The sequence below is a fragment of the Mustela putorius genome, unplaced genomic scaffold (assembly GCF_011764305.1).
Source record: "Mustela putorius furo isolate JIRA1106 unplaced genomic scaffold, ASM1176430v1.1 tig00537350_pilon_pilon_pilon, whole genome shotgun sequence".
Taxonomy (NCBI): domain Eukaryota; kingdom Metazoa; phylum Chordata; class Mammalia; order Carnivora; family Mustelidae; genus Mustela; species Mustela putorius.
Window position 1 is genome coordinate 27,721,641 of NW_025422471.1, and position 71,853 is coordinate 27,793,493.

The 71,853-nt window shown below is 41.3% G+C and overlaps 2 protein-coding genes, 1 non-coding gene and 1 pseudogene across 4 annotated transcripts; 2 read left to right on the plus strand and 2 right to left on the minus strand.

Annotated features, from left to right (window-relative positions):
• Window positions 1–9,574: 9,574 nt before the first annotated feature.
• BTF3 (basic transcription factor 3) lies at window positions 9,575–18,629 on the minus strand. Of its 2 annotated transcripts, none has more exons than XM_013063708.2 (6): window positions 18,481–18,629; window positions 17,833–17,901; window positions 12,763–12,876; window positions 12,246–12,447; window positions 10,947–11,003; window positions 9,575–9,877 (listed from the first exon to the last, which is right to left on the minus strand). In XM_013063708.2, exons 2-6 carry the CDS (start codon window positions 17,899–17,901, stop codon window positions 9,831–9,833), a joined length of 489 nt encoding a protein of 162 aa, XP_012919162.1. In that variant the 5' UTR covers window positions 18,481–18,629; the 3' UTR covers window positions 9,575–9,830. The 2 variants fall into 2 exon arrangements, with proteins under 2 accessions (XP_012919162.1, XP_004766930.1); XM_004766873.3 differs by lacking the exon at window positions 18,481–18,629 and adding an exon at window positions 18,243–18,406.
• Window positions 18,590–24,769, minus strand: LOC101680014 (annotated as a pseudogene).
• Window positions 24,770–32,919: 8,150 nt separating this feature from the next.
• Window positions 32,920–33,024, plus strand: LOC123390463. The gene has a single exon (XR_006605052.1). It is a non-coding gene; the product is annotated as a U6 spliceosomal RNA (small nuclear RNA).
• A 34,007-nt stretch (window positions 33,025–67,031) lies between these two features.
• Window positions 67,032–69,675, plus strand: FOXD1 (forkhead box D1). The gene has a single exon (XM_045074463.1). The coding sequence runs from the start codon at window positions 67,474–67,476 to the stop codon at window positions 68,902–68,904; it is 1,431 nt and encodes a 476-aa protein (XP_044930398.1). The 5' UTR covers window positions 67,032–67,473; the 3' UTR covers window positions 68,905–69,675.
• The last annotated feature ends 2,178 nt before the right edge of the window (window positions 69,676–71,853 follow it).

The window sequence follows — 71,853 nt, forward strand, 5'->3', positions numbered from 1 at the left end:
TTCTGCATGGCATTCCTTGTGCTTGGAGTTATGGCTGCTGTGACTGGTCTTGGGATCAGATTTTGGACAACTGTAAAACCTGTAAGTGTGTGTGTTCCCCCTTCGTGGCAGATCTGCCAATAATTCCCTCAACAAACAAGAATATATTTATTTCTGGAGGGGAGGAACAAGATGGTGGGGAAGTGTAGGAGACTTATATTTTGTCTGGTCCCAGGAATTCAGCTAGATAGTTATCAAACCATTCTGAACACCTACAAACTCAACAGGAGATCGAAGAAAAGAACAGCAGCAATTCTATGAACAGAAAAGCGACCACTTTCTGGAAGGTAGGACATGTGGAGAAGTGAATCTGAAGCAATATTCAAGAAGGTAGACCACAGTGTTGGCGGGGTGGGGGGTGCTCTGTCACCCGGCTACTGGCAACTGAGAGAGCAGTGGAGCATGAAATCAGAACTTTTAGAGGTCGGCTCCAGGGAGGGACATGGCTCCAGAGGCTAAGTGGGGGTGGAGCCCTCATTGGGACAGTGTGGTCTCAGGTCCTGTGGGGTCACAGAAGGATCCGGGGTGTCTGAGTGTAGCAGAGTTCGCAGGTATTAGAGCAGGGAAGCTGGCTGCAGAGACGGAGCCGAGGAGTGAGCTCTCAGCTCTGGGTTACCTTAAACCATAATCTGAGGCACAGTAATGCCACTGCTCTTCTAGCAGGGACCCCACAAGCGGCAGATCTGGGGAGACTCACCTTCCTTCTCGGAGAGAAGCGGCGCGGAGCAGGAATCTGCTGGGTTTGGAGACTCCAAACAGGGCCGTGCACCAGAGATAGAAACGCTCAGTCACAGACTGCGGGATCTCAGAGCGTGGCCGGAAACCAGGGAGATGGGAGGGATTGAGCACTTTTCTCTGACTGCACATTGAGGAATGGTGCCGGGAGCTCTAGGCTCCTCCAGGTTGAAGATGGGGAGGCCGCCATTTTCATTCCTGTCCTCCAGAACTCTACAGACAGCGTTCAGGGAACAAAAGCTCCCGAGAGCAAAACCGAGCAAGCAGATTGCTTAGCCTGGCCCTTGTTAATAAAAAAATAATAATAATTTTTAAAAAAGAAAAGAATATGATCCCCATATAATTCCCAAATGGCTGAGTCTCCTGATATGGGTGATTTGGGGTATGTCTACTGATAATGGGCAATTAGCATGTGGTATATGCCAACCATTGCTCTGAACATTAAATATATCTCATCTTTATTTCATTGTTTTCAGCAGTCTTGAGAAGTAGCTGTTATCACCACTCTGAACAAAGACTCCGAGAGTCTTGCCCAAGATCCTAGAGCTGGTAAAATGATAAGACAAGGTTCCAATCCAGTGCTGCCCAACCCTGAAGTTTACATAGAACATCAAGGAGTTTCTGAGATAATGAGGAACACTAGGGAAATGGTGAACAATATGAAAGAGCATATAATTTAGTATTAAATTGGGTGAGTGTGATGTTAAATATCTTTAGTGATTTGAGATGCCAAGCACCTCGTGGATTAAGGGAAGACAAATTGTAGTGTTATCTGCCTCTTACTTATCTACCTAGTTTCAGCTATAAAACATTCAACATGCAAAATGCACTTTCACAAAGTCTTCGTCAACTCTACACCTAGATCTAAATTATTTCCAGCCTGTGTACCACTCCATACACTAAACCAGAATTTTCTGGAGATACAGTAATTTAGGTATAGATATATTTGAGATTTAAGTATTATCAATCTGCTGTTTACATCTTAGCTTTGAAATTTTATAATTTAAAAATTTTTTTTTTAAAGATTTTATTTATTAATTTGACAGAGAGAAATCACAAGTAGATGGAGAGGCAGCCAGAGAGAGAGAGAGAGAGAGAGAGAGGGAAGCAGGCTCCCTGCTGAGCAGAGAGCCCGATGCGGGACTCGATCCCAGGACCCTGAGATCATGACCTGAGCCGAAGGCAGCGGCTTAACCCACTGAGCCACCCAGGCGCCCCTAATTTAAAAATTTTAAGTACCGTCACATTATTCTGAGAAACTCCCACTCATTTTTGAGGAAGTAGACCCATTGCATTTAAACAATGATGCCAGTTTAATTCAACATCCCCTTAAAGTTGTTGTAGCAAGTTTTCTTGGTTCCCATTTCTAGTTAAGAAAATAGTGGAGGGGGCCACATAGAAGCAGTCTGAGGCAAAGCTCAAGGCAGAGCCCAGCTTTGTTGACTCCTTCTCAGTCACGTTTAATTGCTTCTCAGACAGGAGTGAGTCCATCCTTACTTGCCCAAATGCCAGTCGTATTGTAAGAAATGCAAACTAAGTAAAGCCTAGAGAGTTTGGGAGGATGAGAGAGGAGAAAAAAAGAAAAGGATGAGAAGAAATAATGGGGGAAAGAACAATGGAAAGAAGCAGAAGAAGAAGGAGGAAGCAGGTTATTGTATTATTAAAGCCTGGTGTTCTTGGTCATGGATGCATCTGCTGACATGCAGTACTTATAAATCTTCCAGATTTGCCATGTGGGCCATGTAAAACAGCTTCACAGCAACTTGGCCTCTCGTGTGAAGATCTCACCACTCGCTTGCCACCCTCCCTGCTTTGTAACAAACAGCAAGCTGGACTGTGGTCATGGCGAAAATGAATCTGCTACCTGCTGGGGTGAGGTGGTCAGATAATCAAGATTAAAGAATAGTCACCAGCAGCTAATAACTAAAATTCAGAATTATACTTAAGAGAGTATCATGCAGGAATGTTTTCTATTAGAAATAATGCCTCTATCTAATACAGGCCAAATGCCCAGCAGTCTCCCACAAAACTTGATATTCAAGGGTCCCAATCAGAAGACCTGGAAATACATGGATAAGGTATGTGACAAAGATTGTTCAGATGAATCAGGCAAAACTGAAGATGTTATTTTATTTTATGTTATTGCTGTTTTTTATGGTGATTAAGAAATCCAACGTGCCAGATATTACTGATGTGGTGAAAATACCTGATAATGTTTATATTTATCCAGAACAATGTTTTAGGGGAAAAAATGCCTCACTTTGCATAGTTCCATGATTGTGGATGTTCCCACTCTACATATATGGTAACTGATGGTGTTTTTGTTTTGCCATAACTTTTTTTTTTTCATTGAAGTATACTTGACATACAATGTTACATTAGTTTCTGGTGTACAACATAATGATTCCACAACTCTGTATGTTACACCATGCTCACCACAGTTGTTGCCACCATCTGTCACCATGCAAGGCTATTACAATACCACTGACTGTACTCCCTATGCTGTGCCTTTCAACTGCGTGACTTATTCATTCCATAACTAGAAGCCTGTACCTCCTGCTCTCCCTCACCCATCCCCCTACTCCTCCTGTCCTCTGGCAACCATCAGTTTGTTCTCTGTATTTATGGATCTGTTTCTGCTTTTTGTTTGTTTATTCATTTGTTTTGTTTTTTAGATTCCACATGTAAGTGAAACATATGGTATTTGTTTTTCTCTCTCTGACTTATTTCATTTATCATAATACCCCCTAGGTCCATCTATGCTGTTACAATGGAAAGATTTCATTCTTTTTTATGGATGATATTCCATTGTGTATATACACAGTATCTTCTTTATCCATTCATCTGTCTATGGACATGGGTTGCTTCCATATCTTGGCTATTTTAAATAATGCTGCAACAAATATAGGGGTCTATATATCTTTCTTGAATTAGTGTTTTTGTTTTCTTTGGGTAAATATCCAGTAGTGGAATTACTGGATTACATGGTATTTTTTTTTAATTTTTTTTAAGATTTTATTTATTTATTTGACAGATAGAGATCACAAGTAGGCAGAGAGTCAGGCAGAGAGAGAGAGGGAAACAGGCTCCCTGCTGAGCAGAGAGAGCCCCATGTGGGGCTTGATCCCAGGACCCTGGGATCATGACCCGAGCCGAAGGCAGAGGCTTTAACCCACTGAGCCACCCAGGTGCCCCTCTTTTTTAATTTTTTTGAGGAACTTCCATACCATTTTCCACAGTGTTTACACTAATTTACTTTTCCACCAAAAATGCAGGAGAATTCTGTTTTTCTCCATAACCTTTCCAACACTTGTTATTTCTTATCTTTTTGATACTAGCCATTCTGACAAGTGTAAGGTGATATTGTGGGTTTGATTTGCATTTTCATGATGATTAGTGATGTTGGACATCTTTTCATGTGTCTGTTAGCCAGCCATCTGTATGTCTTCTTTGGGAAAATATCTTTTCACGTCCTCTGCCTATTTTTTAAATTGGATACTAACCTCTTACTCTGTCATTTGCAAATATCTTCCTCCATTCATTAGGTTACCTTTTTGCTTTGTTGGTGGTGTAAAAGCTTTTCATTTTGGTGTAGCGTTAATAGTTTATTTTTTGGTTTTGTTTCCTTGTCTCAGGAGACATATCTAGAAGAATGTTTCTATTGCTGATGTCAAAGAAATTATTGCCCACATTTTCTTCTAGGAGTCTTATGGTGTCAGGTCTCACATTTGATGGTCTCTAATCCATTTTGGGTTTATTCTGTGTATGATGTAAAAACAAAGTGGTCTAGTTTCATTCTTTTGCATGTAGCTGTCCAATTTTCCTGGCACCATGTGATATAGAGACTGTCTTCTCTCCATTGTATATTCTTGCCTCCTTTCTTGTAGATTGACCATATGAGTGCAGGTTATTTCTGGACTATTATGTTCCATTGATCTATGTACCTATTTTTGTGCAAGTACCATACTGTTTTGATTACTATGCTTTGTAATATATCTTGAAATCAGATTTTGATGCTTCCAGCTTTGTTCTTCTTTCTCAAAATGCTTTGGATTAATTGAAGTTTTGTTTTGTTTTAAGATATTTATTTATTTATTTAGAGAGAGAGAGAGAGAGAGAGCAAGTGCACAGCTGGAGCAGCAGGGACAGAGAGCCTCTCAATCAGACTTCCCGCTAAGGGCAGAGCCTGAAGGGGGGCTTGACCTGGGATTTGTTCTCACCACCCTAAGATCATGACCTGAGGGAAATCAAGAGGCAGGCACTTAAAAGTGACTGAACCACCCAGCTGCCCTGCTTAATTGATGTTGTTGGGTTTTGTTTTAAAGATTTTTTTTATTCATTTAAGAGAGAAAGGGAGAGAGAGCACATCCATGAGCAGGGAGAGGGGCAGAGGGAGAGGAAGAAGCAGACTCCCTGCCAAGGGAGGATACCATGCAGATCTCAATCCTAAGACTCCAAGATCACGACCTGATCCAAAACCAAGAGTCCGATGCCCAACTGAGCCACCCAGGTGCCTGTAATTGATTTTTAAAAAGATTTTATTTAATTTATTTGACACACACACAGAGAAATCACAAGTAGGCACAGAGAGAGGGGGAAGCAGGCTCTCTGCGAGACTCGATCCCAGGACCCTGAGATCATGACCTGAGCCAAAGGCAGAGGCTTAACCCACTGAGCCACCAGGCGCCCCGTAATTGATGTTTTAATGAGTTCTTGGACTAGATACCCTTATGTTTCAACTACATAAATTGTAATATATTAGAAACCTTCCTAAGGATACTTACATTTATGATTAAGCAATTCTATCATTTCCAGTAGTTTGCATTTAAAGTAGGTGAGTTCTCTAGCTAAGAAGTAAATACAGTCAGATTTGCAAAGTTTAACAAAGGAAATAATCTTGGTGGGCAACTCTTGTCTGATATCAGATTTCTTTGGGAATTTTTGTAAAGATCAAAGAAAAGTCCATTGAACACTCTATCAAAGATTTTTTTTTTTTTAACTTAACCTTTGGTGTTCTTTCCTCCTTCTCCACCACTCTCCTCTCTGCCTCCTGCAGTGCTCTGTATGGAAGTTTGACACTGCAGCAACCTCCATCACTTTATAAGCAGGCAAGGGTGCATTAAAATCATGGTGGTAGCTACAATTCTAATACCTCAGGGTCCCAGTCACTATGTGAAAGACTTATCAGAAATACTGTACACTTGGGGCACCTGGGTGGCTCAGTGGGCTAAAGCCTCTGCCTTCGGCTCAGGTCATGATCTCGGGGTTCTGGGATCGAGCCCTACATGGGGCTCTCGCAGGGAGCCTGCTTCTTCCCTTCTCTCTCTGCCTGCCTGTCTGCCTACTCTCTGTCAAATAAATAAATAAAATCTTTAAAGAAAAAAAAAAAGAAATACTGTACACTTAACAGACCATTTCCTACCCTTTGTCTGGTCATTATGGAAGGTAGAAAGAGAAAAGCTTCCTAGGAGTTGCATGTTACCTAACAATACGTTGACAACAAAAGGCTAAAAGTATAAACAGATCCTTGTCTTCTTGATGGCAATTAGCAAATACTGATTCTCTTCCCTGCTTATTGAACATACAAACTCATACAGCCCCTTGCTTATTTATGTAGTGTGTCATTGTGTTTATTTTCAGACTGATGGAGTGAGGTAGTTCTCTTCTTGGCTTTTCAAAGTACAGATTCTCTCACCCAAACATGTAGAATTTTTAACAGACATCTGCCATTTTCTACTTGGACAGTTTTCATTAATATTTTTAAGATCCAAAGGGCTATTTCTTTTCCAATAGCGTCTTTTCCAGTCCACCTTGACATTTTAACAGTTAGGTTTTAAAAATAAACACCATTGTCTAGTTTTACAGTGCTCAAAGTGTTCAGGCTGGATGTGATACTGTTTTCTTTGCTGACTGGACCTGCATTCCCAGAACTCACTGCAGAAATGGCATTCAAGACTGTGCTGATTGGAGTGATGAAAATTTATGTGAATAGAAGACTTCTCTAATCATGTTTTGGAAAAGCTAGAAACTGTTATTAGTTACCTTAAGACTTCTCTCCAAAAGAAAAAAAAATGACATATGTATCTTACTGGGGAGAGAGGAGCCTCCTGGAGCATGAATCCAGTGTTACGTAATGGAGAGAAGTCTGATTAGTAGAAATGAGACCCAAACTTTAGTGAACTTTAGCCTTATCTAAACTTGTTTCCAAATTTTCGAATGCAATTTTCTGTCATGTGTGCCGCAGGGTTATTATGGGGATGACACAAGTTTACTGTAGTTTGATTATTTCAACAAATAAAAGGTATTAATCCTAAGAGTTCTCAGATCAAAATTAGATGTATTATCTTCATTAGCATAGCCCTGGTTCAGATTCAGCTGAAAGCTTGTTTGGCCCAGGGCTAGTCTTGAAAACAGTGGACAACAGCCAGCATGTAGTGACAACATCCAAAAGATCAACCAGGGGCTTAACATTCTTTCTAGCAGTGCCTGAGATCAAAAGATCAGACCTGGGTTTGAATCTCATGCTGCCACACCACAAGCTGTGTTGACCTGAGACTCACCTCTTGAAGATGGTTTCCTTATTTGTACATGGCTCTTTGGTGGGGGCACAGGGGGAGGGGGAATTATGATGATAACCAATGAGATTACATAAAACAAGTGGAACAGAGCATAACATCTAATAGCCAGAAGGATTGTGGGCAATTAAAGAAAAAAAAAATGTAAGGATATGGTGGGTTGTAGTATTGTTCAATAGTATTTGCTGCCCTGCTCTGAGGGAGTATTAGATTTCCTCAGTCTTCATGGCCATCAGACTTGACTATATACATGACTTTCTCTGGCTGACGAAATCTGATTAATGATGTGCATCACTTCCCAACATAGGTTTGCAGAGCCAGCTGGTTGTTTGCCCTCTTTTCCCAATCCTGAGACCAGCTATGTTCCAGTTAGATGCTACTCCCGGAGTAAAGTGGAGCCCAGCCACAGGCAAACCACAAACATCAAGTGTGTCAAATAAATCTTTGTAGCAACTAAAATTTAAGTCATTTGCAACTGTAGCATAACCCCGTTTATCACAGTCTTTTAAGGTATTAAAAGAAAAACCTTTCTTATTAATCTATGGTCCCTCACACACAACAGACCATTTAAAAAATGAAATGATGAAAAAACTTTTCTCTAGGTTGTTGGAGAAAAACTCTGGGTACAGGCAAAACAGGATTAACCCTAGTTAGCATCTGCTAAAAAAAGCAAGTTGCCCTGTGTAGGCCTGACTTGGAAATCCATTGTACTTCTCTAGTCCCATTCCTGTACGGATCTTGTACAAACACCTGCAAGGATATTCAGAGTGACATTCTTCACATGCCCAAACCAGCCTATAACTTTCACCTCAGTATCTTGTAATGAGCTGAGAAAATCTCTAACTTAAAATCTCATTTCTTCAAAGTACAGCCAGTGGACCAGCAGTATCAGAATCACTTGGGAGCTCATCAGAAATGCGAACCTACAGGCCCCACTCCAAGCCTTCCCAATCTTCTGCCCTCCTTTAGCTATTCCACTTGGTCAGTTACATATAAGTGACATTTGTGTCTAACAGCTTTCTAAGCCAGCAAAGAAGCCCAAGTTGAGTGCGCCAGGTAGAGGTTGCAGTCTGGGGCTACAGTGATTACGTAGCAGTCCAACCAGACCCACAATTGTCTGGAAACATGTACTTCTTTTTTGCAATTTTGTAAATCATTGACACTGAAGTCTTTGCTACTGTAGCAGTGTACTTTAACAAGACTGATACACGTCCTTTGAAAATAACACAATGTTAAAATGTGCAAATACTATTTATACAAGTATTTCATTTTTGGTAGTTTACTTACAGTGACTTTTAGATATAGCTGCATAGTACCCTCAGAAGGTACTTAAAATTGTTATGTAAACTTAAAAACAAATTCTTATGGCTACAAGTAGAAACTAAGACAATTTTCTTTCTCATTTGCCTTGATGCAGATGACACATTTATTTTAATTATCATTTGTAAATGTTTAAGTTTTTCCAACATTATGATTGCTAATACAAATTTTTTTTTAAGTAGCCTTATAGATGGGATGATGGAACTGTTCAGTATCCTGATTGGGGCACAGCACAAATATTGTATGCTAAATTTCTTTCAAATGTATACATGTAAACTTTACTGTTATTTCAAAGATTTTTTTCTAGAGAAAAAAGCCCTATTAAATTGTTACAACTTAAATTTAAGATGAGGTGACATTCCTAATACAAACACTAGTTTTTTCAGGGGTCTAACAGAATATCCTACAAGAAGTTGAAGTAATGAAATAATGAAGTTGAAATAGAAAGTTGAAATAATGAAAAAAATCATTTTCATTAAGAGATTACTTCCACTTTTTTAAGGTACCCTTGTGTTACAACTAGAAAGTGGAGCTACTAACCCCTACTTCGTAGATTGAGAATTAAATGAGAGAAAATTAAGTGCAGTAATATGTTAAAGGCACTTGGTATATACTTACAATATAGACAATATTAAGAGAAACTCTTTCTCACCCACTAAGCAATATTCCATCCCTTATAATTATACCCATTACTTACACCACTGTAGCTCTGAGGGCTGCTAGAGACAAGTTTTAAAATATGAGAACTTTATACCACTGTTGTTATATTATACGGCCATTTAAAATCTTTAATCAAATTTCACCAAAGATTACCAGCCATATTACATGCCATGATTAGCTTTTCTATAAACAACTTTGCTTTCCATGTACAAATCAGTGTTAATGAAATAAAAAGTAGAACCATATCCTAGGCAAAGAACTTTATTAATCTTGTTTCAAACTTTATTCCCAGGCTTCTTCAGCTTAATAAGCTGCAAAGAATGAATTGTGTATAAGCAAAAACTGAAAAGAGCTGCAGTGTCCAAGGGGCTTGGGCTTAAAAATATTAGAGATCTAGATTTTATCAGATCCATGAACAAAATTTTAAAAAGCAGTCATAATATAAAATAGCAGCTCCCAGTAACTTCTTTAAGTTTTATCTTCTTCAGAAGTTGACTCAATTCAGTTTGCTTCATTCTTGGAAGCTTCATCAAAATTCTCCACAAGATCTAGGGGAAGAAAAAAAAGAAAAACTGAAAAATCCCAAATCTACAAATCATCAGATTTTAAAAAGAGGTTAAAAAAATGCTCTAAAAATATATCTTACAGTTAAAAATCAAGATATATACTTAAAAACTTTATTTCCAAAGAGACTACTACCCATTTGGCACATTTTCAAGTATAGGTTCTGGAATGTAATTAAAACAAGGAAAAGAGGGAAATTTATTAATCTAATGACACAGATACTATGCTTAAAAATATGCACATGCCCTCCCCAGTTCCATTTCACCCCAAGAATTAAAACTGAGCAATAGTAATAGATTAGTCAACATGGGGGTCAGAACCAAAGAACACCATCACAAACAATATAAAGTTTTCCTGGATTCCTAAAGGTCACCTATCTAGGCAAAGTGGAAGTATTTCAGTCTAGTGATTCTATTGCTCAATAAACATGTTTTATAACAAAACAATTTATTTTTTTTTTAAAAGATTTTATTTATTTGAGAAAGAATGAGAGAGAGAGAGAATATGAGAAGGGGGAGGGTCAGACGGAGAAGCAGACTCCCCGCTAAGCAGGAAACCTAATGTGGGACTCAAGGATCATGACCTGAGCTGAAGGCAATCGCTTAAATAACTGAGCAACCCAGGAGCCCCCAAAACAAATTACCAAGTAACAGCTAAGAAAGCAAAATCCCTCCTGATGGCCAAGAGTTTTTCTGATTTTAGAATGGTTATACCATATCCCAAGATACCTGAACTTCTCCATGCCTTATCATGAATTTATTAATCTCTAAGTAAGAAACAGGTCTCTGTGATCTACTAGTATTCTATTTATGTGATAACATACATACTTATTCAATATTTGAAGTCTCCAATTAGAAAAAGCCAAGTCTACAAACATAACTCCTAGTTAAATAATACCGCATTATTTTTTTCATTCTGGGCAAGGTTCATGTCTTCCTTTCCTGTCCTTTATGTTATTACCCCCTCCCCCAAGTTAAGGCTTTCCTTTAGTACAAAGATTGGTTATTCTTCCTTCTAAGATTTTCTAGTTTAAGCATAAATGAAGGTTCCTACCTGGAACTTCATCATCATCATCCTCTCCGGTAGCAAGTGGTGCTTTTCCATCCACAGCTGTGAAAGTGAAATGACTATGTTACACATTCATTAAGTCTTTAAAAACATTAACCAGAAGAACAGATGAAAGACCAAGTGTTGTTAGAACTTATGACAACAATGACATTTGGGATTTCATCCCTAAGTACTAATAATAACACGGTAGCCTAATGTCTACAAATGAACTAGATGCTGTTCACAGCCAACAGAACAAATTTCATACCTGTATTTTCAATCTGACCCACCACGGGTCCTGAAGTGATATGAAAACAGAGTGCCCCCAGGGTAGCAGTAAACCCACATACCAAATTATGGGAAGATTTCTTTTGGGAGGCAAAAATTAAGAGACTGTTTTCTCAAATGTTTTGTGCATGGCATATGGGAGATGCTTAACAAACCTTTACTGAAATGAAAATAAAATGATCAAAATTTAAGTGCCTCTGATTGGTGGTAAGCATCCATTTTCTTTTTAATACACAAAAAAGTGAACTATACATGGAGACCTCCCAGTACTATCCCTACCCTATCAGATTTTCAGTGGGGTATTTCCAAAGCCTACTTTAGCTCCAAAGGCCCAAGACTTTCTAGAATTTCTTATGCCTCTCCATCTGACCGACACCCCGTCCACCCAAAGCCCCCCAAACTCTTATCTACATAAAAGCAGAAAAATGCCTAGAAAAACATGGAAGACTAAATAATGGACCATATAATAAGCCTGTCTTGCTTCTACATTGCCATTCTCCAAAATTTTAATCAGAGAACCACAGCATAAAGTAGCTACATCTCTTAATGCACTTACTCAACTACAAGATTCTTCTGCCCTGAACAAAATCCTTGTACTATAATGAAAAACACCCAAATAATGCCAGGCCAATTCTTAAACATTACTGGTAATACCAGTTGTAAATACACTGAAAAAACCTGACAATTTATAATATATTTTAATCAATTCTTAACAGTTATCCAAACCCCCCCAAAATTAACATTTATCATTTCCAGCTGATAAAGGTAAAAATTTTAAACCACTGATCCAAAGCAAGTTGGAAAAAAACATTCCACTGAATCAAGTATAAAGTCCACAGCAAACTAGTTAACACACTGAAAACACTAAGAACACCTGCTTAAAAGTCATTGTAAAAATTGTCACTTTTTAGAGGAAAACTGTCATTTTCAAATTTAAAGATATTCATATCTACTTGAGATCTTAGAAATTTCCTGATAAATCGGTAACCCTGGGCAAAATCACTAAAGGAAACTCACATTGTTTGGGCAGAGCTTCAGCCAGTCTTCTTAAACTAGTCAGACTGTCTGCACCAAGTTGGTTTAAGATACTGGGTAGCATTTCTGTCAGCTGCTTTGTCTCAGCATGGCCTGTAATGGTGAAAGTGTTCGCTGCCAGCGATGCCTGAACTTTGGGGTTGTTAAAGTGGATCACTGTTCCTTGGTTTGTGAACATATTCACCTATCAAGAAAAAAAAAATTAATTAGCAACACCCAAAACCCCAAACATTCTATTAAGGAAAAGCTTAATAAGTCTGGCTAACTAATCCACTATTTCACTGTGAGGCACAGGAATATTTTGCCTGGAATGGAAAGTACAATCTAATCACTTTCAGACTTAGTACTCCCTAATATTCACTAGTGGAATAGAAACCTATTTTAGAGGGATATGAAATTCTCTGTTGGGAGTAGAAAAAAAAAAAAAATTTAATGCATGGCCACTGAAGTTTTTTCTGACCAAAACTTGTTTTATAAAGAAATAAAATTTGATACTTACTTCTTCAATACCAGAGATATTGTTTACCCCTAACTTCTTTAAGGAGAACTGAAGTTTTTTATCATCTGCTGTAGCTGTTCTATGAACCACCTTCTTCTTTCGGCGAGCAGTTCCCTAGAGTGAGAAAAGAAAACCTCACCACATACACACCATAACAGACATTTTTTTAAAAAAAAGATTTTATTTATTTATTTAACAGAGAGAGATCACAAGTAGGCAGAGAGGCAGGCAGAGAGAGAGAGAGGAGGAAGCAGGCTCCCCGCTGAGCAGAGAGCCCAATGCGGGACTCGATCCCAGGACCCTGAGATCATGACCTGAGCCGAAGGCAGTGGCTTATTAACCCACTGAGCCACCCAGGTGCCCTTCTAATTCCTTTCTGACCTTTGGATCTGTTTAAGAAAACTACCATAAGCACAAACTTTTAGGCAGCAAGTAGGGAATGATGGAAGCAGAAAGAAGGTAACGAAGGAATTGTCTATAAATCCTTAACAACTTCTAAGCTTCTAGTTTTGTCATATATAAAACAATGATCTTTTCAAAGTCTTATTTTTTAAATTATCTGCTCTAGAAGTGATCAAAGAGATAGCATGTATCAACCTAAATTAAGCATCATTTAGAAGTTATATGTCCAGAACTATTAGCCTTTTCTGTTTTCCATTAATATTCACAAGCAAGACAGTGTATGGACATGTTTAAATGAGTTTATAATAGACTTTTATAATACCTAAGAACAAAATCTTAAGTTTTTATCTTAAACCACAAAGCCTCTACATGATATGATCTGCTCTGCCCCTACTATTCTATTCTTGACCACATCTTGTATCACATACACATTCTCATCTTTAGCCAAATAAGCCTCCTCACAGTTCCTTCAACAGGCCAAAAAGGGCCTTTGCACATACTATTCCTTTCTTCCCTACCATCTATATTTGTTCCCTCCCTTACTACAGATCTCTGTTCTTACATCACCCTATTAGTGGTCTTTCCCAGCCACCCTATGTAAAAAAGCAACTACTACAGTTATCTCTACCCATCCAGGTTTATTTTCCTTCCTAATTATTACTATGAGATAAATGTAATTTATTGTCTGTCTCCCCTCACCAAAATGTAACCTCCTTAAGAGATTCCATTCTGTAGCTAAAATTAACAAGTCAGGAAATGACAGATGCTGGTGAGGATGCGGACAAAGGGGAACCCTCCTACACTGTTGGTGGGAATGCATGCTGGTGCAACCACTCTGGAAAACAGCATGGAGGTTCCTCAAAAAGTTGAAAACAGAACTACCCTATGACCCAGCAATTGCACTACTGGGTATTTACCCTAAAGATACAAATGTAATGATCCAAAGGGGCAAGTGCACCCAAATGTTTATAGCAGCAATGTCTACAATAGCCAAACCATGGAAAGAACCTAGATGTCCATCAACAGATGAATGGATAAAGAAGATGTGGTATATATACACAATGGAATACTATGCATCCATCAAAAGAAATGAAATCTTGCCATTTGCGACGACATGGATGGAACTAGAGGATATCATGCTTAGCGAAATAAGTCAAACGGAGAAAGACAACTATCATATGATCTTCCTGATATAAGGAAGTGGAGATGCAACATGGGGGGTTAAGGGGCTAGGAGAAGAATAAATGAAACGAGATGGGATTGGGAGGAAGAAAAACCATAAGTGACTCTTAATCTCACAAAACAAACTGAGGGTTGCTGGGGGGAGAGGGGTTGGGAGAAGGTGGGTAGGGTTATGGACATTGGGGAGGGTATGTGCTATGGTGAGTGCTGTGAAGTGTGTAAACCTGGCAATTCACAGACCTGTACCCCTGGGGATAAAAATATATGTTTATTAAAAAAAAAAAAAAGAGAGAGAGAGAGTCTATTCTGTTTACTGCCATGAACAGTATTGAGAACAGTGTCCAGCTCCCTGAAGGCACTCAGTAACTTGAATGAATGAACAAAGGAATACAGGCTTCAAGCAAGTTTGTGGCCACTTGTTCATATACACCAAGTTTCCAATCTCCTCCTTCTCAAATATAACCCATAAACTTTCACAACTAGGCAAATGAGGCTCTCATTTTCTGCTTAACTCTCCGTAATACTTAATAAACTCAAGAACTCTTATGTATAGATTAAGCCCTTTACATGATACATAAAGCTCCTTATGGAAAGGTTACCACCCACCTATTTCAAAATACCCCAACCTACATACCAATTTCTTTTTTTAAAAGATTTTATTTATTTATTTGCCAGAGAGAGAGAGAGAGAGCAAGCACAGGCAGGCAGAGTGGCAGCAGAGGCAGAGGGAGAAGCAGGCTCCCCGCCGAGCAAGGAGCCCGATGTGGGACCCGATCCCAGGACGCTGGGATCATGACCTGAGCCGAAGGCAGTCGCTTAACCAACTGAGCCACCCAGATGTCTCCTACATACCAATTTCTATTTGTCCTTTAAAACCCTTTTCAAACCATTATCTCTTTCATGTCATCCCTAAATTCTGCCATAAACTGCCCCAAGCAAAATCATTCCCATTTCTAGATTTTGAAAATGCTTCTAGGGGAACCTGGATGGCTCAGTGGGTTAAGCCTCTGCCTTCAGCTGTCATGATCTCAGGGTCCTGGGATCAAGCCCTGCATCGGGCTCTCTGCTTGGCAGGAAGCATGCTTCCCCCTCCCCCGGCCTGCCTCTATGCCTACTTGTGATCTGTCAAATAAATAAATAAAATCTTAAAAAAAAAAAGAAAGAGAGAGAGAGAAAAAGAAAATGCTTCTACTGCACTATGTATATTACACTATGAAAACAAATTAAAAAACAAAAACCAAAAAAACCCCTCCCCTACTGGCATTAAAGTCCCCTAAGGGACCATTAATTTCTTAAATTTCATATTCTCAGAACTGAGCACAGTTAAAGTCTTAAGTAAATGATAGCCGAACCGAGTAACATATCATAGCTACCAAAAAAAAAAAAAAAAAAAAAATACTGGCTACCAATCCCCCCCAAAACCTTTAAGAATAAAAATCACTTTGATGTAGTCATGTAGATACCTGGTTTTCAAAGAATTCTCTCTAAAAGACATTCTAAACGACTACTCTAAGATTCTAAAAACAAACCTGACACACCTTCTATAGATTCCACACAGTTCACATCCAGAGAGTTCAATTTTTACTGATGTAATTTAGTATCAATGCTCTGACCAGATATTGAATAAAGCACTTTACACTACTTATCTGGAAGTACCTAACACAGGTTTCTCTAAGGCAAAACTAACTCACCAAATTTCATACTCCATAATAAAGAAGTTTTTTAAAAGGTCCATATTACAAGGACATAAGTATTTCCTATGTCACCTAAACAAAGTTCAATCCTACATCAGCCTTAAGAATCTAAAAAACCTACACTTTCCTTGCCCTAGAATGTTTCTCATAGCTAAATGATCAGTACTAAAGAAAGACAGCACACAAGCACATTATCCACAATACTTCCTGTAAAACCTGTACTAAAAGACACTTAAAAAACACTAATGTAGGGGCATCTGGGTGGCTCAGTAGGTTAAAGCCTCTGCCTTCAGCTCAGGTCATGATCCCAGGGTCCTGGGATCGAGCCCCACATTGGGCTCTCTGCTCGGTGGGGAGCCTGCTTCCTCCTCTGTCTCTCTCTCTCTCTCTCTCTGCCTGCCTCTCTACCTACTTGTGATCTCTGTCAAATAAATAAATAAAATATTTTAAAACAAACAAACACTAATGTAAGAACACTGAAACACTGACCACAAAGGATATAATGAGTTCTTCTGGGACCTGAAGGCCACACCTAGCTTTTAACAATTGCTAAGAACAAGAAACACCTACCATTTGTTAATGGGCAGGTGCAGATGCTCAAGACTACTAGCTTCAGGAAAGAAAAAAGGATCGTGATATATTCATTGTTGGCAAAGTTCAGTAATTTAACAAATGCGTTGTTTAAGCCTACATGCAACCTCTATTTCACAGAAGATTCTGCTTGAAGACAAATGTTTAAAATTGGGAAAAACTAATAGGTAATAAACTTGTCCTAGGGAAGCTTTACAAGTTTTACCAAGTAAAAACATGCTCTGTTCCAACAGGCTACCACACCTTGTTAAATACTAGGAATGTGCTAACATGATGCAAAATACAACTAAGCAGACAGACCTCTGTCTGGAGCAGACATCTGACTTAAGTACATCACTCAGAAAACAATCTAATACTTCCAAGATCAAAAAAGAATACTCTTGAAGATCAGTATCCAGCAGGAAAAACCAAACAGCCAAAAACTTAACCTAAAAACCTACCAATCATTCTCATTCTCTCAGTTTTAGCATATTAACAAAGCCAAAATTGAAAGAGATCTGCTTAGGTAGTGTTTTCAAATCCACAGTCACTGCCTTAAACTCTATGATGTGCCTCTAACATACGTATCTTCCAAATATCCTAGAAAACATACAACTACTCTAAACTGCATTTAAGAAAGAATTACAGGCCTTAACTTAAAACAGACACAAACTTCTAACTATTAAGCACAACAATTATCCAGAATCTTACAATATAAACTACAGTTCAAAAGACAGATGGAACTAAAGCTCAGAGTTAGCATAGTTATTTTAAAAAAAGAAAGAAAGAAAGAGAAAAGGCAAAACACCGAATGTATACAACTTAGGCCAAACAAGGTAGAAGTATGATGGCCACTAACAGAATTGACACATTTTCTTACTGATTAAACTAGGAAACACTTTTGTTCTACTTAAACACTGTAACACAAAACATACTCACACAGAAGTAATGTTTGTTGTTTAAGTTCTCTTTTCATCTAGACTCACTTTTCTCTTTTAATCTACAACATACAGGTCCCACTGACACACTCTATTGTACACCATTTAACCCCGCCTCCCCCCCCCACCCGCTTTGCTAGCTCTATGAAATGCCCTCTAGAGACAGTGACAAGCCAATAACACAAGAAAAGCAAATCCAAGGGTAAAAAAAAAAAAAAACCAAAAAGCAAATACCACCCCAAACCTTTAAACTTCAAAAAGCTCCCAAAACTATTGAAACTTACTTTCCCACCAATGCGCACTTGTGCTTGCAGTTTGGCGAGTTTCTCCTGGTTCATGATCGTTTCTTTCATCTAGAAAAACAGGAAACCCTCAGCGAGGAAACGTCTGGTTCACTCTAGCATTCCACGCTCGATATTTCCCAAGACACCAACCAAAGGAAAAAAAAAAAAAAGTCCTAAACAGGCCGAGGCCTGAATTCCCAATCCACCCCGCAAAGCTCCCAATTTCCGTTTTGAGGGAGCGTAAAGAGCACCCACTTTCCTACCCTCCTCAACACCCCCCCCCGCCCCCTTACAAGCCGAAAAGGGCTCTAACCCACGCCTGGTCAGCACCCCCCACCCCCGGCCCTGGCCCGGCCTCGGCCTAGCCAGGGCCTGCCCGGCCCAGCCACTCTCCGCAAGCCTCGCGGTACCTGAGGCTCCTGTCCTCGGGTTCCGCCGCGAGGTGGAGGAAGAGACGGCGTCGCCTCGCCCCCAGGGCAGCCGCCCCTGGCTCGACCTCGCCCCCGAGAGTCAGCCTGAGTGGGTGCGCCTGTCCGTCGCATCGCCTTCCTCTCCTCAGCCCTGTCCCTCCCTGTCTCGCTCCTTCCGGGCACTTCCCGCCCCCGTTCCCGTCCTCCTCCCACGCCGGCGTCCAGAGCCTTTTTGTACCTTGTTGGAGCGGAAATGGGACCGCGCGGGGGACTAGGGTTGGCGCTCAGGGGGTCTCGGGCGGACCAGCTGAGATTAGGTGCACACACGCGGGGACGCAAGATGGCAGCTAGAGGAAGGCCGGAAGTGATGCAACGCTGCTTCCTCCAAAAGTCAGGAAACGGACTTTGCCGCGAGCTTGGTGCTTCGCTGCGCACGCGCGGCTTGAGGCCCCGGCATTTGTGACCGACCCTGTGGGACATTTGTCATGGAGCGCGGGCCGGTTTGGGGCCGCACGAGGGGTTCTGTACTGTCGGCGCCGCGTGTAGTCCTGGGAAAGACCATAGAGGAGTCAGAAAGAACGGTTCTTTGCAGTTAGGGTTGAGTAAGTCGGCCCTGATCCCCAAATTCTTTACCCTCAGAAGAAAGGGCAGTTCACATTTGCGGAAACGCTTGGGGCGCCCCGCGTGTGTTCATCTCTTCACTCGCTCTGGCTCGCTTTTTGGTGTAGATTGGAGCAATTCTCTGGATGTTTTAGAATTTCCTTTCCGGCCCATACTGGCCTTTACCGAAACATTTTGTCACAACTTTGCCGAAGTAAACTAATATTACTTTCCAGGATGAGGTGGTTTGGTGGGTGGCAGGACCATGGTTCACAATTTCTGGCGAGCGCGTTCAAAATGTATCCCCGAGGCCCGATCCTTAAAAGGGGTTCAGTCGGACTGGGGATGGAACCGGGTAATCTGAATTTCAGCAAGCGTAGCACCTACCGCCTGAGACCCCTGTACTTAATTACCTTACTTCTCTTGTTTATACAGACAAAAATTGACTCCTTGGTGTAATTTGGCATGGATTTTACAGTTAGTGATTCACAGTTGAACAAACATTGTTCCTTAACTCTGTAATGCAGCCAAAGGAGCATTTGTGCCTGGTGTGTTAAGAGAGGCTAAAATTTTCCAACTGGTAGGGCAAGCTTTAAGACAAGCTTAAAGTCTGAACGCTAGCCGGCCAGCCTTTTTGTGGTCTTATTTATGAAAAGCCTTTGCAGATTCAAAAATGAGTCCGAAATCTTTGAGAAAATACAGTTTATATGGCAAGGAAACTTGTGTAGGTGCAGATTTCCCTCCAGTTAAGATTAATCATTTTGTTTTTTAATGTGTAAATTTGTTTTCCATGTGTAAATTTGTTAAAATGTGAGGTCTCTAAGAAAATAGAACAGCCATATTGCTTTTTAGGGTAATTGTAACTGTTGATATTTTCTTAAAAAACAATGTTGCTCCTCTTAAATATGAGTCAAGGTTTAGTACAGAAAAAGGTGAACTATTAGGCTCCGTGGGTTACTGTAAAAGTCAAAACGACTGTGCCAACATCACTCAGTACTATAGAAATACTACAGAATACATAGAAATAGTTCCCTTTTTGACAGTATGTCTTTGTTCCGGAACACATTTTCCCCGCTTCTACCATGTTATACTAAGGGCATTTGAAACTCTCGTCATACAATGTTTTTTCAGCATTTACATCAACATAACATTCTTCCACCTACCTGTCACCTGATTTACCTTATATATACCTGTTTTCTGGAAATATCCCAGGTTATTTTATATATATATATATTTTTTTTAAATTTTATTTATCATAGAGAGAGAGGGAGAGAGAGCAAGCACAGGCAGACAGAATAGAATGACAGGCAGAGGCAGAGGGAGAAGCAGGCTCCCTGCCGAGCAAGGAGCCCGATGTGGGGGACTCCATCCCAGGATGCTGGGATCATGACCTGAGCCGAAGACAGCTGCTTAACCCACTGAGCCACCCAGGCGTCCCTCCCAGGTTATTTTTTATTTTCCCTTGGTTCCCACTTTTCTGTCTTGTTCTTTTCTAATTTTTAAGAATTTAATTATGTTGAAAATCATAAAAGTTGCTCTAATAGAAAAGACATTTTAAATTTTTCTGCTGCGGTTTTGTGAATGGTTAGGAAATTCAGATTCTGGGGCGCCTGGGTGGCTCATTCGTTAAGTGGCTGCCTTCTATTCAGATCATCATCCCAGGGTCCTGGGATGGGCTCTATGCTCAGCAGGGAGTCTGCTTCTCCCGCTGCCTGCTGCTCCCCCTGCTTGTGCTCTCTGTCAGATAAATAAAATCTTAAAAAAGGGGGGGAGGGGAGATTCAGATTCTGCTAATATTTATATACCAGTCTTCTAAAAAAGTAATTGAAGGGATTTTTTTAACTCCAAAAAAAGTTACTGGGGTGCCTGGGTAGCTCAATGGGTTAAGCCTCTGCCTTCGGCTCAGGTCATGATCTCAGGGTCCTGGGATCGAACCCCGCATTGGGTTCTCTGCTCTACAGAGAGCCTGCTTCCTCCTCTCTCTCTCTGCCTGCCTCTCTGACTACTTGTGATCTCTGTCAAATAAATAAATAAAATAAAATCTTTTTTTTAAAAAGTTACTAAGTTGCTATCTTAGGTCAGTGATGACAAAACAGAATTTATGGTATCTATGGCAAGTAAGAATTACTAGCTCCCGCATTTATCTACTTAGCCTGAACAAACTCAAGGATTCAACATGACCTCTGTCAATAGAATAGGCAAGAAGGGGAAACCTGTTTGCTCTCCTTGCTTTATAGTTTATGGTCTAATCAAAGTCGATGAATTATTTTCACCTCTCAGTTGGACTTGAGTTGGCTTCAGCATGAACTAAAATACTTGACATAATGTTTATTAAGAGCCTATTTTCACCCACAGAAGGTACTGGAAATCACAGAGGATAAATGTTCCCGTGGTTTTAGTTGCTTTGTGATCTGGCCGTTGACTGATAGACACAACAGACCTTTTGTTTGTTTCTAAACCTCCTTAAACTTCTCATACCCCTACCTTTGTCAAGTTAGTGCCTGCAACTTACATAGCTTTTGGTTTAAATGTCTCAGGAAAGCCTTTTCTGACACCCTCAACCTTATTAAGTTACATCCATCTTTGTTATTTTTAATTGTACTTTATTAAATGCAGAATGATAGATTGATAATTTTATTGAGTTAATGGAGAACTGAACTAGGAGTCTTAATAATAATTTCTACAGGATGATGTTGAGTGTTGGCTCTTTAACAGTTGGATCCTCACAGAAATCTTATGAGGTAGGTTCATCCCATAGTACTTCTCACTACTGGCCATCTAACTAGAGCTTAGAGAGTTAAGGTGTAAAGATTGACACTACTTCATCTACCCTCCATTACTCTACCATCTCTATATATCTGAATCTAAATTTTGCCTTCCTTTCTGTTACACACAGAATTATTCCCTCTACTTGTACTTTTGTGCATTTCATTCAGGACCTTGATTGTTCTATTACAGCCCTCCTGCATCTGTTCTCCTCCTTTCAACTAAGTCATTCTACCAGTGTACTAATAAGCCTCAGTCTCAAGTATCTCAAAACAGAAGAAAATGAAAAAAATTTTTTACCTCTGTTCTCCTCCACCCACTACTTAACTTTTGTGTTCCCTTTTATAGCAAAAAATCTGTCCGAAGAATTGTCTAAACCTCCATCTTGACAAATCTGAAAGGTAAATTCTTAGTTTTTATTTTAGCCTTTAGGTGGCATTTGACACTCTTGGCCTCTTCCACATTTTTGAAATATTTTCTTCTCTAGGCTTCACGAACATCTCACTTCCTGGTTTCCTCTTACTAGCAGCTCAGTGTACTTCACTTTATCTTAATTCTCTGACTTCTAAATATTAGAGTTGCTTACATTTTAGTTCTATATTCTTTTCTACCTATATTCTTCCTAAGTGTTTTCATCCAGTCCCATGGCTTTAACTGTCATCTTTATTTTGATGAGGTCCCAAATCTATAATGCTAACCCTAATTTTTTGAATATCAGATTGAATATCCTTCTTACATTATTGTGGAAAGCTTCCAAGTGCACCGGAGCACAAATAATATAATGAGCCTCCATAGACCCACCACACAGCACCAACAGTTACTAAATTAATACATGCATACTCAGCTTTTTTTCATTCAATCTTAACAATTTTATTTCAGAAAACTTATATAAGGTCATGCTGGAAGAAAGTCGAGTGCTGGGGAAGGGAGGAAGAGGAGCAGACAATGTCTTGCTTTGTTTTGTTTTGTAGAGAACCCTGGTAGAGAAACACTTGTATGAAGATGGGGAAAGAAAATTGTGCTAAAGTATTCTTAAAAGGGAAAGATTAATTGAAGTCACAGGAATTATTGAAAGCATCTTTTTTTTAAGTTTATTTATTTATTTTTCTTTGTAATCTCTGTACCCAACGTGAGGTTCAAACTCAAGACCCTGAGATGTGGAGATCAAGAGTAGCATGCTCCTCTGACTGAGTCAGCTAGGTGCCCCCAAAGCATCTTTTCAAATCTCAGTCACCCAATATACTCTGTATTTTTGAGACCAGAATGGAATCAAGGTAGTCAATAACTTTTTTATATAATTAATAAAAAAAAGCTTTAAATGTTTAATTGGTGGGGAAAAAACCACTGAAAATAAGTTGCTCTTAGAATATACATTGTCTGCAGTCAGACAAGGATGATATATGGATAGAAAGATCCTGGAGTGTCATGAAAGCAAAGCATGGAAGTCTACATTATCCAAATTTTGCTGATCATCTATTTAGCGAGCAGTTTACCTTACAACGCCTTACCTTAACCACAGAATTAAATATTTTTAAGGCCTTTCTTGGCTATGAAATCCTCCCCAATCCTATTATCTTCATAAAATCTTTCAAATTGGGGCACATGGATGGTTCAGTTGGTTAAGAGTGCTTTTGACTCAGGTCATGGTCCTGGGTTCCCGGGCTAATGCAAATTTAGCAAGGAAAAGTAAATCACTAAACAGTTTGAAGCAGCCTTTCTTGTCAGGCAGAGAATGCCAGCAGAGCTTAAATTTTTCTAGTAAATTTTTAAAATTATCCATAGAAGTTAGCTGCTATAATAAATCACTGTACCAAGTTTATAGAGACAAAGAGTCCAGCCTAACATCCTCTCTCTGCTTATAAGCTAAGCAACCTCCAGTAAGATTTTCACAGTGTCCTTAATTCAACACGATTTTTTTTTAATTAAAAAAAAAAAGTGGTTTTGCCCTTTCTATTTTAGGTTATATTTGAGTGCCTTTTAAGAGTGTTGTGCAGTTTATTGGGAAAATTCTTTTGAAGCTTTCATTTGCTCTAAGAAAATGTGACTGCAGAAACCAAATCTATAGGCATTTTAAAATTTAAACTGTGGTATAACTTGGTGACTACCAAATTGTAACTGACTCAGTTTCTTGTTTCAGTGCCTTATCTTTTCCCCAAGCTCAAATCAATGCTAACCAGGGCCATTACAACCTCCCTGGGGTATTTCATTCCGTTGGCTGGTGGGTTTCCTGGAAGTCTACATCCTTTAGATTTACTCTCAGGATACCCAGTGTTCATTTGTCAGATACATTACACTGCTCGTGTATTACTTTTTATTTTTTGTTTCTTAAGCAAAACAAGTTGTCAGGGTAGAAAATAATTGAAAGACCAACATATAATTAGTAACTTCATTTGGTCAACAAAACTGTCCAAATTTCAAACCTGGAAGGGGTTTCATTTTGTATATTCCTGTATCATTTGTCACAGATATAAAAAAGAGTGAAAAAAATCTGGAAATAATTATTTAATTGTTTGCATTTGGGTGATAGACTCATTATTCTTTTCTTTTTTTTTTTAAGATTTATTTATTTGATGGAACAAGAAGGTGGAGTGGCAGTCAGAGGGAGAGGGAGAAGCAGGCTCCCTGCAGAGCAGAGAGCCCAACAGGGGGCTTGATCCCAGGACCCCAGAATCATAACCTAAGCTGAAGATAGATAATTAACTGACTGAACCACCTAAGTGCCCCCTAGATGCAATATTCATTTTTTTTAATCCTTTTGATTTTTTTATTACTCAAAAAAGCTGCTGCTGCTTCTTCTTCTTCTTCTTCTTCTTCTTCTTCTTCTTTTAGCATTCTGGCTCTGTGCTTTTGCCTATAATGTTTTCACGATGATTTTCTGCTCCTCGATAAGGAAAGCATGCTTGATCCTGTCACGAACACACTTAGCACACATGGAACCACCATAGGCCTTGCTGACTTGTTTTTATCATTTTAGACAACCTCATAAGCACTTGAGATCTCACAGCACGAACTCCTGGAAGTTAGCCTAGGCACACTCCACATGCAGATTTTGGTGCATTCCCAGCCTTCTTGATATAAAGGTAAACAATTCAGGACAGCCTAGTTTTATTAGAGGTTGTACTGTAGGACAGCATATGATGGTAGGTCAAACACTAGACCATTCTGAATGTCTATGGTTGCCGTCCCCGGAAGAGCTTACTCAGTATTCTTTTTTTTTTTTTTTAATTTTATTTATTTATTAAGCAGGCTCCCTGCTGAGCAGAGAGCCTGATGTGTGGCTTGATCCCAGGACCCTGAGATCATGACCTGACCCAAAGGCAGAACCTTAACTCACCGAACCACCCAGGCGCCCCTTTTTTTCATTTTTAAAGTTGACATATTCTAGACTTCTATCTCATATACATGTTAGGTTTTGTCAAATTATTCTAAAATTTTGTTGAAATAGTATAGATAATTTGGGAAAATTTTGTGTCTTTACTAATTGTTGCATTCAGTCTGCATTCAGTTGCAGTAAATAGATCTGACTATTTTAAGGGTATAGAGATTTAATTTAGGGAATTGGTGCTTAGAAAATTATTTAATGGGCTGGAAGAGTGGGCTTTAGCCTAGACCATCAGAAACGAGTCCCAGGGTAATACAGCAGAACTAGACTCTTACAGAAGTGTCTACTGCCCATCAGCATGGAGAAACAAGACTCCATGACTAGAATTATCTATGTTAAGAATAGGCTACTGTATGGGTGCATGTGTGGCTCAGTTAGTTAAGCATCTCACCCTTGATTTTGGCTCAGGTCATGATCTTGGAGTTCTGGGATCGAGCTCCACATTGGGCTGCGTACTCAGTAGAGAATCTGCTTGATGATTCGCTCTTCCTCTCCCTTTGCCCCTCTTCCCACTGGTGTTCTCTCTCTCTGTCTCAAATAAATAAATCTTTCAAAAAAAAAAAAAGAATAGACTACTGTAGCTACAATGTAGTAATCAAGAAGATACTGTATTACTCAACACCCACAAAGCCAATGACTATGCTCTTGAAAGCTGCTGCAGAAAATATTATTACATTGGCCACCATGCTTGCCAGTCAGAGAACAAAGTAGCAGGAGAAAGACTTTGGCTTTCCATACCAAATCTTACTTTAATGTACTTAATTGGCAGAAATCATTTATCTCTAGAACACTAACTGCTCGAGTATTGGGATATACAGTTTTTGAAAAAAATTTTTTAAAGATTTTATTTATTTTAGGGGATGGGATCCAAGTGAAGGGAGGGGGCAAGCAGACTGTGCACTGAGCACCAAGTGACCAGCTGATCTCACAACCCTAGTTCTGACCAGAAGATCTGACCTGAGCCAAGATCAAGAGTCAGCTGCTCAGCTGACTGAGCCACCCAGGTAGGATGTAGTTTTTAACTTTTAACTTTTTACCCTTGGGAAATGTAGTTTTTAACTTTTAACTTTTTACCCTTGGGAAATGTAGTTTTTAACTTTTCAAGATTTATAGTACAGAGAAATAAGCTTAAAAAGAAAAGTTTGAATGGATGCTGAGTACCAATCTACCTTATCCATGAACATAGTGCAACTATTGTTTCAAATATTTTCTGTTTTATTATATATATATATTTTAAAGCAATCTCTACACCCAACATGGGGCTCAAACTTAAAACCCCAAGATCAAGGGTCTCATGCTCTACTGACTGAACTAGCCAGGTGCCTGTATTTTATGTATTTTAATAGAGAAAACTTTCTGAAGATCTTGGACCTGCTTTGTTGGCTGGATTTCCAGATACACCCTAGTTTTTTTTTATTTTTAATTTGTATTACATGTAGTTCATATACAATGTTTATAGTCTTTATTTTTAATCTCCCTTTCACTTTAGATATTGCAAGTATGTCACCTTTGTTGAATAAAAAAAATTAATTTTTGACCACGGGTGACCCAGCCATCAATTTACAGAAAACTCAAAGATAGAAAAACATGTTAAATTATTCCACAGAATGCAGGGGTGCCTGGTTGGCTGAAACTGGTTGGGTATCTGACTCTGGGTCATGAGATTGAGCCCCACATCAGGCTCTGGGCTCAGTGGGAAATTTGCTTGGGATGATCTGCCCTCCCCCCAAAATAAATAAATCTTTAAATATGTTATTATATATTTCACATAATACATTCAATGAAATTCAGATTATGGGAAATGATAGGACTTCAACCAATACATTTCTGGAAGAAGGGAGAAATAAGAAAGGGGACTGTGGGTAAAAAAGATACCTAAGAGACATGTTAAAAAAAAAAAAAAAAGACAAAGGAGGGGCACCTGGGTGGCTCAGTTGTTAAATGTCTGCTTTCACTCAGGTCCTGATTCCCGGGTCCTGGGTTGGAGTTCCACATGGGGCTCCCTGCTCAGCGGGTAGTCTGCTTCTCCCTCCCCCACTCCCCCTGCTTGTGTTTCCTCTCTCTCTCATCTCTCTCTGTCAAATAAATAAAGTCTTAAAAAAAAAAAAAAAGAAAAACAGGCAAAACTACAGTGCATAGGAATGCACTGAAAAGGAAATTATTATAAATATCAGGATAATGTTATTCTTGGGAGGAAAAAAGGTAATTGGAAGGAGCACATGGGAGGTTGCTAGGATGGCGAGCAAGAGTCTATCTTGTGATCTTTATGGTTTTCTGTATTTGCTCTACTTAACAAAGTTTTTAAAAAAGCAACACAGAACAAAATATATAATACAAAGATATATGCATATTTAAGGTCATGTTTCAACATTAGGGAGGTGTACTGTAATGGGAAATAACTATTTGGTCTTTGTCCCAGGTTTCTGGGCCATAGCTCCTTGAAGTGGTAGGAGTGTCTTTTGTATGCTAATGAGATGACTAATGTGCTGGAGGCCACTAGAAAAGCTTCAGGATGGGGCAGATTGCCAAAAGATCAAGGTATGGTTAGAATGTTGAGGACGGGAACTTTCTTTTTTTTTTTTTTTTTTAAAGATTTTATTTATTTATTTGACAGAGAGAGATCACAAGTAGGCAGAGAGGCAGGCAGAGAGAGAGGAAGGGAAGCAGGCTCCCTGCTGAGCAGAGAGCCCAATGCCGGACTCGATCCTAGGACCCTGAGATCATGACCTGAGCCGAAGGCAGTGGTTTAACACACTGAGCCACCCAGGCACCCCATGGGATGGAAACTTTCAGTTCCATTCCTAAACTTCCAGTCAGTGGAGAGGACCTAGAAGTTGAGTTCAATCACCAGTGGCCAATAATTTAATCAGTAATGCATAAGTGATGAAACCTAGACAATAGAACTGGAGAGCTTCCAGGTTGGTGATTATATCAAGGTGTAGGGAGGGTAACACAACCAAAAGAGGGCTTACACATTCCAAAAATACCCCTTTCTCCATGTTAGGCCCTATGCATCTCTTTGGGTGTTCCTGAATATTTTTGTAAACTGGCAAACATATGTATTTTTCTGAGTTCTGTGAACCACTCTAGCAAGTTACTAAACCTGAGGTAGGGTCATGGAAACCTCCAATTTATAGCCAGTTGGTAAGAGTGGCCTTGGATTTGGGATTGACATCTAAAGTGGGGACAGTCTTTTGGGATGGTGTTCCTTCAACTGGTGGGATCTAACGCCAGTTCCAGGTAGATAGTGTCTTTACTGAAGTGATCTATTAGACACCTAGTTGGTGTCTGGAGAATTGGTTGTTGGTATGGAAAGAAAACCCACTGAAGTGTGTACCTTTGTGGGGAGGAAAATGGGAATGAAGATCAGGGAAGAAGGAAAAAGGAGAGGAGGGCCTTGCTTAGACTGAAGATAATAGTGTGCTAATGATGGCTAATGATTATATAACTGTTCTCTCTGAGTAAAAGTTAAAAATAGTTAAAAATTAAATAGTGAATATTCTGCAAAGCATTAGAGTACTCTGCAATGAAGCAAAACATGTAGAAGATGGTACCTTGAAAAGTATGAATATTTGGTATTTTTGTAAAAAAAATATATTTTTTTCTCATTCTCCCTGGAATGAGAAACCAGAGTCTTAAAACAGAAACACCTATATGGTGTGAGCAGAAATAAAATGGAGAAATAGAGGTGATAGGAATGGAAGCAAGACTTCTCAGAGTATACGTTTTCAGTTAGTTTTGACTTTTGAACCTTCTGTATATTGGAAAATGTCATCAGAGTAAAAAGAAAAAAGCAAACACTGAAATTGAAAACAGACTGAAACAGAAGAACCTACCTGTATCAAATTGTGAAAATAGCCATAAGGAGAAAAAAACCTATTTCAAATGATTTTTTTCAGACTTTATTTATGTGAGAGAGAGTGAGAGAGAGAAAGCATGGGAGGGAGGGAAGTCAAAGGCAGAAGCAGACTTCCTGCTTAGCAGGGAGCCTGATGCGGGACTTGATCCCAGGACTCCTGGATCATAACCTGAGCCAAAGACAGTCGCTTAACCAACTGAGCCACCCAGGCACCCTCAAATTATTTTTTAACACCTTATGTAGGTTCTGCAATCTTAATAGAATATATTTAAAGGAAAAAAGAACTGGAAAAAATGTAAACCTCACTGAGTAGTCTTATTGTTATTTGCAACATTGGTATTGTAAATTAGAAAATATTTCCTATATAGTATAGGATAAAGCAGTGAGCAAATACTTCAATGCCTATAGAAGCTGAGAATTTTGGTTAAGAAAAAAGATATTACTTAATGTTATAGTTAGTGCTTTTTTCCTGCTTACAAAATTTGTATCCAGCCCATGAAGATATTCTCCTTTGTTTATTGCAGTTAAACTTTCACATTTAACTCTATGATCCAGCTCTAATTTTTGGCTGTGATATAAGGTAGAGGTCAAAGTGGTTTTGGTTTTGTTTTTGTTCTTTCTCACATGGATTCTAGAAAAACCCTTGATAAAAAAACAGAAAGTAAAGTGTTTAGTTTTTTTTTTTTTTAAGATTTTGTTTATTTATCTGAGAGAGCACAAACTGGGGGAGTGGCAGAGAAAGAGGGAGAAGCAGGCTTCCCGCCAAGCAGGGAGCCCCACTTGGCCCTCGATCCCAGGACCCTGAGATTATGACCTGAGCTAAAGGCAGACGTTTAACCACCTGAGCCACCCAGGTGCCCCAAGAACAGAAAGAAGAAGTTTTGAAATGGAGTCTGACCTTAGCTCAGCAAGAACACAAGGTTGAAGTCACTGCAAAAAGATTTTTTAATGTAGTTAAAAATATAAAGCAGACCATTACATCTAGAGGGTTCAACTAAACCTGATAAAGTATATAAGTGGTAGATGGGGCACCCATAATTATTTTGGCTTTCCCAGATCCTCTACTGCTCAAGAGTTTTATTGTCATTCATTTGCAAAAATAGCATCTTTTAAAATTTTAATTATTTTTTAAAGATTTTATTTTTAAGTAATCTCTTCATCCAACATGAATCTTGAACTTACAACCCTGGGATTGAGAGTTGCATGCTCTACTGACTCAGCCAGCCAGGCACCCCCAAAATAATATATATTTTTAAATATTTTATTTACTTATTTGAGAAAGAGAGAGAGCATGAGTGTTGGGGAAGTGACAAAGGGAGAGGGAAAAGGAAGACTTCCAGATGAGCAAGGAAACTCAGGGCTTGATCCCAGGACTCAGATCATGACCCAGTCAAAGGCAGATGCTTAATTGGCTCAGCCACTCAGGTGCCCCCAAAACAACATCTTTAAATCAAAATATAAAGTAGCACCAAGGTCTAGGCTCTAGCATCTGCTTTCTTAATTAGTCTTTAATTATTGAGTAGTACCTGTGGAATATATAATATTTTTTCTTTTGCTGCAACCTCTTTGTATCTCAGGTTTCTCTTTTTAGTTATTTCATTGTGTTTTTGTTTTGTTTTGATTTGTTCTGAATATAGTTGACATGCAATGTTACATTAGTTTCAGGTATACAGCTTAGTGATTTGACAAATTTGTACATTATGCTGTGTTTACCACAAGTGTAGCTATCATCTGTCTGGTTACATCACTATTACAATATCATTGACTATATTCCTTATCCTCTGCCTTTTATTCCCCAGACTTACTCATTCCAGACCTGGAGGCTTGTATCTCCCCTTCAGCTGTTTTGTCCAACTCCCCACCCATGTTCCTCTCTGACAGTCATCATTGTGTTCTTTGTATTTATAGTTCTGATTCTGCTTTTTGTTTATTCATTTTTTCTAAGGTTTTATTTTTTTTATTGGGGGGAGGAGTAGGGGGAGAGGGACAAACAGACTCTGTGCTGAGCAGGAGCCTCACATGGGGCTCGATTTCAGGACCCTGAGATCATGACCTGAGCCAAAACCAAGAGTCAGATGCCAGACTGAACCACCCAGGAGCTCCTGTTTATTCATTTTCTTAAAGATTCCATTTGTGAAGGACATCATAGAGCATTTATCTTCCTCACTCTTATTCACTTATTCACAGTCCTCTAGGTCTGTCCATGTTGTTTCAAATGGCACACTTTCATCTTTTTTATAGCTGTGTGATATTCCTTTATGTCTATGTGGTGTGCATATATATATATATATATATATATATATATATACATATATAATGCCACATTTTTGTATCCATTTGTTTGGACACTTACTTAGGTAACTCAGGTAACTTCTATGTCTTGGCTATGATAAATTATACTGCAGTAAACATAGGGGTGCATATATCTTTTCAAGTTAGTGTTTTTGTTTTCCCTGGGTAAATACCCAGTAGTGGAATTATTGGATCATACGGTATTTCTATTTTTAATTATTTGTGTAACCTCTTTACTGTTTTCCACAGTGGCTACACCAGTTTGCACTCTATCTAGCAGTGCACAAGCGTCCCTTTTCTCCACATCCTCGCCAACACTTGTTCTTTCTTGTCTTTTTGATTTTTGCATTCTGACAGGTATGAAGTGATGTTGTGATTTTGATGTGCATTTCCCGATGACGAGTGACGGTCCCATCTTTTCATGTATCTGTTGGCCATCTGTAATATCTTCTTTGGGAAAGTATTTACTCATATCCTCTGCCCATTTTTTAAAAAAGATTTTATTTATTTATTTGACAGACAGGTATCACAAGTAGGCAGAGAGGCAGGCAGAGAGAGAGGGAAGCAGGCTCCCTGCTGAGCAGAGATCCGATGCAGGCCTCAATCCCAGCACCCTGAGATCATGAACTGAGCGGAAGGCAGAGGCTTAACCCATTGAGCCACCCAGGTGCCCCCTCTGCCCATTTTTTAATGGATTGTTTGGGTTTTTTTGTTTTTGTTTTTTTGATGTTCAGTTGTATAAGTTCTTTATTTTGGATATTAACCTTCTATAGGATATGTCATTTGCAAATATCTTCTCCCATTCAGTATAGGTATCTTTTTATTTTATTGATGATTTCCCTTGTCGTGCAGAAGCTTTTTTTTTTTCTTTTTGTGTAGTGCCAATAGTTTATTTTTGCTTTTGTTTCCCTTGCCTTAGGAGACCTACCTAGAAAAATGTTGCTGTGGCTGATGTCAGAGAAATTACTGCCTGTGATTTCTTCTAGGATTTTTTATAGTTTCAAGTCTCATGATTAGGTCTTTAATCCCTTCTGAGCTTGATTTGGAGTATGGTATTAGAAAGCGGACCAATTTCATTCTATTACATATAGCTGTCCCAACTTCTCCAGCATCATTTATTAAAGACTTTTTTTCTCCATTGTATATTCTTGCTTCCTTTATCATAGATTGGCCCATATAATTGTAGGTTTATTTCTAGGGTCTCTATTCTGTTCCAATGATATATGTTTTTTGCTATAAAATACAAAGCGGGTGGTAAAGAATAGTATTTTTCAGTCTCCTGTAATTTTACAGAATTGAAAATTTAAATGTAATCCTCTCTCATTATTTTCTTTTAGCTGCAGTCTATTTTGAGCTCAGATTTGCTGAACACATGAAGAGAATGACATTTGCATTAAATATTAAATTATAAACATTATTTGTTCTTTTAAATATTGCAGCTAATTTTTAGATGTTGTTCTTCACTCTCCATTCAAACAAATGAGGAGTAGGTGGTTGTATATATTGATTGTACTGACTAAAACAGAACCTTCATATTTCCATTAGAAGTAGACTTTTAAGTGGCTCAGTCGGTTGAATGGCCAGATTCTTGATTTTGGCTCAGGTCATGATCTTGGGGTCCTGGGACCAGCCTCCATGCTCAGTAGGGAGTTTGTTTCTGGGTTCTCTCTCTGCCCCTCCCCCCGCTTGCTCTCTTTCTCTTCCTCTAAAATAAGTAAGTAAGTCTTTAAGAAAAAAAAGGTTGCCTTATCGTATACACTATAAAGACAGAATTGGGTGCTTACTTCATTAGTGCTTACATTAAAATTGGAACAATACAGAGAAGATTAGCACAGTCCCTGCATAAGGATAACATGCAAATTCATGAAGTGTTCCATATATAAAAAACAAGAAAGATTTAAGACTGAATTGGAAAACTTCACCAACTTTGGTTGAATTATTTCAGTTTCATTTCTACTTTAGTTCTTGGACAAATAGATCACCCTCTCTGAACCAGTCCACTCACCCATAAAAGTTCTCAAACTTTATTTTGAGTCACAGTCCCCTAGAGAGTTAAAAAAAAAAAAATGCAGATAGGGTCCCAGGCTCACTGATGTAGACTTGGGCAGGGGCCTAGGCGTCTATTTTTAATCAAGTTTTCCCAGAAATTTGACAATTGCTGTTTTAGTATGCTCTATGGATTGATGGATTATTCATACCTTTTTTCATTTATGCATGTATATAGAAAGAAACATGTATTAACTAGGGATTGTCATATAGTCATGAGATCATGGAGATGACAGATCCAGCCCTGCCCTGAAAAAGTTCTCCCTTGGGGCACCTGGGTGGCTCAGTGGGTTAAAGCCTCTGCCTTCTGCTCAGGTCATGATGCCAGGGTCCTGGGATCAAGCCTCACATCGGGCTCTCTGCTCGGTAGAGAAACTGCTCCCCCCCCCCCCGCCTGCCTCTCTGCCTGCTTGTGATCTCTGTCAAATAAATAAATAAAATCTTAAAAAAAAAAAAAAAACAGATTCTCCCTTTCATGAAGAGGCAGACAAACTGTTAATTGCAGTGTGTTGTTATATGCTCTGAAATAGGCTGATGGGATGCTGAGGAAGCAAGAAGGAAGGGTGTCACACTTGGCCTGGAATTGCATATCACAGAACATGTCCTTGGTCTTGAAGAGCTAGAGTAATCAACTCAGTGAAAAAGAGAGGAGAGCATTTTAGGCACAGAAGAATAAGGAGGCATGAACCACAAGATGTTTGACAAGCTATAGTATTATTTCTCAAACCATGGGACACTTACCACACTTTAATCAGATTTTGGGTGGTTCATGCTGAGATAAGTCATTACTTAGTGATAGAATTATATGCTTTCCAATTCTCTTCTACATCTTTTGTAAGGAGAACATCTTTTTGGTTCTAGGAGGTAAAATCTTTTGTAACATTTGCTAATATCCTTTTAGAGAAGGTAGCCTTAATCTCAGAGCTGGCAGCATTATCTAGGTAGAATTAACATTTATCTTCACTCTGGCAGTTGAAACTAACTTGCTATTTTTGGTAGAAATACAGTTTCCTTTTTAAAATTATCTATTTGAGGGGCACCTGGGTGGCTCAGTGGGTTGAGCCTCTGCCTTCGGCCCAGGTCATGATCTCAGGGTCCTGGGATCAGGCCCCGCATCAGGCTTTCTGCTTGGTGGGGAGCCTACTTCCCTCTCTTTCTTTGCCTGCCTCTCTGCCTACTTGTGATCTCTCTCTGTCAAATAAGTAAATAAAATCTTAAAAAAATAATCTATTTGAGTAGTTAAAATTGATCTATAAATAATATTAAGTAGCTAGTTCATTTAGTACTTGCGTATGCCAGAAATTGTGAAGAAGGTATATGAATGGTTGAAATTTTGAAGCTCAGCATGGAGATAAGTGGCAAGATCTGCCTCAAGCATTATGCTCACCTGCACCCCCACTCTGTCACCCGCTGGGAGAGGAAATGTGGCCACACCAACAACCATGCCCCAAGCAGAAGCAAATAAGGCCCCTCCATCGGTCCTTCCTTTGCCCTCAGGGTGGTCTCCAGCTGGAGCGCCAAGGTCCTGGGATGTCAATAAAGTTTCCCTTCCATGCCCAGAGCAGTAAAAAGAAGAAGGAAAAAGAAGAGGAAGGGGAGGAAGAGGAAGAAGAAGAGGAGGAAAAGGAGGGAGAAGGAGATGAAGAAGAAATTATGAGGGACCCTAGAAGGTGGTAAGTAGAGGGAATTCACAAATAAGTTTGGCTAAAGATAATCCAAAGCTTTTCTTTTTTTGGTTTTTTTAAAGATTTTATTCATTTATTTGTTAGAGAGCCCAAGAGGGGAAGTGGCAGGCAGAGGGAGAAGCAAGCTCTTGCCAAGCAAGGAGCCCGATGTGGGACTTGATCCCAGGATCATGTGATCATGACCTGAGTCAAAGGCAGATAGATGCTCAACTGACTGAGCCACCAAGAAACTCTTCTTCCATGTAATTTGGGTGAAATATTTCATACTTCTGGTAGCCCACTCCCTTGAAATCTGGATGCACACGTGTTGTCAAGTCATTGTTCCCCCACAGAGATTGGGCCAGGCATGACTGCCAGCTGCTCCAAAGCAGTGACTCTATTTGGTCATGGAGCCAGATGTCAGACATCTGTCTTCTATTAACTAGGATCAAAATGAAGCCCTCTCCACTGGATGATTTAACGTATAACATATGACCTAAGCAAGGATTGCCCTGTTGCCTAGAGAGCAAAATCTCAATTGCAAGACTTTCTTTCCCACCTTCTCAGTTGCTGTGATGATACAGGTATTTGCAATATGGCCTTTTGCTTTTGGTTGTTTTTTTGTTCATTTTTTTTTCCTAATGCTGGCCTGCCTTATTTTTTCACATACTTTTTAGGTTCTCCTCCTTTCCTTGTCCTTAGACTTTCTACAGGACCCTCTCTCCTTTTCTCTCTGTTTGATCCAAAGAGCTCAGCCATTTTCTGAGCCTCCTCATTTAAGTTTTGGCTGATTTTAGAATTTGTATTACAAACCCTGGCCTCTTATTCCCAGTTTAGTATGTTCAGATGCCTCCTGAATCCATTTGGATGTCCTCAGATGTAATGCATCCTAACCTAGATCTTCCTTCCTAGTGAATTAAATCTCCTTAAGTGATCCGATTTTTGACTATCAGTTACTGAGGCCGATAAAATGACACACTCCATGCTATGACTTCACCTCCCATTTTTTGGTCTGCTGTTCAAATTTTTTTTTTTAAGATTTTATTTATTTATTTGACAGACAGAGATCACAAGTAGGTAGAGAGTCAGGCAGAGAGGAGGAAGCAGGCTCTCTGCTCAGCGCCTGATGCGGGGCTAGATCCCAGGACCCTGGGATCATGACCTGAGCTGAGGCAGAGGCTTTAACCCACTGAGCCACCCAGGTTCCCCTGCTGTTCAAATTTTTGTGTCCCCAGAAGAATGACAATGTTAACTGATTGTGCACCCATAGAATTAAGGAAGCCATCTTTTGTTGCTTCCAAATCTCTCTCTACCTCCGTCCCCCGACCCTCAGCTTGCTTGCTTCCTTCCTTCCTTCCTTTGAAAACATTCAGGAATGGAGTTGTTGAAAATTTTAAAAATCATTAAATTTCAGATTACTGAGGAATACTGAACAACTTCAGTTGCTAGCAAATGCACTACTTAGAACTTTAAAAGTTCCAAAATATATTATCCAGTATACTATAGTTGAATTTTTAAAAATTATATTTACATGTTTTATAATAAAATTAGCAAAATAAGTTCCACCTTCTGTTTATCTGTCATAAATTAACAGTAGACATTTTTCATGGAGGTCAGAGTAGAATTTCGTAAGTATAGATTCATGTTTGTTGCCTTTCAATGAGTAATACCTTAATGGTACATAGTTAATGATAAATGAGCTGATGATAGACTGTCACATAATTTATATATATAGTTACATACAGGGCAACATTTGGGGGTGTCCACAAAAGGAAATAAAACATGTTATTTCAAATAAATAATAATTCACAATTGAACCAAGAAATTAAAAGTGACACCAAAAAATACTACTATAAGTTTAGTGCCTCAGGGGGCGCCTGGGTGGCTCAGTGGGTTAAAGCCTCTGCCTTTGGCTCAGGTCATGATTCCAGGGTCCTGGGATCGAGCCCCGCATCGGGCTCTCTGCTCAGCAGGGAGCCCGCTTCCTCCTCTCTCTCTCTGTCTGCCTCTCTGCCTGCTTGAGATCTCTGTCTGTCAAAAAAAAAAAAAAAATCTTTAAAAAAGATTAGTGCCTCAGATTCAAAACCATACCCAGCAAGAATTATAACAGTCCCCCTGAGAGTGGAGTTCTGAGTAGGGGTAGTTGATGGGGTTAAGGCCTCAAATGGGAAAAGCAGACTTTGGATAAGGAACCAAAGAGATTCCTGGACTCTGGGCAGAGGGTCATGGAATTAATAAACTGGGCAATGTTGCTTTATGAAGTAAAAACCTTTCTGGTTGCTGGTAACAGACAGAACTCCACTTGGCTTAAGCTACAAAAGACACCAAGAACTTGAGGGGTTCTGATAACTTTAGGTATGACTGAATCTAGGTTCTAGGTGTTATCACTGAATACTGGCTCTGGCTCTGTTTTTGGTTCTCTGGCTCTGCTTTTTGCTAGGTTGGTTTTACTGTCCGGTACAGTTGCTCCAGGTTATGACAAAGAGAGATGTTAGCAGCCCCAGGCTCACAGTCTGGCAAATGCTAACTCTTGCAGGAAAGCATTTCTTCTCAGTTCCAACAAAAGTCCCAGGACTAACTGTGATTGGTCTGACTCATGTGACATGTCCATTGCTAGGCAAACCTGGGTCATCTACCATTACCTCTGGAGCCACGAAATGGGATTCTGTCCCCAAAAGGAAAAGAATGATTCTGTCTCTAGAAGATATACCACTACCTGGGGTAGGAAAAAAAGCAAAGGAAGGGACATGAGGACAAGAAAAGAATATGAATAAATCCATTCTTATTTCAAATTTTGAAATAAGATTCATCCTGGCAAACCAACAGCAAAATGTTTTCATGCCAGAAAGCTTAGATGGCTTTAGTTCAGAGTTTCTTTCTTTTCTTTTTTTTAAGATTTTATTTATTTGAGAGAGAGAGAGCACAAGCAGGGGGAGTGGGAGAAGAAGCAGACTCCCACTGAGCAGGGAGCCTGATGTGGGGCTCGATCCCAGGACTCTGGGATCATGACCTGAGCCGAAGGCAGATGCTTAACTGACTGAGCCAGCCAGGTGCCCCCAGAGTTTCTTGATTTTAAAAAAATTATCATTCATGGGGCGCCTGGGTGGCTCAGTGGGTTAAAGCCTCTGCTTTCGGCTCAGGTCATGATCCCAGGGTCCTGGGGTCGAGACCCGCATCGGGCTCTCTGCTCGGCAGGGAGCCTCCTTCCCTTCCTCTCTCTCTGCCTGCCTCTCTGCCTACTTGTGATCTCTGTCTGTCAAATAAATAAATAAAATCTTAAAAAATAAAAAAATAAAAAATTATCATTCAAAAAGAGTCATTTCCCTGAAGAGCATTTTTAGACATGTTTTTGCCTACTCACCTTTCTATGAGATTTTAATACCACAGATTTACTGTATATGTTTATTTACTATATGTATATCTGTGCTTTATACATGAGAAGAGTAAGTATAAAGCTTACTCTTTTTATCTAATGCAGGGTTAAGAACAACAAAATTTTAAGTCAAAATTTTAGTTAACTTGAAAATCAGGGGCACCTGGCTTGCTCAGTCATTAGAGCATGTGACTCTTGATCTCCAGGTTGTGAGTCTGAGCCCCGTGTTGGGTATAGAGATAATTTAAAAATAAAATCTTAAAAATAAAAAATCAAAGCTATTAACGTTTAACTTTATAACTGTATTTGCCAAGTAACTTTTAATAAATTATTTACTTATAAACTGCAGTGTATCAAATAATATATACATGTTAGCAATTTTGGAATTATATAATAATAGCAAAGTAATTGATATAAAAACATTCAAATAGTTACTTTTTCAGGAAAAGAGAAACAACTGAAGAAAATTAAATCTCCTAAGTATTAACTTTCAACTTTTGTGTGATATGAGAAAGTGGCTTTTAAATGCTAGATACTTACTCAGATATTGTTGACACTTCTTTTCTGCACTTGAAATAATGATGGGTTAACTTTTTTTTTTTAACTTTAGAGAGAGAGAGAGTGGCGGGGGTGGGGGCAGGGATAGGGGCAGAAGGGAGTGGGGAGAGAGAGAATATCAAGTAGACTCCTTGTTGAGTGTGGAGCCTGATGCAGGGCACAGTCTCACAACCCTGAGCCAAAATCAAGAGTTGGAAGCTTAATGGAACGAACCTAGATGTCCATCAACAGATGAATGGATAAAGAAGATGTGGTATTTATACACACACACACACACACACACACACACACAGACACAACGGAATACTATGCAGCCATCAAAAGAAATGAAATCTTGCCATTTGCGACGATGTGGATGGAACTAGAGGGTATTATGCTGAGCAAAATAAGTCAACTGGAGAAAGACAACTATCATATGATCTCCCTGATATGAGGAAGGGGAGATACAATGTTGGGGGCTTGGGGGTAGGAAAGGAATAAATGAAACAAGATGGGATCGGGAGGGAGACAAACCATAAGAGACTCTTAATTTCACAAAACAAACTGAGGGTTGCTGGGGATAAGGGGGTAGGGAGAGGGTAGTTGGGTTATGGACATTGGGGAGGGTATGTGCTATGGTGAGTGCTGTGAAGTGTAAACCTGGTGATTCACAGACCTATACCCCTGGGGCTAATAATACATTATGTGTTAATAAAAGAATTTAAAAATTAAAAAAAAAAAAGAGTTGGAAGCTTAATGGAGAGCCACCCAGGCTCCCCTAGGTTGACTAACTTTTGTAGAATTAAATAGTAAAATATAAGCCATTTTTATTTACTTCTCAAAGTTCCAGTCACACAGTAGCACTGATGATCAAACAAAGACAACATCCTTAAGGTAGCCAACAGCAGCTAACAGCCCAGCAGGCCACATCGCTCAGAGTATGACTGATCGATCAACTGAAAGACAGTCTTCAAATCACAGCCACCTCTTCACCATCTTGTTGTAGTATTGATCTAGCATCTGTTTGGGTGTCTTCTGTATTAGTGCCAATGTGGCTCATGCAATGCGCAAGAAAAACTCAACAAGAGAAATTAAATGCTAAGAAGTAAGATTGTGTTGAGTAAGGTAGAACTTTGAAGGGCCTGAAACCATTGTAATCCAATTCTTGACACCTAACCCTCTCTAAGAACAAACTTCTGCTCCCTAGACAGCACCCATTGGGAGTGGATATACTAAAGGGGGGGCCTAAAGAGCAGCTTTCCCCCCCTCATGTTGAGGTGAACTCTGTCTTCCAGTGAAGTTTACTTATTGGTTCTATTGTTTCCATACCAAATAGACTTAATCCTTCATATAACAGATCCTCAAATATTTGATAACTGAAATTTTACTCCCTCTATACTGAACAGCTTCTTGAAGCTTTTCCTTTCTGAGACTAAACTTGACCACAGGATTCTTGAACGGGCATTCTTTTGACTCAGTTCCCCTATTGCATTAGACATTCTTTAGGGGAAGGCCCTATGTCTTATTTTATTTTATTTTATTTTCAGTGTTCCAGAATTCATTGTTTATGTACCACACCCAGTGCTCCATGCAATACGTGCCCCTCAAAATACCCACCACCAGGCTCAAGCAACCCCTACCCCCTCCCCTCCAAAACCCTCTTCTTGCCCTGTTTGAATCCACTCCCATTTGTTGTTAAAATTAGGGGTGTAGCTGAACATAGTATCCAAGCCAGAGTCAAAGGCTATTTCTTCCTCTGTCTTGGACAGTATTCACCTATTAGCAAAGTAATTCAGCCTGAATAGCTTGCTGATGCCTATCAAGTAATAAAGTGAAATATCTAAGCCTTTCCTCATACATCCTGCTAATAGATTGAATTCTTCCATTTCTAGTTTTCTGAGACTGAGGTGTGATTTTCATTCACACCTGCCACCTTTCATTCTCTTGGGCTCTTCCCGTTATTCCATCATTTCGAGACATTTGAAGGTGCTGATTCATTTTTCTTGTTCATTCATACATTCATTCCATCCATTCATTCATTACTTATACTTGCTTTTCTAAAGATATTTTCCTAAAACTGAGAACTGAAACAAAAAGTCCATATGAGGTAAAAAGAAGAAGGAAATCTTCCAGTCCCTAAAGTTAATATAAGTTCTGAGACCAAGCACATGAAGTGTACCCCTAAGCTTTGTCCTAAAGGGAGATTGCATTCCTCCTTCATGCATCTCCCATTGAGTGAGAGAATAGCTGTAAACTAAGTTTACATTATCTCAGGAGTTCTTATATAATGATTTTTACAAAATAAAATATACTTGGCATGTGAGATCTAATCACCTCCTGATTGTCAGTGTACATTGGAAATTACAGATATTAAAGGAGAAACAATCTTGTAGAAATGTAAAATATTCTTTCCAAGCTCATAATGAAGCACTTTATCATTTTGGCCATATTAACATATGTCAACAATGTAGCATCGAACACTGAGTTAATCAACAGTATAATTTTGGAGGGGAGAAAAGATCTTGCTAGTGATACTTTCTATAATGAAGGGCAAAATTCAATTCAGACTTGAATTAGTTGGTTGGTTAGCCCAGTCCTTTACTCAGAGAGAATAGACCTGGCTTATGAGAGTTAATTCATACCATTTGGAGGTTGAAACAGCTATAACGCTGCTTTGGAATGTCCTAAATTGTACCTATGAGACCTGTTTTTGACAGATGTGTTCATGTAGTTTAGTCAATTGACATATGGAATTCTTATGTATAAGTTATGCAAAAGTTTCAGCATGTAACATTTATTAGTGCTTCCACTGTCATGGAGAGACAGATGGTATACACATTACTTGCCAAAGCAGGCTTTGCAATGGCCTTACAAGTCTGAATTTGCTCAGTTACCCAGGTCACTTAACCACTGCCTCTCCCCCAACCCCCCCACCCCTTATCCACCCAACACACACGTGCGTAAGAGGCCAAACCCTCCCTCCTCTGACCCTGGAATTTGCTATAGGAATTCCCTCCCAATTGCTTGACTTAAAATTTCCCTTCTTTCCTTCCCCTTCCTTGGCCCAGATCCCTACCTCCTCTGTCTTTTCACTCCCTCCAGCTGGTCCAGGGTGAGGTCTGGAGGGTGAGGTAGGGAAGAACACTCCCCTACAGCTGTTCTCAGCCCCCACCCATCCCTTATGTTAACCTTGGCAGCATCCAGCCCACTTCCCCCACATTAACCCCAAAGTCCTCCTCTCTTTAAGTTTCAGCTGTAGTAATGAAAGGTCCAGTTGCAAGAGCTGCAGATTAATCTTCTGTCCCAGTTATTATTTTTATTTTTATTTTATTTATTTTTTAGAAGGAGTGATAAAAAGAGGGTGGTGGGTGGGCACAGAGGGAGAGGAAGAGAGAGAATCTGAAGCAGGCTCCACACGCAGCTCAGAGCCTGACAAGGGGCTCGATCTCATATCATGAGATCATGACCTGAGCTGAAATCAAGAGTTGGATGCTTAACTGACTAAGCCAGTCAGGCACATACCCATGCTTTTTTTTTTTTTTTTTTTAAAGTAAGCTCTATGTGGGGTTTGAACTCAGGACCTCGGGATCAAGAGTCATATGCTCTACTGACTGAGCCAGGTGGTTTAAAGAAAAACAGAGGGTGAAGGAAATATCTTTCCTTCTTGTAGGATCTACATGAAATACACATGAGGGGCACTCTCTCTCTGCGCTGCCCCCTGGTAACATACACTCTCTCTCCCGCTCTCTTTCTCTCCCAAATAAATAAATAAATCTTTAAAAAAAAAAAAAACACCTAAATAAAGATTCTTTTTTTTTTTTTAAAGATTTTATTTATTTATTGGACAGAGAGAGATCACAGTAGGAGAGAGGAAGGGAAGAGATCACAGAGAGAGGAAGGGAAGCAGGCCCCCTGCTGAGCAGAGAGCCCGATATGGGACTCGATCCCAGGACCCTGAGATCATGACCTGAGCCGAAGGCAGCGTGAGCCGAAGGCAGCGGCCTAACCCACTGAGCCACCCAGGCGCCCCTAAATAAAGATTCTTAACTATCAATAAGAACCACTCCCTGTGGCACCTGGGTGGCTCAGTGGGTTGAAGCCTCTGCCTTCAACTCAGGTCATGATCCCAGGGTCCTGGAATCGAGCCCCACATCAGACTTTCTGCTCAGCGGGGAGCCTGCTTCCTCCTCTCTGCCTGCCTCTCCATCTACTTGTGATTTCTGTCTATCAAATAAGTAAATAAAATCTTAAAAAAAAAAAAAGAAAAGAACCACTCCCAAAAAAGAAGTTGGGTAAAGAAAATGAAAGAACAATTCACAAAGGAATGTTTTTTGAATATGTATGTTCATCACTACTCGGCCTTTGTCTAAGATCAAGTGAATATGTGTGTTCAACCTCAACTGTAATTGAGGACATGCCATTTAAAATGAGATTTTTATTTTCTTATATTCATGATGGAAAGTTTAAAAGAATACAATGCTCGATCCTGGCCAGGCAGTGGGGAAGCAGGCACTCTCCTGTGTTAAATGGATTGTTCCCACACAGGTGGGAATGAGGATGGAGTGTGGGAGAAGGGGGTAGAATTAGTCAGCAGTGAAGAGCACAGTGTGGGAAGAGCCTGGGCATGGTATTAGTCCTACCTGGCCTAGCTGCAGGGTTTATGAAAGTCCTTGTTGGGGTAGGAAGGAAGGTGGACAGCAGGAGAGCTGAAAGAGCAAGGGAGAAACAGATCCAAGAAGGTACGAGGAAAGAGTGATTTCTGATGCCATTACAGCTATATTTCCCTTGATAAATTCTTCTTTGCTCATGCTTTTGATTTTTACAGAGCCTCCCAAGAATCAACTCATGAACTAGCACACATTTATACTCTTGAAAATTGTATTTATTTTCAACATTTATATCAGGAAGTGTAACACAGTGGTAGAAACAAGCAAGGACTAACATTTAAGGGTGGTGCAGATAGTGAAGGCACCCCGTTTGGGCAGAGAGGGGTAACAATGAGAGTTTCGATCTCAGTTTACTAGCTGTGGGGTTTCAGGAACAACAATCTCTCTTACTTGTTTCCTATATATTTGTATTTCTGTAAGTAGGAATAATACTGCTTCACTTTACAATGTTGTTGGGATCAAGTAAAATGACATATGTGAAATCCTGAGAATTAGTATGTGCTCAATAAAAGTAGATTCCCTTCCTTGTTGAGAACAGCAGCAAAGGGACTGCTTAGTTTACAGGTGTCACCACAAATTTCTTATGTGGTCTGCTTCCATCCCAGACAGGCCATGAGGCCTCATGCTGCCTGGAGGTCTTGCTAACACTTGATAATAGTTGATGACCAAGACAAAAAAAAAAAAAAGCTGCTTCCTGTTTTGTTGTTGTTCAGGCTGAGAGGAAAGCTGTGACTTCTGGTAAAATACTGATGGGTTCAATCTAGCAGTGCCTCCCTCATCTCCCTGGCTGCACAGCCTCATATGTTGTGGGTCTGCATAAAACTTAGAGATTATGTGACCCCATCTGGTGAGGAAATGGAGAGCAGGAGGCAGGCAAACTGGAGCCCCAAAGAGCCCTCTAAGTTGCTTTAATCAAATTGGAGTGGCAGATGGGTCTCAGAGTTTGGGGATTACCTGTGGCCATCCTACCAAGGACACAAAACCTCATGGTAAGGCAAAACAGAAAGGTCAGGGATGGAAGCCCATAACCAGGGCTTGGCGGAGGTGTGACGGTTCCATCGCACACTGAGACACATGGCACTGGGTCAGGGGGCTTCTGGCACTGCTGCTGCCATTGTTACTGTTGTCTTTTCACAGGTAGTGTGGTGTGTCAAAAAAAAAAAATAAAGATCGACATCAGAAATGGAAGATCAAGATGTTAATTTCCTCACTGCTGCCTTGCTGGTTAGTGGTGCTCAAACCTTCACATGCTTCAAAATCATCTGGTGGGCTTGCCAAGACCCAGATTCAAGAGCCCAACCCCCAGGATTTCTGGTATAGGCCCGAGAATGTGCATTTCTAATAAACTCCCAGGTACTCCCAAGGCTGCAGGGCCAGGTAGGCCCTGAGAAGAGCCATCCAAGATAATTTTTTATGCCCATAATAAATATATTTTTAAAATTTACATATAATGTATTATTTGCCCCAGGGCTACTGGTCTGTGAGTCATCAAGCTTACACAATTCACAGCACTCTCCATAGCATACCCTCCCCAATGTCCACAACCTAGCCATCCTATCCCTACCCCCTCCAGCAACCCTCAGTTTGTTTCGTGAGATTAAGAATCTCTTATGGATTGTCTCCCTCCCAATCCCATCTTGTTTCATTTTTTCCCTCCCTATCCCCCCACAACTCCCTTCCCTGCCTCTCAAATTCCTCATATCAAAGAGATCATATGATAAATGTCTTTCTCTGTATTTCGCTTAGCATAATACCCTCTAGTTCCATCCAGATTGTTGAGAATGGCAAGATTTCGGGGGTTTTTTGATGGCTGCATAGTGTTCCATTGTGGGTATGTGTGTGTATATATATATATATATATATATATATATATATAAATTTATATATCTTTAAATTTATATATCTTTATATTTATACTTCTTTATCCATTCATCTGTTGATGGACATCTAGATTCTTTCCATAGTTTGGCTATTGCGGACATTGCTGCTACAAACATTGGGGTGCATGTGCCCTTTTGGATCACTACATTTGTATCTTTAGGGTAAATACTCAAGGTAATTTTTTGGAGAACGTATGGCCCTGTTGCTAGGGGGTTCACCCTGAAGATGAATTTGTTCCCCTGAACCCACTCCCGCTTGGATCAGTCTTCCCTAGTTTCTTTTGTTTTAGTTTTTTTTTTTTTAAGATTTTATTTATTTGAGAAAGAGAAAGAGTGAGAGAGAGTGTGAGACGGGAGAAGGTCAGAGGGAGAAGCAGTCTCCCCATGGAGCTAGGAGCCCGATGTGGGACTCCATCCCGGGACTCCAGGATCATGACCTGAGCCGAAGGTAGTCACCCAACCAGCTGAGCCACCCAGGCACCCAGTCTTTCCTACTTTCAAAAAAATAAAAATCATCATCTCAATTTCCATTGTTTAAAACAAGGGATATTGGGGTGACTAAGTGGCTTAGTTGGTTAAGCATCTGACTCTTGGTTTCAGTTTGGGTGGTGATCTTGTGGGTTATGGGATAGAGCCTGAGTGGGGGCTCTGTGCCCAGTGCAGAGTCTGCTTGAGATTCTCTCCCTCCCCCAACTCACATGTGTGCCTGCACTCTTTCTCTTTCTCTCAAATAAATGATTCTCTTTTTTTTCTAATTTTTAAAAAAATATTTTATTTATTTATTTGACAGACAGAGATCACAAGTAGGCTGAGAGGCAGGCAGAGAGAGAGAGGTGGAAGCAGGCTCCCCACTGAGCAGAGAGCCTGATGCGGGGCTCGATCCCCGGACCCTGGGATCATGACCCGAGCCAAAGGCAGAGGCTTTAACCCACTGAGCCACCCAGGCACCCCTCAAATAAATGATTCTTTAAAAAACAAAACCAAGGGATTTATCAACTGCAGCAAAAACGACAGTTTATAATACAGATACATTGAAGTCCAGATTAGTGATCTTCAAGACTGGGGGTGCCTGGGTGGCTCAGTTGTTAATCATCTGCTTTTGGCTCAGTTCATGATTCCCAGGGTCCTGGGATTGAGCCCCTCATCGGGCTCCCTGCTCATCAGAAAACCTCCTTCTCCTTCTACTCCTCCAGCTTGTATTCCCTTTTTCACTCTCTCAAATAAATAAATAAAATCTTTTTTAAAAATCATAATAATCACTGAAAGGCTAAAAAAAAAAAAAAAAGTAATCCCCAAGACTGCTGAACTTTGGGAATATCTGGAAAACTGAACAGGAGGGCAAGGGGGAAGGAAGGGATAAAGGAATGAAGGCAGCCTTCCCAGGCCTCACACCCAGATATTCCAATTTAATTAGTTCAGGGTAAGGTCCTGGAAGGAACCTGGTTTAAAAGCTCCCATATGACTTCAATTGGCACCCGGGTCTGAGAACTGCAGGTCTGTATCACTGGTTCTCAAATTTGCCTACACGTTGGGGAGCACTTGGAAAGTTTTTAAAAATTCTGATACTTCTGTCAAATTTTCAAAGATTCTGATTTATAATGGGATGAAGCTTGGACAGCCAGAGCTTTAAAATCTCTTCCAGTCATATGCTGATCAATGTATTCTAGATTTAACAAGTCAGATTGATGGCTTGGTCCCCCTCTCTGGACACACTCTACCACAGTGGTTCTCAAACTGTGGTCCCTGGACCAGCATCAGCATCACGTGGGAACTTTTTAGAAATGCAGTGTTCAGGTGATGCCTCACCACTGGATCACCATTCCTGACCACTGACTCAGGAATCGGCTTCTAACAAGCCCCTAACCCAGAAACTCAGATGCCCCGTTGAGTCAGAGAACTCCTCCGTATCATCCTGTCTGTTATCTGAGAGTTCCTCTTGCCATCCTCCCAGAGACCAGCCAGCGTTAGAGGCAAAGACTTCGGTCCTCTGACTGTGAGGCAACACCAAATCCCCAGCTTCTGGATGAGCAAAGCCAAACTTCTTGGTGTGACTGAGTTCTTATATAATCTGTGAAGCTTTTGTTGGCTGGAAACTGAAGTCATTTAAATGGGAGGGTCAGTAATGGGCCACAGCTGCAATCTTGGTCAAAATGACAAGCAAAGACCCAAATAACAGACGGAAGGCAGGCAACATAAAGCAAACGTCGATCCCTGTTGTCTGGGCTGGGAAACAAGGCCGTGAAATATGAGGGGAAGGGGGGAGCAAAAGTGCCTGCGCCAGGAGAAACCAGGAAGGCCCTGGTTTGGGAGGTTTTTCCTCGAATACTAATGCCCTTCAAGTTTGTCCGCACAGCAGGTGAAGTCTGTTTTCCTCTTTATAGGGCCCTGCTTTCTTGCTGAGAGAAAGAACCTGTGTGTACTGTGTTAATACTGAAAATATTCTTGATCATGCCAGAGCCAGGCAAAGAACAAACACACAGCAGCCTGACAGAACATGGTAAGATCAAGCAGTTTGTACAAAGGAGGTTTAACCTGTTTGACAAAGGACTCCTTTGCTGACTCCCATAAACCACTTGATTCTGATTCAGTTCAGCCCAGGCTTAGATGGGGGAAATGGCACAGACACTGCCTTAAAGCAGATCATACTCTGGCAGGGAAGAGAGGAAGCAAGTATATTTCTACACGGTGTGCTGATTACTGCTTGAACATGGTGCAGTTAGAATACAGAGGAGAGAAGGATTAATCCTGGGTTGGGGTGAAGGTGAGGTAGTCAGGGAAGGCTTCATGGAAGCAGACCCTGGAGCTGGATTTTGGAGGCAAAATAGATTGTTTGGCAATCAAAGTGGGTGGAGGGTTTTCAGCCTGGGAAGGGCCTGAGGTAGGGGGAAACAACATACTGAGTATTATTTTGTGTTTTTTTTTTTTTTTTTTTTAGATTTTCTCTTTTGAGGGGAGTGAGGGGGTAGAAGGGGAGAGTGAGAGAGAGAAACCCAAGCAGTCTCTGTGCTGAATATGGAGCCTAAGTGGGGAATGGTGGGGAGCTCAATCTCACAACCCTGAGATCATAACTGGGGCTGAAACCAAGAGTTGGATACTGAGCCAACTGAACCACCCAGGTGCCCCTTGAGTATTGTTATTTTTTTATTTTAAGATTTTATTTATTTGACAGAGATCACAAGTTGGCAGAGAGAGAGGAAGGGAAACAGGATCCCTGCTGAGCGGAGAGCCTGATGTGGGGCTTGATCCCAGAACCCTGGGATCAACCCTGGGATCATGACCCGAGCGGAAGACAGAGGCCCCAACCCACCAAACCACCCAGGCGCCCCAAGTATTGTTATTTTTTTTAAAGATTTTATTTATTCATCTGACAGACAGATCACAAGTAGGCAGAGAGTCAGGCAGAGAGAGAGGGAGGGAAGCAGACTCCCTGCTGAGCAGAGAGCCTGATGCAGGGCTCCATCCCAGGACCCTGGGATCATGACCTGAGCCAAAGGCAGAGACTTTAACCCATTGAGCCACCCAGGCGCCCTGCCACTTGAGTATTGTTAATGGGTAAATCATGAGGTGGGGAGTGACAAGGTATGTGACTGTAGAGTTGAACAGGGCTAACGACTTTTTAGGCTAAGCTTAAAAAACTTGAATTTGGTCACGCTAATCTGTAGTTAGCAGACCTAGCTGATGACCAGAATTACCTGGGAAACCTCGAGAGGTTCTCATTCAGTAGGTCTGGGTGGGCCCTGTGATGTGTGCTGCCCAAGTAAGCAGGAAGAGAGAAGCTGACCAAGTAAAGCAAAGTGGCAAGAGTAGACAATACTGGAAAAGCAGTTTGGGGGTTAGCTCAGTGGCTTATGGAATAACTAGGTGTCTACCCACTTTTTTTTTTTTTAAGATTTTATTTATTTGAAAGAGAGATAGAGAGAGAGAGAGAACAAGCAGGGAGAAAGGCAGAAAGAGAGGGAGAAGCAGGATTCTCAATGAGCAGGGAGCCTGATGTGGGGCTCGATGCCAGGACCCTGGGATCATGTCCTGAGCTGAAGGCAGATGCCTAACTAGCTGAGTCAACCAGGCACCCCAGTGTCTACCCACTTTTAAAAGAAATGTTTAAGTTTTTGAGACTGGCTTTTGTGAAATCCTTATTCAGTGGTTATTGTTGGAGAACATTTGCTGATGTGCATTGGGCCAAAAAGAGTGTTACCCTTTAGCTGGAGTGCCTGGCTGGCTCAGTCAGGAGAACATGCAACTCTTGATCTTGGAGTTGTGAGAGCCAGCCCCATGTTGGGTGTAGAGATTACTTAAAAATGAAAAAAATCTTAAAAAAAGAAAAAGAAAATTGCTAATGGGTTTGGCACCTATTTTTTTGTGCTGTAAGTCAAGTAGTAATACTAATGGCAACAAATGAAGCATGATAAGATTTATTGTTATAACAGGTACTTAATAATATGTTTTTCCTAAAACTTGATAAAAATAAATGTTTAAATTTACTCTGCCTACAAAATAAAATTAACAGACACAAATTCCTCTGAGTGAGGACAAGATTGCTCAAGGAAGAACTACAGGCACTAATAGTGAGTGTCTATCACAAATAAGCAAATCAGGAAAGGAGCTTAAAGTAGAGCAAATCCTTGGGCCAGAAATAATACTCTGCTGGAAATTCTATTGGAAGCACCAGCTTTTGAACCACATCCTTTCACTGCCTTGGAAAAGTCAGTCATAAATTTTCCAGGTGTCTTATTTGGAACCAATATACAGTATTTGAGCTCTCTGACCATCATAAAAATATGATACACATGAAAATAGTTTTCTACCAAAATTATATGTTTTATTATGTAGTGTGCTGACTTATCTGAAATGAATAATGTAAGTTATTGTAGAGTCTAATTATTAAACATTTTATATCATGATGTAGTAGCTTTTATTTCCCGAAGATTGTAGTAATAATATCTCCCTCACACACTTTTTATGTGGTGACTTTGACAGTCTGTCCCTTGAGAGTTGAGAGTCTATGTTTTTTTTTAAATATTTTATTTATTTATTTGACAGACAGAGATCACAAATAGGCAGAGAGGCAGACACAGAGAGAGAGGGAAGCAGGCTCCCCGAGGAGCAGAGAACCCGATGCATGGCTTGATCCCAGGACCCTGAGATCATGGCCTAAGCCAAAGGCAGAGGCTTAACCCACTGAGCCACACAAGCACCCTGAGAGTCTATGTTCTTTTTATGAATTAAATTGTGGTTCCCTCAAAATTCATATGTTGAAGTCCTAGCACCTCAGAATGTGACCTTATTTGGACATAGAGTTCTTAGATAGGTCATCAAGTTAAAGTCATTAGGTTCAGCTCCAAACCAGTATGACTTGTGTCAAAAAGGGGGGTCATGAAGAGATACAGGGAGAAGATGGCCATCTATAGGCCAAAGAGAGAGGCCTAGAACAGATCCTTCCTCTCAAACCTGAGAAAGAACCAACCCTGCTGATACCTTGTGGACATCCAGCTTCCAGAACTGTGAGACAATGAATTTCTGTTGTTTAAGCTACCCAGTCAGTGGTACTTTGTTACGGCAGCCCCAACAAAGGAACACAGTTCCCTCTTCTCGAAACTGAGGGACTTGTTACTACAATGGAAATGATACTATCTTGTAACTTCCTAGGTTAGATGATAGAAGGCAATAAAGCTTCCATTGGTTCTCTTGGGAGAGACTGTCCAGCCATGTTGTGATGAGTTCAGGCCACTTGAAAAGGTCACATATTGGTGTTCTCACAGTCCCAGCTGACAGCTAGCATCAGCTGCTAGAGATGTAAATAAATGTATTTCCAAATGATACCTATTCCCAGCCCTGGGTCACCCTAGCCTTCAGATTTTTCTAGCTGAGTCCTTGGATATTGTACTGCAGGGACCTAGCAACCCCAACATGCCGCTTGTGAATTTCTGACTCCCTGAGGTCACAAACATGATAAAATGCTGTTTCAAGCCAATGAGTTTTGAGATAATTTGTTACCTAGTAGATGGTAACAAGTCTTTAAAATTACCTTTGTTCACAAATTTTTACTTTCCATGGCTGGTATGTTTATTGAAACCATCAGATTATTTATTTTTTTAAAGATTTATTTTATTTATTTGACAGACAGAGATCACAAGTTGGCGAGAGGCAGGTAGAGAGAGAGGAGGAAGCAGGCTCCCCGCAGAGCAGAGAGCCCGTTGCGGGGACTCGATCCCAGGATCCTGGGATCATGACCTAAGCTGAAGGCAGAGGCTTTAACCCACTGAGCCACCCAGGCGCCCCAAACCATCAGATACTTTAGATCCTACATGCAAGTCACCCCTCACTTCTCTTGGCTCTTCATGACATTAGGCTCAGATGTTAGAAACAGTAGGTGACTCTGCCTTAAGTTAATTTAACAGAACACCAATGAATGGATTTCTGACAGTCTGCACAGGACAGACAACAGTGGCTCAGGGTTGAAGATAGGAATTTCAGAACAACTTCTGAGATGAATAAGCGTTTACTAGCAAGGTTTGTGCGGTTTTTCTGGAGCAGGGGAGGAATCTTGGAACCTCAAGGCAATACTTTCCTCTTCTAGGAAACAGAATCCAGGAAAAAATAAAGCAAAAGTGCCTTCCTATGGGGGGGGCAAAAAATAGTGGCTGTTCCAGAAAAACCAATTGGGAAGCAGATTGTGGCAGCATCTCAAATCTCAATGAAACTGGGCAGCACTGCCAAGCTGGTGACCTACGAGGTAAGCGTCCGAGTGCCTCATAATCAGGGTCTGGGAAGAAGATATGGACCAGTCTTCTCTGAGGAGCTGTGTTCACCAGGCTTAAGGTATCAAACCTAAGGAAAATGCAGGTTGTAAACCTACCCAATTATTTCCTAGCTTGCTCTTCTTTTTAGATTTTTGCTTTGCCTTTCATTGTGGTTTTGATAGAATTCGTTTTCAGCAATTCTAAATTTTGTCAGGGGTTGGGAGAATTAAAAAGCAAACAAACAGCTTTATTGAGGATTAGTGGCTATCTAATACAATGCACATATTTAAAGTGTACAGTTTGATAAATCTGGACATATGTATATAACCATCATCGTGATCAGGATAGTGAACCTGTCTACCACTCCCAAAAGTTCCGTGGCTCTTTCAAGTCCCTGCCTGTGTCCTTTCATGCCCTGCTCAGGCCTGGGGGAGTTTTAATCCATACACTTCAGCCTTGCTTGGGAAGCATATTGTCCCTAGTGGTAGTGCCCACTGGCTTGCTGAAGAAATATCCTGGATAAAAAGGGAAGTGGAGGGTGTCTGGGTGGCTCAGCGGGTTAAGCCTCTGCCTTCATCTCGGGTCATGATCCCAGTGTCCTGGGATCGAGCCCCGCGTCGTGCTCTCTGCTCAGTGGAGAGCCGGCTTCCCTCTGCCCCTTCTGCTTGCCTCTCTGCCTACTTGTAATCTCTGTCTGTTGAATAAATAAATAAAATCTTTAAAAAAAAAAAAAGGAAAGTGGAAAGTTTCAAGTTCTGTACAATGGTGTGTGTGTGTGTGTGTGTGTGTGTGTGCACGTGCTCACTTCTGTGTGTGCATTATAAGCCCTTTTTTGACTACCCTGGAAATACCTCATGAGGTTATGGTTCTGTTACTTGAGAACGACTTCTTCTTCTCCTCTTCCTCCTTCTTCTTAGATTTTGTTTATTTGATAGACAAAGCACAAGCAGGGTGAGTGGCAGTTAGAGGGAGAAGGAGAGGGAGAGCCCAACGCAGGGCTCAATGCCAGGACCCTTAGATCATAACCTGAGCCAAAGGCAGATGCTCAACTGACTGAGCTACCCAGGGGCCCTGGTGTTCTGTATTTTTTAAGCATATATCTTGCCATCTATCAAAAATACTTCATAATAAAACATTTAGAAATTGAAAACATTTATTCAACAAATATTTTGGGGGGGCTTTCTCTGTGCCTGGCTCTGTTTTATCATTGGGATACAGCAATAAATAAAAGTGATAGGATCCCTGCCTTTACAGAGCTCACATTCCTAAGGAGGGATTGTTTGAAGGAAGGACTTTTTATATAAATGATTATTTCCTTGGGATGGATCCCCACAAGTGGAATCACAGGGCAAACAACACTACAGACATTTGGAGAATTCTACTGAATCTTGTCAAATGCCTTCCAAGCCCATCAGAAAGCCTTAGGAGTGCCCATTTCCTCATTCCTTGCCAGCCTTACTTTACTTTTTTGCCCATTTGGGGGAACAATAGTATTTGCCTAACTTGAGTTTCTTTAATTACCAGCAGTTAAAGTAATTATAGACAAGATGAAACACTTTTCAAATGTTTTTCTGTCTTCCAAAAAAATCAATTCATAAGGATGATTTTTAATTTTACTGACCCTTTGCTGGTCATATTTGTTGCAATTATTTTCCCCATTTGGTCTTTTCCCTTTGCTTCTGCTTAAATATTTGTGTACAACCTTTATGTAGCAAAATCTATCCACTCTTTTCCTTATGATTCATTCCATTCTCTGATACTTGAAAGTCCTTGCCCATTCCAAGATCCAATAAATAACTCCTGTATTTTCCTTCATTAGAAGGGGTTTCAATATTTGCACTGACTTTCAGTTAAAAGATTGCAGCTGACACTGAAAAGAAATTAATTTTTTTTAAAAAAAAGGGAAGAAAAAAAAAGGATTGCAGCTGGGGGATGCGAGGAGAAGAAAGTGCTTGGATTTTGAAACACCCTCCCTAAGTGAGATATCCTTGCCCTCCTCTCCCTACTTCTAAAGAAACACCAGTTTTATTTACAGAGATTTTCCTTTGGTATATGGGCTAAATGTCTAACTTTTTTTTTTCCACCCCAAAAGAGTTATCAAGCTGTCCTATACCAGTTACTGAATGATTCCTTCATTTTCCCTCTAACCTGTGGTACCACATTTGAGTCCTATACTAAGCCCTTATTCACAGTTTGTGGCTTGTTTGTGAACATTATAATTTGCACCATCGCTTTACTCTTACGTGAGATCCCCGTTATTTGGATTACTGCAGCTACTTAGTAATACCCGGTAAGATAATCTCCATTTCCCAACCACTCTTCTTCTCCAAATCTTCCTGGGTTACTCATTTTTCCCCTGGGATATAGTCTGAATGAAGTTTTAAAAAGCCATGATAATTTTTAAATTAAAATTGCATTAAAAAGTTAACATCTTTGGGGCACCTGGGTGGTTCAGTGGGTTAAAGCCTCTGCCTTCGGCTCAGGTCATGATCCCAGAGTCCTGGAATCGACCCCCACATCGGGCTCTCTGCTCTGCGAGGAGCCTGCTTCCTCCTCTCTCTGCCTGCCTCTCTGCCTACTTGTGATCTCTGTCAAATAAATAAATAAAATATTTTTTTAAAAAGTTAACATCTTTAAAATAGTCCTATGTCTGTCTAATGGACTACAGTTTTTTTTTTTTTTTTAAGCAGAGCCATTGATTTATCTGTATTTGTTTCGTCCCAGCAAAGCCTTGCTGAACACAGCACGGTCAGGAACTGTGTTAAACACTGGATATGGATACAAAGATGGCTATGTATATCCTCCAAAAGAGGTCACCTCTAACACCCAAATCAGTACGTTACAGATGCAAAAGAAGATACAGAAGAGATGAATTTAAAAGGTAAAATTTTGGGGGAAAAAGGTACAACTTGGCACATTTTAGCCTGTCTACATCTATGAAATCGTCCCCACAGTCAAGATAGGGAGTGTATTCATCACTCCCCAATTTTCCTTATGTCCCTGAGTTATTCCTACTTCCAGTCCCCCAACCATCTCTAGGCAAATGCTGCTACACTTTATGTCACTCTAGATTTGTTGGCATTTTTTTTTTTTTACAATTTTATATACATGGAGTCATACTCATTTTTAGCATACTCATTTTGCTTTCACGTCCGTAATGATTTGAGGCTTGTCCACCTTGTTGCATGTATCTTTAGTTCATCCCTTTTTGTTGCTGAGTAGTATTCTACTGCATAGCCATGCCACAGTTTGTTTTTCATTTACCTGTTGATGGACATTCCAGTTTTGGGCTATTGCTGGTAAAGGTGCTGTGATCATTCAGATACAGGTCCTTGAATAGCCATATACTTTTGTTTCTCTTGGATACATTGTTAGAAGATATTTAAGATACTGCCAAATTGTTTTTCAAAGTAGTTGTACCCACCTTCTCACCTAAAGATACTAAGGAAATTCAGTGGATACCCCATCAATAAACAGTGCTGGGACAATTGGATAGATGTAGGGAAAAAAATTAAAATAAAATTTAAAAAAAATTAATAAAAACATTAAAAATAAGTCTCTAACCACATGCCATATAAGACCATTTACTCAAAATGGATCACTGACCTCCATAAATGTAAAGCCTAAAACTGTAAAGCTCTGAGGAGAAACTACTTTAAAATACTGAGTTTGGGTTTGATTCCACCAAGAATGTAGCATCTGAGTCAGGCCTTGTAGCAGGCAGTACTGAAAGGACTAGGCAGCAAACTGGCCTTTGCTCTAATTGTTCTTCTGCTTGGACTTCTCCTCCATTAAATATCCAACTGTACCGTTCTTCCAGTCTTAATTCATTATTTAAAACGGTAACCTATGGGTGCCTTTCCACACTATACCCTTCATTCCCACCCTTCTTACCTCTTCTTCTATTTCCTCCACCCCAGTATCTCTTACCTTCTAGCATACTATAGAAATAATTAACTAGTGTATTCATTTTTAAAAGATTTATTTATTTCTTTTAGAGAGAGCAGGGGAAGGGGTAGAGGACAAGAGAGACAGACTCCCCACTGAGTGGGGAGCCCCATGTGGGGCTGCATCCCAGGACCCTGAGATCACGACCTGAGCCAAAATCAAGAGTTGGACACTTAACTGACTGAGCCACCCAGGCACCCCTCATTTTGCTTATTTCCTGGGTCTGTCTCTCTCCCGCTCAATATATAAAATTCCTTGAACTAGAATTTTACCCTTTCCAGCTGCTTTTGGGGGACTCTCTCAAACCGATATCCAAGCTCACTCCATTCTTCAGCTGTATCCATTCTGCTGTCTATTCTGTCTGTTTGTCCTTTATTTCATCAATTGCATACTTCCCCTGGGTTTGTTTGTTTGTTTTTTGAAATTATTTTTCTTGCTTGATCTTATCAATAAGTTTGTTTCTCCTTAATATATTTATCATGCTTATTTAAAATTCTTAGTATATTTCTTGTCAGTTATACCTCAATAATGCTGAAAAAAATTTAAAAAGCTCCAGGACCTTTAAAAAAACTAAAATATAAAAATAAAAATTACAGGGCTGCCTCGGTGGCTCAGTCATTAAGCTTCTGCCTTAGGCTCAGGTCATGATCCCAGGGTCCTGGGATTAAGCCCTGCATCAGGCTTTCTGCTCAGCAGGGAGTCTGCTTCTCCCTATGTCCCTCACCCCAGTTCATTTTCATTCTCTCAAATAAATAAATAAATCTTCAAAAGGAATAAAATTCTCAGTGTCTGTTCAAATAATTGTTTCAGATAATATAAACCATTCCATTCGTAGTCTTTTACACCAATTGTGCTCCACAGGTGTCACAATTTAGCAATTTGGAAGTTGCACAATGTGAATAATTAGGAAAACAGGAAAGTACAATAGAAATAACAAAATAGAAACCACCCACAGTCCCACCACCTAGAAATAACCAATGACTTTTTATTTTTTACTGTGTTTCCTTCTAGTCACACTATTTACCTGTCCAGTATATTTAAAAATTGTTAAAATACTATATATAATTTTCTATCTGGATTTTTCATTTACTTTAGTCTTAAGATTTATTTCAAGTTATTGAAATTGTTCACAGACCTAATGTTTTTACTGAAGTATAATGAATACACAGTGTTATATTAGTGTCAGGTGTACAGTATAATGATTCAGCAGCTCTATGCATTACTCAGTGCTCATGAAGATAAGTATACTCGGCCTTTGGTGCAATGGCATCCTCCCCGTAGAAACACACCCCCTCCAAGGACCTCCTCCACACATCCCCAGAAGAGAGAGAGGAAGCACAGAGAGGAACCCCCTGGTGCAGAGCCCTAATTCCTACTTCATATGATGTGAAATGCCCAGAATGCTATTAAAAATCACCACTGTCTTTAGCCATGCACAAATAGTAGTTTTATGTATTGGCTGCTCCACTCTCTGTTGCCAGCATACAGAAGGAAAAGGATTCGCCTCCAGACGGATGCAGTGCTACAAGCACACAGAATTAAGAGGAGTGGGAAGCCATCCCAAGAAATACATTTTTTAAAGATCTTATTTTTACGTCTGTCCTGAAGGTGGGACTCGAACTCACCATGCCCAGATCAAGAGTCACATGTTCTACCAACTAAGCCAGCCTGGTGCCTGCCAGTAAACACATTTTGGATTAAAAAAAGAAAAAAGGGGCACCTGGGTGGCTCAGTGGGTTAAAGCCTTTGCCTTCGGCTCAGGTCATCATCTCAGGGTCCTGGGATCGAGCCCCGCATTGGGCTCTCTGCTCAGCGAGGAGCCTGCTTCGTCCTCTCTCTCTGCCTGCCTTTCTGCCTACTTGTGATCTCCGTCTGTCAAATGAATAAATAGAACCTTAAAAAAAGAGAGAGAAAAAGAAGAGGTAAGTGTACTCTCATTCCCTTTATCTATTGCACCCATTCTCTCACCCACTACTCAGCTGGCAACCACCAGTTGATTCTATTTTCAAATCTGTTTTTTGGTTTTTCTTCTTTGTTCATTTGTTTTGTTTCTTAAATTCTATGTATAAGAGAAATCATACAGTATTTATCTTTCTTGGGCTGACTTATTTCACTGAACATTATGCACTCTAGATCCATCCATGTTGTTATAAATGGCAAATTTTCATTTTTATGGTTGAGTAATATTCCATTGTACATATATACCATGTCTTCTTCATCCATTCATCTATGGATGGATAGTTGGATTGTTTCCATATCTTGGTTATTATAAATAATGCTGCAATAGACATAGAGGTGTATCTACTTTTTGAATTAGTGTCTTCATTTTCTTTGAGTAAATACCTGGTAGTGGAATTAATGAATTAATTAGTGGAATTAATAGAGTGTTTCTATTTTTAATGTTTTGAGCAACTTCCACACTGTTTTCCACAGTGGCTGGAAAAATTTGCATTCCTACCAATAGTGCAAAAGGGTTCCTTTTTATCCACATTCTCACCAATCCTTGTTGATTCTTGTCTTTTTGATTCTAGCCATTCTGGGAAGCTGTAAGGTGATATTGCATTCTGGTTTTGATCTGTATTTCCCTGATGATGAGTGATGTTCGACATCTGTTCATGTGTCAGCCATATGTATGTCTTCTCTGGGAAAATGTCTATTCAGATCCTCTGCCCATTTTTTAATTGGATTGTATTTGTTTTTGTTTTGGTGTTGAGTTGTATGAGTTTTTACACATTTTGAATATTATCTTCTTTTTTTTTTTTTTAAAGATTTTATTTATTTATTTGACAGACAGAGATCACAAGCAGGCAGAGAGGCAGGCAGAGAGAGAGGAGGAAGCAGGCTCCCTGCTGAGCAGAGAGCCCGATGCGGGACTCGATCCCAGGACCCTGAGATCATGACCTGAGCCGAAGGCAGCGGCTTAACCCACTGAGCCACCCAGGCGCCCCTTGAATATTATCTTCTTATTGGATGTATCATTTACTAATGTTTTCTCCCCTTCATTAGGTTGCCTTTTTGTTTTGTTGATAGTTTCCTCCACTGTGCAAAAGCTTTTTATTTCTGGGTAGTCTCAACAGTTTAATTTTGCTTTTGTTTTCTTTCCCTGTGGAGACATATCTAGAAAATATTTCTGTGGTTTATGTCAAAGAAATTACCGCCCATGTTTCCGTGAGGAGTCTTACGGTTGCAGGTCTCTCATTTGATGGTCTCTAATCCATTTTGAGTTTATTCTGTGTATGGTGTAAGAAAGTGGTCTAGTTTCATTCTTTTGCATGTAGCTGTCCAGTTTTCCCAACACCGTGTGTTGAGGATAATGTCTTCCCTATTGTAAATTCTTGGTTCTTCTGTCTTAGATTGATTAACCATATAAACATGGGTTTAATTCTGAGTTCTCCACTCTGTTCTGTTGATCTATGTGTCTATTTTTGTGCCAGTACCATACTATTTTGATTACCACAGCTTCATAACATACCTTGAAATCTGGGATTGTGATACTTCTAGTTTTGTTCTTCTTCAAGACTGCTTTGCCCATGCAGGGTGTTCTGTGGTTCCATACAAATATTATTATTATTTGTTCTATTTCTGTGAAAAATGTTGTTGGCATTTTGATAGGGATTACATTAAATCTGTAGATGGCTTTGGGTGGATATTTTAATAATATAAGTCATGAGGATGGGATAGCTTTCTGTTTGTATCATCTCCATTTATTTAATCAGTGTTTGATGGGTTTTGGAGTACAGGTCTTTCACTTTCTTGGTTAAGTTTATTCCCAGGTATTTTATTATTTTTGATACAATTGCAATTGGGGTTGTTTCTTTACTTTCTCTTTCTGCTGCTTTATTATTAGTGTATACAAATGCAACGTATTTCTGTATATTACTTTCGTATCTTGTAACTTTACTGAATTTGTTTATTAGTTCTGGTAGTTTTTTGGTAGTCTTTAGGGTTTTCTATGTATAATATCATGTTATCTGCAAAGAGTGAACATTTTGATTCTTCCTTATCAATTTGGATGCCTTTTATTTTTTTTCTCTTGCCTGACTGCAATGGCTAGGACTTCCAGTCACAGACCTAATTGTTAATGATTGCAAATGATTCCATTTTAGGGAGATATCTATCTATCTATCTATCTATATATATAATATTAAGCATATTATATATCTATATAATATGCTTAATTCTTGGGTATTTAGGATGTTTCCAACTTTTTCCCTTTAAAATATCACTGCAACTTTTTTTTGTACATAAATCTTTGTTCACATTTCTGGTTGTTTTCTTAGGATGAAATCCTAGAAAGAATGATTCCAAGAGAATGGACACTTAAGATCCAATTGCCAAATTGTTTGCCAGAAGGTTTGTATCACCTTACACTTCACACAGTAAGTGTATGATTGAGTTCCTTCCATTACACCCATTGTGTTCACAAACTTTAATAATTTGATAGAAGAAAGTAGCATTTCACCTTTTTCTAATTTGCATGTCTTTTATTACCAGTAATTGTTCATTATTTTTATTTATTCTTCTGTAAATTTTGGGTTCAGGCCCATTCTCAGTTTTTTTCTGCTCTAGAAGGCTAGCCAACCATAGCTTTCTAGCAAAGGCAATTTGTTGAGTCTGCCTTCCACATGGGGACCAATGTGTGTGAATTCCACTTCAGCTAACTTCCCAGATGCCCCTACCAGATTGGTACCAGATCGTGGTGTCAGGTGAAGCATTGCCCTTGAGGGTGAACATCATGATATTTTGCTGTATTTGCCTATGCAGAGCAAAGGAGTGATAGTTCAGTCTTCGTTTTAGCCTGGACAGCAAGCAACAGAGCGTAAATGTGTGCACGTGTGTGTTGTATGTGCTAGATAAGTTTGGGCCTGCACACTTTTTTTTGGTCATGTATATATTTTAAACACAAAAAATTACAATTAATGACAAAGCTTTCTCATGATCTTATAAAGGATCCTTTTTATTTTTGATGCATCTGGATAGCTGGACACTTAAAATCATGTTAGAGAGCCCCATTCTTCCCAAGCAGAGAGATTTCTTTTCACAGATGGCCCATGGGTAAACTTCAAATTAAAACAAACAAACAAACAAAAACATTCTTTCTAGATAGGAGAATATTTTTTTTTCAGAAAAAAATTTATTCATTTTTTAAAAAATTTTCAAGAAATTAACTTAGTAGACAGTGTAAGTAAACACTAGAAGATTACAGAACTATAAGCATGTACTCTTGAGAATCTTGTATTGAAGGTGGGTCTTAAATGGAGGAGTCTTCTCTGGAATGGAGATGTGTGTATTTTGCAGTTAAATTCCTGATAAATATATTTTTTGAACATTTGACGTGTGGGTGCAAAATTTAAACATGCACCACTGGAGACCACTGAGATCAGAGCTAAATGAGTCTCTGTTTTGGTGTGTGTTGGGGCAGGAGGGCGAGTCCAGGTTAACTGTGGTAATGAAAATTCTTGAGTCAGTGTAAATAATTTTGCTGTTATAAAACACAGATTTAGACCTTTGCTGACATTCTGAATTCTTGAGGATTTCTGAATCCTGCTCAGAGGCCATGAAATGCTTTTTTAAGGAACTGTTGTGTAAGCACAGACTGCCTAGTAAGACTCAGAAGGAGACTAATGCTTCTTCTTCATAAAAGAATCTCAATTCCCAACTGCACTGTCAAGACTCACCATTTGAAAGTGGAATATGACATTTTATTAACAGAATTCCCAGGTTAAAAATGTACCTACTCTTGGGGCGCCTGGGTGGCTCAGTGGGTTAAGCCTCTGCCTTCAGCTCAGGTCATGGTCCCAGGGTTCTGGGATCAAGCCCCGCATTGGGCTCTCTGCTCAGCAGGGAGCCTGCTTCCCCCTTTCTCTCTGCCTCCCTTTCTGCCTACTTGTGATCTCTCTCTGTGTCAAATTAAAAAAAAAAAAAAAGGACCCTTTTAAAAAAATGTACCTACTCTTGGGAGAGGTACCAACTACTCTCAGCCAATAATACCTTGCCTTGAACTTATTTTCAGACTACCTAAATGGCCCTGAAGATGCAGATTTAGGGGGTGGAAAGAGGGCCCATGGATTCCTGTGTTGAGCAAAAGGCTGCTGGAACTGGGATATGATGACAGCAAGCTTCACTCTGCCATCACAGCCTTTCTTATCCCTAGCAGCAGCTATGCAAGCCTGTTTCCTCAGCCATCATATGGAGGGACCCACTTCACCAGTTGTGACCTTGACAATTAGCTCAGTGGCGTGTGTGAACCAATTCTCATGGCGGGAATATTGAACCACTAGAGAATGTTGAAGTGGAGCGATCTGGACAGCCAGAGAAATATTTTAAGGTTGTCTCAGGCCTCCAAGGATTTAGGACAGGTAAGGCAGAAAAGAGATGTAAAACTGTGTGTGTGCACATGAGAGGGCATACGCGGGAGCTTTAGGGGAAAATGTTCACAATTTTGGAATTAATTCTGGTGGAGTCTTAACCTCTACTTTTTTTTTTTTTAAAGATTTTATTTATTTATTTATTTGACAGACAGAGATCACAAGTAGGCAGACAGGCATGCAGAGAGAGGGAGAGAAGGAAGCAGGCTACCTGCAGAGCAGAGAGCCCAATGCAGGACTCGATCCCAGGACCCTGAGATCATGACCTGAGCTGAAGGCAGCGGCTTAACCCACCATGCCACCCAGGCACCCTTAACCTCTACTTTTAAAAATTGAGGATAACGTGCAGAGTGAGTCTGAAAGTCTCAAAACTGTGAGCAAGTTAGGTTACAAATATAGAAGGGTGTAGGAAAACTATGACTGTGACTTCACTGATGTGTGTGCTCTCTTAGGACAATGGGGGGTCCTTTGAGGATTTCTGGGGTGAAAAAAGTGTAGGAAAATGATCAACCTTTATTGAGTGCCTACTGCATGCAGAGTGTGACAATGGGCTAGGTATGTGGAGGTTCAGAACGGAACAGAAAAGGAGAAAACATCCCCAATGTCCATTGGTGGATGAATGCATATGCAAGAGATAGTCTACACATAGAAAAAAATATTATTCAGCCTTAAAAAGGAAGTTCTGATACCTGCTATAATAGGGATGAACCTTGAAGACACTATTAGTAAAATAAGCCAGTCACAAAGGACAAATATTATATTATTCTACTTTTATGAGGACCGGAATAGTCAAATTCATAAAGACAGGAAGTGAAATAGTGGTTGCCAGGGGCTGGGGACTGGGTGGGGTTGGGAATGGAGTTACTGTTTACTGGGTATAGAGTTTCAGTTTGGGATGATGGGGAAGTTCTGGAAATGGATAATATGTTGCATCAATGTGAATGTACTTAATGTCTGAACTGAACACTTAATGTGGTAAATTTTTACTACTGTATTAGGCCACATATATGATGTTTGTATGTACATTCATGTTATACATTACTTAATTAACTATGAGGCTCTACTTGAGCCTATTCAAGAGAAAAAAATTAAAAGGTAAACGTAAAGCAAAATTTGTGCTATGTATATTTTAACACACACTGAAAAACAAGCAAACAAAAAACAAGGAATAGAGCTCCCTTCAGCCTCAGGACGTTTGAGTTTTCAAAAAGGGAAGATGCATATAGCTGCAAGGAAGGGCAGCGCACGGTGAAAAAAAGGTTCTGAGGCTCAGCAAGGACCCCCAGGCACCACTCAGTTTTGAGTGGGGGGATAAGAAAGCACGGATCACTGGGCATAACAATTATCTGTCTACCTGGCTTCCCCAAGAAACCATAAGCACCCTTACTAGGCACCAAGTAGTATCTCAGTACAGGCTTGTGGAATGACTTCGAGGAGGGACGCGGCCCCAAGTGTCCGCGGAGTTGGGAAATTTGCTCAGATTCACATTCGTGGGTAAACTCCTGGGATGCTCTGGGGCCAAGAGAGAGGTGTCCAAGTTCCCAATTCGGAAGTTTACTTCCCCGGGTCTCTGACAGTCTTCTCTCACTAAAGGAGGTCCCTAGACCTTACGGGGCTCTCAATCAGGAGGCCGAATACAAGGGGCTAAGGCGGCCCCTTCCGAGGGTCCCGCCGCTTCCTCGATTTCTGCGGCAGCACAATTCCAATACCCCACCCCCACCCGTTGGGCGGAGGGGCTGCTGGAGAGCCCAAACCGTCCAAGGGAAAACACGAGAAACCTGCGGCCCAAGGAAAGACCTCCGCTCCTGCTCAGTCGCCCCAGAGAAGGAGAAGTGGGGGCCCAAGAAGCATAAAGCTCGGCTGTCCGGCGCCCAGTGGGAGGGAATTACTGGAGTCCACTGCCCACACTTGCAAAACGCGGGCTACTTCTCCAGCTCGGGATCCGGACCTGAGCCCGGGGGCCAGCAGGCCCTGGGCCGCCGCCAGGGGGCAGCCCTCCCCCACGTGGGCACCACCGGGCCAGGCAGGAGCCGGGCGCTTTCCGCGTCCACGCGAGCGGGGCACACGGGGGGGGGCCGTCGCCGCGCGGTCCCCACCTTGCCTCCCAGAAAAGTTTCTCATCTCTCGTGCTAGCTTGAGTGGGTGGCGGTCGATATTTCCCAGCCGCGACTGAGAGCTGGGAGCGCGGTCGGGAGGGATCCTAGGAGGTGGGGCACGAAGGGGGGCAAAGGGGGACACGCGGGAAATGAAACACTTGGGTTTCCGCGCTCCGGAAATTTGGGGAGTGCGGAGCTAAAATCTCGTACGAACGTGTAGCTCAACTAAAACAAATAAAGCAAGTGACGTGCCCCAGTGTGGGACTTTGGGAAAAGCTCAACCAAATCTCTGCGAACACTGTCCCTGCAGCGCTCCTCCAGGGTTAGAGCGCTCCTCTGACCTTCGCTAAATCCTAACACTTAACCCCGAGTGGCCAGAAGATAATTGGCCACGTTTTTCAAACGTTTCCAGGGAAGACCCCTTGAAACCCTTTGGGAAGGGAGCTTTGGACAAAGTTACAAAAACAGAACGCCAAGTCCACCTCTTTGCCCTCCTTGGCCAGACAAGTTCAGGGTGGTGCTATGACGGCTGTATCGATCATCTAAAGTAACTAATGGTCTCTGGACAAATTCTTCCTCTCCGTTTTATCTTCAACGACTCCGCCACACACCAGTCCTTAGTCTAGTGAAAATCATGGTGTTTATTTAGCTATCGGCTGAGTACTTATAAAACTTCAACTTCCAAATGTTATAGTGAACTCCTCGGTAAGGACTCTTGGCTAGATCAATAAAGCAATGTAATGCCTGATTAATAGTGCTGATTAATGTTGGCTCAGGTTAATGCTGAGCCCATTACAATAATTAAATGGTTCGGCCATTTTTCAAACGAGAGTCAATGAAAAATAATTTATTTAGAACTTTGAGGCGTTCCCATAGATCTTTCAGATATCTATGATGGACTTTGTGGGTCGTTTGTAAGTCTAACTGGTGGGCAGCTGTCTTCAGCAACAAAAACTCGATTTTAAAAGAGTTCTTAGGTGGGAGGAGGCAGTTTATTTTTGAGATTCTGTGAGGTTGACAAGGGCAGTAAGAGTTTAAAAATGTGAAAAACTTGGTGGATAAACTGATGTACACAAAGGCAGCTAATGATTGTTTCTATAGAAAGCCACTGATTTTTGATAGTTTTGTCAAGTGGTCATTTTAATCAGAAATCTAAACTTTGGAGGCCAGTCCCCACTTTGAAATAGAAAGGTTTTGAGAAATGCAAAAACCCAAAAGGAATGGCTATGTGTGAATTCCACAAGCTATTAGGATTTTTACACTACCCACAATAATTTGAGTTGATGACAAAGATAAGAATACTTAAAAATAACATTTATTTCTACTACCTTGTCACCTGAAAAGGAAAATTGGGCTGAAAAGAACTCTAATTTTATTTTACAATATTATTTCGTTTCTTTCCGCCAGTAGCTGTTGGAAATATTTAAGACTATTTATTTATTTATTTGACAGAGATCACAAGTAGGCAGAGAGGCAGAGAGAGAGAGAGGAGGAAGCAGGCTCCCCACAGAGCAGAGAGCCCATGTGGGGGCTCCATCCTAGGACCCTAGGACCATGACCCAAGCGGAGGGCAGAGGCTTCAACCCACTGAGCCACCCAGGTGCCCCGGAAATATTTAAATTTTCCAAAAAACATTTTAAAAAGCTGACTTGAAAATTTTAATTAATATAGTTCCTATTATTAAGCCTGAGTAGAAGTATTTGTATATGTTGTAGTTATTTAAGCATTTTGAGGTTACAGCGAGGTGTTGATTAGAATGTTCCTCTTACTAAGAAATACAGAGTCCCTTACCCCATTATGAAAGAACTTTTTGAGTTCTTTCTAGGTGCATTGTGTGTAGGTGTATTTGGGTTTTCACTAACATTTTCTATTTCTTTTCTGCGTTCAATGATTACTTACTTTATTCCCACGAAATTTGTCAGATCCTCTAATTAGTGTGGCTTAGTTTAGCTGTCAAGTTTCTAGAGCATTCAATTGCTGATAAGTGACTAAAACGCCAGCCTAACCACATTTTTATTAACAGATGGTGGAAAACAAACGTCTTGGGAGAAGAACCGAAGAGGACAGGTTAAAAGGTCAGCAAACAATTATTATTATGCTTAAACTGGGGGGTTTCCTCAACAGATTTGTTGGGGAGCTGCTGGCCCAGTCTGAGGGAGATGGGATAACCCAAAAGATCTTGGAGCCATTCCCAGGGACCATCTCGGATGATTGGGGGAGGGGAGTTATCTCCGGGCTGCACAGCTCCTACAGGCCAACGAGTGGTCAAACTGTCGCGTCACGAGAGTGCTTCTGAGGTTAGAGCGGAAGGCTGATTGAAGAGTAGGAGCCTGGGAATTCTAACTCTTGCAGCGGCCCTAGGGCCAGACCACCGCCGGCCAGCGCCTAATTCAGGTCTCAAGCTCTTTGACAAGGAGCGGTGGGGTCCTGTCTCCTCGCCACCCCCCCAATCTTCTCAGTGTGGCTCCCTCCTCCGGGTAAACTTTCTCTCCGGAGCAGGGTTGATTTCCTAGGCTTTCTTTCCCTTCCCTCGGTAGTGCTCTGACGTGCACACCATGTGACAGGCCTCCTACTATAAGCCGGGGAAAGGTCCGCCCTCTCCTGGACTCAGCCCTCGCCTCGCCGAGCTCGGTCCCTCGACTCTCATCCGTCCCGCACCCTCCCGGGCGCCCGACTCTCTGACTCTCCCGCTCGGGGCCTCGCCACCCCCTCCTCACTGACCAGGGCGCAGGACGCTCGGAAAGGGGAAGGTCAAGTCCCCCGCCTGGGACCGGTGCGCGCGGGGCCGAGGGAGTGCAGAGACCGAGCGGCGCGCGCGGCCGCGTAGGAGTTACAAAGTCGCGGCGCGAGCGTTCCCGGCCGACGGGCAGTCCCGGCACAGCTCGAGCAGCGGCGGCGCCCCCAGCGTGGCGCCCCCGTGCCGGGCCCGCCGCCCGGGACCCGGGCTGGGGAACGGCGGGAGCCCGGCGCCCGGCGCCCCTATGCGCCGCCCCGCCGCCCGCGCGCCACAGCTATGACCCTGAGCACGGAGATGTCCGATGCCTCCGGCCTCGCGGAGGAGACAGACATCGACGTGGTAGGGGAGGGCGAAGACGACGACGACGAGGAGGAGGACGACGACGAGGGCAGCGGTGGCGTGTCCCGCCTGGCGGTCCCCGCGCAACGGCGGCGGCGGCGGCGCTCCTACGCCGGGGAGGACGAGCTAGAGGACCTGGAGGAGGAGGAGGAGGAGGACGATGACATCCTGCTGGCCCCGCGCTCAGGGGCCTCCCCCGCGCCCCCGGGCCCAGCCCCAGCGGCGGGGGCCGGGGCCGCTGGGGGCGGCGGCGCGGGCGCGGGAGGCGGCGGCGGCGGCGGCGCGACCGCGGGCGGCGGCGCCAAGAACCCGCTGGTGAAGCCGCCCTACTCGTACATCGCGCTCATCACCATGGCCATCCTGCAGAGCCCCAAAAAGCGGCTGACGCTGAGCGAGATCTGCGAGTTCATCAGCGGCCGCTTCCCCTACTACCGGGAGAAGTTCCCCGCCTGGCAGAACAGCATCCGCCACAACCTCTCGCTCAACGACTGCTTCGTCAAGATCCCCCGCGAGCCCGGCAACCCCGGCAAGGGCAACTACTGGACGCTGGACCCCGAGTCCGCCGACATGTTCGACAACGGCAGCTTCCTGCGGCGGAGGAAGCGCTTCAAGAGGCAGCCGCTGCTCCCGCCCAACGCCGCCGCCGCCGCCGAGTCGCTGCTGCTGCGCGGCGCGGGGGGCGCGGGGGGCGCGGGCGACCCGGCGGCAGCGGCCGCGCTCTTCCCGCCCGCGCCGCCGCCGCCGCCGCACGCCTACGGCTACGGCCCCTACGGCTGCGGCTACGGCCTGCAGCTGCCGCCCTACGCGCCGCCCTCGGCCCTCTTCGCCGCTGCCGCGGCCGCTGCGGCCGCCGCTGCCTTCCACCCGCACTCGCCCCCGCCGCCGCCGCCGCCCCCGCCGCCCCCGCCGCCGCACGGCGCGGCCGCCGAGCTGGCCCGGACCGCTTTCGGCTACCGGCCGCACCCGCTCGGCGCCGCCCTGCCCGCGCCCCTGCAGGCCTCGGCGGCCAAGGCGGGCGGCCCGGGCGCCTCGGCGCTGGCGCGCTCGCCCTTCTCCATCGAGAGCATCATCGGGGGCAGCCTGGGCCCGGCCGCCGCGGCCGCCGCGCAAGCCGCCGCCGCGGCGCAGGCCTCGCCCGCCCCCTCCCCCGTGGCGCCGTCCGCGCCCGCGCCCGGGTCCGGATCTGGCGGCGGCGGCTGCGGGGCTCAGGCGGCCGTAGGCCCGGCGGCCGCGCTCACCCGCTCGCTCGTGGCCGCCGCGGCCGCTGCCGCCTCCTCGGTCTCCTCGTCGGCCGCCCTGGGGACTCTGCACCAAGGGACTGCCCTGTCCAGTGTCGAGAACTTTACTGCTAGGATTTCAAACTGTTAATAACGCTATGTTAGCGCGCTTGGGAAAGAGAAGGTAGGAATCCCGGCTCCTTTTTTTTTTTCCTTCATGTTGGTGGTTTGGTGTTTTGTTCGCTCCTCGGGGCGCGGCCCCTCCCGACCTCGCGCCCCGGTTTTCGCCTCTTGGGATTCTCAGACCCGACTGTGTTTGGCAGCAGCTGAGGTGCGGTTTTCGGCTCTGCGGGTCCCTCTATTTATGCAAAGTCGCCCTATGCTGCAGCCTCCCACCCCGACGCGGGGTGGGGAGGAAGAGGGTGCTGGTGGGTGCCCTCCCTTGTGTAAGCGCAAGGGGCTTCCTTGACTTGTGGGAAAATTAAAAAAAAAAAAATCTAAGCCTTTATGAAGGTCTAGAGATTCTCAGGTCCAGGCGTTGAAAGTATCAATAATGTTCAAAAGAATGTAAAGGTCCTGATTTACTATTTACGGTTTTACGAATTTTTATTTACTATTTACGAATAGTAAAGGTTCTGAAGAGTGCCAGCGAACCAATAGTTTTTACTTGAGGACACTCGTCTGGTGTAGTTTTTCATGAGAAGGAAAAATGATTAACATGTTTACACAAGGAAAAAAGTCAAAATTACCATTTCTTATTTTAACCTGTGTTTTGTATCATAATAGACATGCGGAATTTTTATTTTGTACTTACTGCGTATTCTTTACAAGGAGTATTGTAAATTTTACTGGCAATTATTATTGTACTATTCTAATGTAAGATTTTTACACTTTTTCAGAAATAAAATGCTTAATTTTCAAAGAAAATCCACCAAAAAATTGGCTTCAGTCGTCCCCTTCTTAGTTTATTTTCTTTTTTGTTAAAAACAAATTTCTATGGGAGTTAAGTAGGAACCCAATCTAGAATAGAAAACTTTGTTTTCAAAGAGAATTTAACAAAAGCATCATGCCATGATTTTTCATTTATCCTTTTCAGGTCAACAACATTGCAAGAAATCAGAAATTACTTTTAAATGATTATAATAGAATAAGTTACTTTGGTGTTCATTTTCAAATCTTATTCTATTCCATTTTGAAGAGCATTGAGGCTATTAAAATTAATGTCATAGTTACCCCCAGATAATTTTATAGAACTTTAAATTTTGTTTTTGTGCTTCCCACGTCATTTAATTTCCATTTGCTATGGAGCACAATATTGTATATGTCTGTAAAAATTCTGCAACACATTACATTATAATGGAAGCAACACAACCAAATAGGCAATTTTTAGTTTAAAAATTGATATGATTAACACTCAAGTAGCTTTGAAGTCCTGACTAATATTTACATATAGGAAGTAAACTTTATTTGAAAGCTCTGGTATTTAAAGCTACTATTTCTTGACAGAAGGGATTCCAGGGATTGCATAAAGAAGTTTTTATTCCAAAAGGCAAACAGTGAAATTCTAATTTAATAAGTAATTTAGGGTATGTAAGGAAAATCTTCAATTTTAGGGTAGCACACACTTTGAGAATAAAAATGAAACTGTATCAGGTGTTTATTGAAGTAATTACACAATTTTTGTGATTTGGGATATTGTTTTTCAAATTTTAAGTGTTTTCATTAACTACTTGTTGCAGGCAATGTCTAGTTCTTTGAAAGAACCTGAGACTCTAGTTTTGATAGATGTTATCTTGGGCTCCAAATAAAACCAAAGCATATATAATATGTAATCTAAATGCTTAGTATCAGTAAGTTGCAGAGGAGGTTAAATACATTTATAAATTCTTTTTCAAAAATCTAGACAGAAGATCTGCACAACTAAACCTATCAAGTTAATGAAAACTAAATTATAGGCCAATATTTTTGCAGTGGCATTCACCCTTGGTACCCCGTCCTCATGTCCTTTTTTAGGGAGGAAAAAATGGACTCTCACAGTCTCAAAATTAAACTCTGGGTTTTTTCCTATCAAACATTTGGAGGAGATTTAAAAGAGTTTAATCATACCCTCAAAGTTTACCACTAAATATAGAGATACAGATTGAAATATTCTTAGACCAAAATCTTATATGCAAAAGTTACTTTTACCCTAGCACGGCTAAGAGAGGAGACAGTGGAACGGAGGACGTCCGGATGCTCAAGCCACCCGGGTTGGAGAGGCGTTAGCAGGCGGAACCCGAACGGCACTCTGTAAGTCACATATCTGAAACTTAGAGCTGGAAGTCATTATGGGGAGAGAGTGGAAGAACAAGACCGTGGGCATTATTATTATTTGCACAATACTTGGATGTCCTAAAAGGAGGGAATCCCAGCTAATCCTCTCTGTTCACATTCCCCCATCTGTTAAAAAAAAAAAAAAAAAAAAAGGTGCTCGGATGGGCTCTATCCCTTCAGTTGTCAGTGTTTTTAAGAGAATGGTAAGAAGGCACTGTTCAATCCAGTGCTGGGGTCATTTGGGGTCTGGAGGTGGGGTCCCGAATCACCCACCGTGGCTTGAGAGACCCCAGTCGCTCGATGAACCCCTTGAACCCTAAGAAAGAGAAAGCCCAACCCGCCTGCTCACTCTACAGTTTTGCCTCCTTCACCCTCCAGGCTCCGGTTTCTCGGCGGTGGGTGGACAAGATAGTGGAGAGCGAAAGCAGGCAGGGAGTGAGCGGTGGTCTGGGACTGGGCAGCCAGGAGCGCAGGGCTCGCCTAGACTGGCTGCTTGGGCTAGCAGGTGCTGGAACAAAGGCCGCAGGGCTGCCGGGCTACCGCAGCCTTTGATGGGCAAGGACGTCTCCTCCTGGGGCTCCTCATTCGCATGCAAATCCAGCTCTGGTCCTCTTTTCTTTGAAGGCAAACAGAAGGATGTTTGTGTGTTTGTAAGGACGAAGCTTGCTTGAACAAGCCTTCCTCAATAGGCTGGGTCTCGAAAAATAAACCAGTTGGACAAACATTGGCCACCAGCTCTCCTCCTCCCAACTACAAAGTGTGGATTTGCTACAACTCATTAACCCGA

Coding starts and splice junctions, on each gene's coding strand:
- BTF3 (XM_004766873.3), bottom strand. CDS start 18,374: ATGCGACGGACAGGCGCACCCACTCAGGCTGACTCTCGGGGGCGAGGT. Junction 12,877..17,832: donor AAGTGCGCATTGGTGGGAAA/GTAAGTTTCAAT, acceptor TTCTCACTCTAG/GGAACTGCTCGCCGAAAGAA. Junction 9,878..10,946: donor TGATGATGATGAAGTTCCAG/GTAGGAACCTTC, acceptor TTCTTCCCCTAG/ATCTTGTGGAGAATTTTGAT.
- FOXD1 (XM_045074463.1), top strand. CDS start 67,474: ATGACCCTGAGCACGGAGATGTCCGATGCCTCCGGCCTCGCGGAGGAG.